The sequence below is a fragment of the Canis lupus genome, chromosome 26, assembly GCF_011100685.1.
Source record: "Canis lupus familiaris isolate Mischka breed German Shepherd chromosome 26, alternate assembly UU_Cfam_GSD_1.0, whole genome shotgun sequence".
Lineage (NCBI taxonomy): Eukaryota > Metazoa > Chordata > Mammalia > Carnivora > Canidae > Canis > Canis lupus.
This window is the reverse complement of record NC_049247.1, coordinates 35,924,228-35,995,016: the sequence shown is the minus strand read 5'-3', so window position 1 is coordinate 35,995,016 and position 70,789 is coordinate 35,924,228. Positions and strand designations below refer to the sequence as shown.

General features: G+C 43.6%; 2 protein-coding genes and 1 long non-coding RNA gene across 8 annotated transcripts; 2 read left to right on the top strand and 1 right to left on the bottom strand.

The window, feature by feature from the left end:
- Positions 1–23,989: 23,989 nt before the first annotated feature.
- On the bottom strand, positions 23,990–25,015 carry LOC119877567 (keratinocyte proline-rich protein-like). The gene has a single exon (XM_038574519.1). The coding sequence runs from the start codon at positions 25,013–25,015 to the stop codon at positions 23,990–23,992; it is 1,026 nt and encodes a 341-aa protein (XP_038430447.1).
- Positions 25,016–30,691: 5,676 nt separating this feature from the next.
- Positions 30,692–34,216, top strand: DKK1 (dickkopf WNT signaling pathway inhibitor 1). The gene is made up of 4 exons (XM_038574537.1): positions 30,692–30,934; positions 31,089–31,260; positions 32,433–32,576; positions 32,868–34,216. The coding sequence occupies exons 1-4, from the start codon at positions 30,692–30,694 to the stop codon at positions 33,119–33,121; spliced, it is 813 nt and encodes a 270-aa protein (XP_038430465.1). The 3' UTR covers positions 33,122–34,216.
- Positions 34,217–45,450: 11,234 nt separating this feature from the next.
- Positions 45,451–55,576, top strand: LOC102154823. 6 transcript variants are annotated; one of them, XR_005379532.1, is made up of 6 exons: positions 45,451–45,547; positions 51,141–51,314; positions 51,933–52,073; positions 52,835–53,141; positions 54,770–54,833; positions 55,457–55,576. It is a non-coding gene; the product is annotated as an uncharacterized LOC102154823 (long non-coding RNA). The 6 variants fall into 6 exon arrangements; XR_005379529.1 differs by having other exon boundaries at positions 54,767–54,833; XR_005379527.1 differs by having other exon boundaries at positions 54,698–54,833.
- Positions 55,577–70,789: the final 15,213 nt, after the last annotated feature.

Below are 70,789 nucleotides of genomic sequence, written 5' to 3'. Positions count from 1 at the left end.
TTTAACAAGCACCTTAGTATATTTTGGTGAAGTTATTTATATATATCCATGGAAGAAAAATAGGAATAAAGGATTTATGGGAAATCATTCCAGAAATGATAAGGTAAAAAGGGAAGAGAAAAACCATGGTGGACATGGTTTCAGCCACCCCACTAGGGCACCCCTTCGTGGAGCACCACAGGACAATCCTGCCTGCACCAGTCTTGGCTTCAGTAGCCTGGCCAGGGCACTCCCTACCCTGAACACCTTAGCACAACCCAGCTTGTACCTGATTCAGCTTCAACTGTCCCACCAGGTCACCTTCTGTATGGAGAGTGCTGGGACAACCTTGCTTAAATCACCACAGCATCAGCTGTCCTGCCAGGGTGTATTTTGCTCAGAGAGCCCAGTGAGATTCCAGCCGATGCCCATTTTAGCTTTAGCTGTCTTGCCAGGGCCCCTCATAGCATGAAGCACCCCTGCCTGTGTCTGTCTCAGTTCTCAGCCTCTTTGGGGCACCCCCCCCCATGTGGAGAGTCCCAGGGTACCTCAGTTTTCTTACATCTACTTCAGCTTCAGCTGTCCTGCCAAGGTGAACCTGTGTGTGTAGGGACCCAGGTGGCTGTAGCTTACCCCCACTTTAGTCTTAGCTACGCTGCCAGGGTATTCTCTACACAGAACTCAGAGACTCCCAGCCTATACCCTGCCACAGATCCAGCCACGCCACCAGCACATCTCGTGCACACAGTGTCCTAGGACAATCTGGCTTGTATCCATCTCAGCCTCCACTGTCCTGGATGGGTGCTCGGTGCCTATATACTGGACCACCATAGCTGCATCCTCTTAGCTACCCTGACAGGGTTCCCAGTACTGGAAAGCCCCAAGATTCCCTGGCCCTTGCCAGCCACAGCTCCAGCCAGCCAGAAGTCACCAAGCACACACAATCTCATAGAAGATAGCCATACAAGACTATTCCTTCAAAGGATGCCTGGGTGGCTCAACAGTTGAGTGTCTGCCTTTGGTTCAGGGTGTGATCCTGGGGTCCTGGGATGGAGTCCTACACTGGGCTCCCCGCAGGGAGCCTGCTTCTCCCTCAGCCTGTACCTCTGCCTCTCTCTGTATCTCATGAATAAATACATAAATTTTAAAAAAACAATCAAACAGACTATTTCTTCAAGATTAGAAGTAGCTAGCTGTTCTCCCTAACCCACGAACAGAGAGAGTCAAGCAATATGGGGAGACAGAGAAATATGCTCCAAAAGAATGAAAAGAAATAAAGCTCAGAAAATGAGGTGAATGAAACAAATACTCATGAGGCTGGAGAATAGTGGAAGAACTCGGTGAGACCTTCAGTGAAGAAAGAGAAAATATTTTTTAAAAAAAGAACCAATCAGAGTTGAAGAATATAATAAGCGAATAAATTTTTAAAAGCACATACTAGAAGGTATCAACAGTGGACTAGCAGTAGCAGAAAAATCTTTCAGCAATCCCTAAGCAAGGATAATAAAAAGCACTCAAGTAAAACAGCAAAAAGTGATTAGAATTTTTAAGATGAGGATAGCTGACAGGATCTCCTCAAGCAAACACACACTCCCATTATAGGATCCCAGAAGAAGAAGAAGAAGAAGAGAGAAAAGGCTAAAAAACTTATTTAAAGAAATAAATGCTAAAAACTTAACCTATGGAAGGAAATAAATATCCGGGTCCAGGAAGCACAAAGACTTCCAAAGAAGATGAACCCAATGAGGTCCACATCACAGCAGGTGATCATGAAAATGTCAAAGGTTAAAGATAAAGAGAGAATTTTAAAAGCAGCAAGACAGAAGCAAAGCATTATCTACAAGAGAAAACCAATAAGGTTCTCCAGCTTTTTTTTCAGTAACACTCTTTCTTGCAAGCCAGAAGGGATAGCATGATATATTCAAAGTGATGAAAGGAAAAAACATCTACAACTCAGACCACTCTACACCTACCAAGTTTATCATTCAGATTTGAAGAGCTAAAGAGCTTCCCAGACAAATAAAAAAGAGTTTATCACCACAAACAAGCATTACAAGAAATGCTAAAGGAACTTCTTCAATAAGTAGAAAAGAAATAGCCAAAAAATAAAATGATTAAAAAATATAAAATATGGGCAGCCCCGGTGGCTTCAGTGGTTTAGCACCACCTTCGGCCCACGGGTGTGATCCTAGAGACCTGAGATTGAGTCCCACGTCAGGCTCCCTGCATGGAGCCTGCTTCTTCCTCTGCCTGTGTCTTTGCCTCTCTTTCTCTCTCTCATGAATAAATAAATAAAATCTTTTTTAAAAATGTAAAATATGACAGGGTATACATAAAATGTGGAAGAAGAATTTAAAAAGAAAGAAAAAGCACCTCTTTTGCTTTTTTACAATGGGTTTGAACTTAAATGACCATCAAATTAATATAAAGTGCCATTTACTTAGGAAATTATATATGAATCTTGTGGTAACCAAATCACAAAACCTATAAAAGATACACAAAAATAAAAAGAAAGGCACACTAGCCCTTTATCTGATAGGTTATTTGCAAATATTTCCTCCCATTCTGTAGGTTGTCTTTTAGTTTTGTTGAGTGTTTCTTTTGCTGTGCAGAAGCTTTTTATCTTGATGAAGTCCCAAGAGTTCATTTTTGCTTTTGTTTCCCTTGCCTTCATAGATGTATCTTGCAAGAAGTTACTGTGACCAAGTTCAAAAAGGGTGTTGCCTGTGTTCTCTAGGATTTTGATGGATTCTTGTCTCACATTTAGATTTTTCATCCATTTTGAATTTATCTTTGTGTCTGGTGTAAGAGAACATCTAGTTTCATTCTTCTGCATGTAATAAAGGGCTAGTATCCATGATCTATAAAGAACTTATTAAACTCAACAGCAAAGAAACAAACAATCGAATCATGAAATGGGCAAAAGACATAAACAGAAATCTCACAAAGGAAGACATAGATGTGGCCAACAAGCACATGAGAAAATGTTCCGCATCACTGGCCATCAGGGAAATACAAATCAAAAACCACAATAAGATACCACCTCACACCAGTGAGAATGGTGACAATTAACAAGACAGAAAACAACCAATGTGGGAGAGGATGTGGAGAAAGGGGAACACTCCTGGGGAATGGGAATGGGAAATGGGAAAGGGGAATGGGAACTGGGGCGGCCACTCTGGAAAACTGTGCAGAGGTTCCTCAAAGAATTAAAAATAGATCTGCCCTATGATCCAGCAATTGCACTGCTGGAGATTTACCCCAAAGATACAGATGCAGTGAAACACTGGGACACCTGCACCCCAATGTTTGTAGCAGCAATGTCCACAATAGCCAGACTGTGGAAGGAGCCTCAATGTCCATCGACAAATGATGGATAGAGAAGATGTGGTCTATATATACAGTGGGATATTAGCCATCAGAAATGATGAATACCCACCATTTGCTTCAACGTGGATGGAACTGGAGGGTATTATGTTGAGTGAAGTAAGTCAGTCGGAGAAGGACAATCATCATATGGTTTCATTCATTTGGGGACTATAAAAAATAGTGAAAGGGATTATAGGGGAAAGGAGAGAAAATGAGTAGAAAATATCAGAGAGGGAGAGAGAACATGAGAGACTCCTAGCTCTGGGAAACGAACAAGGGAAACTGACAGTAAAGCAATAATATTAGGGTACTTTAACCCCCATTTACATCAATAGATAGATTATCCAGGCAGAAAATCAACAAGGACACAGTGTCTTTGATTGACACATTGCATCAGGTGGGTATGATAGATACAAACAAAACATTTCATCCCAAAACAGAATACATACTCGTTTCAAATGCACATGGAACATTCTTCCTGAAGAGATCACAACTTGGGCTGCAAAACAAGCCTCAATAAATTTAAGAAGATTGAAATCGTACTATGCATTTTTTTCCCCAAACACAACAGTATGAAACTAGAAATAAATCACAGGGGAAAAAATAGAAAAAAACAAACACATGGAGGCTAAACAACAGGATACTAAGCAGCCAATGGATCAATGAAGCGATCGAAGAAGATGCAAAAAATTCAGGGAGAGAAATGAAAATGAAAAAATAACAGTCAAAAAGTCTTTGGGACACAGCCATAGCAGTTCTAAGAAGGAAGTATATAGCAATACAGACCTACTTCAAAAAAAAAAAAAAAACTAGAAAAAGCTCAAATGAGCAACCAAAACTGACAGCTAAAGAAATTAGAAAAATAAGAACAATGTTTAAGATCTGTAGAAGGAAAGAAATAATACAGATCAGAGCAGAGATTCCAGGAAAGATGGCTGAGTAGGAGGACCCTCAGCTCACCTCATCCCAAAGATATAACCAGATCACAACTACATCAGTGTAAATACCCCCAGAAAACAACCTGAAGCCTACAGGACAGACCTTCCACATCTAAGTGCAGGGAAGAGGCTACATCAAAGGGGGTAGGAAGGGCAGAGACCTGATCAGGAGCTCAACAGACCACTGGACTGCCCAGGGGAGAGGGACAGCACAGACATCAGAAGGGAGAGGAACAGATTCTCATGCCAGGAAGCCTGCATGAGGAATACAAATTCCCATAACATTTGGCTGAGAAAAATCAGAGGGGCTGAAATTTAACAGTTCTTAAAATCAGGAGGCTTAACACTGGAACTTTAAAAATCTGTGGGCTTCTGGGAAGGTCAGAAGGGAGAGAGAAAACTGAATCCTCACCCGTAAAGAGACAGCACAACAAAAAGCCTCTCAGAAATACAGAAGTAGTCATTCAAAAATCACCTGGGGTATATGAGAGGGAGAACTACTTACTAATCTCAGAGCATATGCTGGGAGGGGCAGGGATTGCTGGGAGACTTTTCCAGGAACAAAGGAGCTGGGAGGCACCATTTCTATTTCTCTCCAACACCTGCCTCCCCAGCATAAACACACAGATACCTGCAGGAAGCAGCACAACACTGCCACCTACTACCCAACTTGCTAACAGCATGCCCCACCCCTTTACTCTCCTGTGGACACACCTTCTCCAGCCAGGCCTCTCTGTACCAGGTCCCCTCCTGCAGCAGACCCACACAAACCTTGTTACCACTGGGCATCCCATCCTTGGGCACTACTGCAGCTCAGTGCTACAGCATCTCTGGCAACATCGTCTGGACCCGATGTAAGACCAAGGTAGCCCCGAACTGGCCGACAACACAGAGACCACATTCTGCCAACAACAGGTAGCCATTGCAGACAACTCGACTGAAGGGAAAAGTGCTTCAGCCATAACAACAGGGTGCACACAACACACATAGGAGACAACTTGGAAAGACCAAGTTCTGGCAAAGAGGGAACACAGCACTGTGGGGCACTATAGGACCTCTGGGCTGCTACTTTCAGGAGCAGGAGATGTAATTAACTTTCCTAACACATAGAAACAGACACAGAGAGTTACATACTTATAGGAGACAGAGGAATATGTCCCAAATGAAAGAACAGGACCAAACCATAGCAGAGAGCTAAGCAAAATGATGAAAAGTAATATGCCTGATAAAAAATGTAAAGTAATTGCTCATAAAAATACTCACTGGACTTGAAAAAAGAGTATAGGACATCAATGAGACTGGCAACAAAGAGAATACATAAAAAAGCACCAGAGATGAAGACTTTAATAACTGACATTGGAAATATGCCAAATGGATCAAGTGGTAGATGAGAGGAAGCAGAACAACAGATCAGTGAGAAGGATGATAGAGTAATGGAAAGCAATCAAAACTGAGTAGGAGAAGGTAAAAAATAAAAATGAAAATAGCCTCAGAGAATACAGCCACACCTTCAAACATAATTTGCATTATAGGGGTCCCAGAAGGAGAAAAGAGAGCAGAAGGCAGAAAATTTATTTGAAGAAATAATAGCTGCAAACTTCTCAACTCTGAGGAAAGAAAAAAAGTCCAGATCTAGGAGGCACAGAAATACCCCAATAAAATCTACCAAGGGGGTCTATGCCAAAACACATAGCATTTAAAATGGCAAGAAGTAGTGACAAAGAGAAAATTTTAAAAGAAGCGAGATAAAGGCAAACCAGTCACATACAAGGGAAACCCCATAAGGCTCTCAGCAGATTTTAAACAGAAACTTGGCCAGGAGGGAGAGGTATGATATATTCAAAGGACTGAAGGGGACAAAAAAAGAAAAAAAAAAAAAAAAAACTGTAGCCAAGAGATCAAGAGTTTCCCAGACAAACACAAGTTGAAGGAATTCCTGTCCACTAAACCAGCCGTAGAAGAAATGTTAAAGGGAACTCTTTGAGTGGAAAGGAAAGGCTGTATGTAGGAATAAGACAAGTAGGAAACACAAAAACAGTAAAGTATATCTATAAAAATCAGTAAAAGAATTCACAAAATTAGAGGATGTAAGGGATAACACTATATACCTAAAACATGGGGAGGAAAGGAGTCAAGAATGGGTTCAGACTCAAGTGACCCTAAGCTTAATAGAGACTGCTATTTGCAGCGGATGTACAAATAGAATGGTAACCACAAAGCAGAAAGCAGGAATTGTTATGCAAGAAATAAAGACAAAGGAATCCAAGTGGATCACCTAAGAAAGCAAAGCAAACCATCAGAGAAGACAGCAAGCAATGAAGGGAACAGAGGAGAACTACAGAAACAAACATAAAGCAAATAATAAAATCAAAACACATAGGGTGACAAAATCAATTTAAAAAGCCCCACCTATATGCTGCCTATAAGAGACACATTTCAGACATAAAGACACATATATATGGAAAATGAAGGGATGAAAAAGTATCAGACAAATGGAAGTGAACAGGAAACTAAGGTAGCCATATATATATCGGACAAAATACACTTTAAAACAAAGACTGTAACAAGAGATGAAGGACATTATATCATCATAAAGAGAAAAATCAATAAGAAGATATAACAATTGTAAATATTTATGCACTCAACATGGGAGCACCCAAACACACACAGCATCTTTTTTTCATTATTATTCCTGAGAGACAGAGAGACAGAGAGAGAGAAAGAGAGAGTCGGAGACAGACAGAGGGAAAAGCAGGCTCCATGCGGGGAGTCTGACATGGGACTTGATCCCAGGACTCCAGGATCATGCCCTGGGCTGAAGAAAGGCACTAAACTGCTGAGCCACCCGGGCTGCCCCAGAGCATCTATTAACAAACATAAAGGAAGTAATCAATAGCAATAATAGTAGGGGATTAGAACAACCCACTTACATCAATGGACACATCATCTAAATAGAAAATCAATTAGGAAATGGTGACTTTGAATGATACATTGGACAAGAAGGATCAAATAGATCTATTCAGAACCTTCCATCCTAAAACAGAAAAATACACATTCTTTTCAAGTTCATTTGGAACATTCTCCAGAATAGATCACATACTAGGGCACAAAGCAAGTCTCAACAAATTTTAAAAAATAATTGATTCATATCATACCTCTTTTCTGACCACAACACTATGAAATTAGACCACAATTAAAAAAAAATCTGGAAAAAACACAAATACAGAGAAGTTAAAAAAAAAAAAAAACATGCTAATAAATGATGGATGAGTCAACCAGGAAATCAAAGAGGAAATAGAAAATACATTGAGACAAATGAAAATGAAAACACAGTGGCCCATAACCTTTAGAATGCCGCAAAAGCTCTTCTAAGAGGAAAACATATAGTAGTAATACAGGCCTACCTCAAGAAAAACTCAAATAGGCAACCAAACCTTGCCCCTACAGGAGCTGAAAAAAGAAAAATCAAAATCAAAAGCCGGTATAAAGAAGGAAATAATAAAGATTAGAGCAGGAAATAAATGAAATCAAGACACCCCCTCACCCCAATTTTTTTTAGACACAAACATTTTTTTAAACAATAGATCAGTGAAATCAAGAGCTGGTTCTCTGACAAGATTAAAAAAATTGATAAACCTTTAGCCAGACTCATAAAAAATTATTTTAAAGGCTCAAACAAAATCAGAAATGAAAGAGGAAAAATAACAGCTAACACCAAAGAAATACAATCATAAGAGAGTATTATGAAAAATTACATGCTCATGATTTGGACAACCTAGAAAAAAAAATGAATAAATTCCTAGAAACCTGTAACTTGCCAAAACTGAATCAGGAAGAAATAGAAAATTTGAACATATTAATTACCAGCAATAAAATTGAATCAGTAATAAAAAAAAGAAAACTCCCCAAAACCAAAAGTCCAGGACCAGACAGCTATACAAGTGAATTCTACCAAACATTCAAAGAAGAGTTAATGTATATTTTTCTTAAAACACACCAAAAAATAGAAAAGAAAGGAAAGCTTCCAAATTTACCCTATGGGGCCAGCATTGCCCAGTCCAAAACCAGAGCAAGACACCACCAAAAAAAGGGAAGTACAGGCCAATATTTCTGATGAATATAGATGCAAAAATCCTCAACAAAATATTAGCAGGCCACATACAACAATACATTTTTTAAAAAGATTCACTAAATAAATAAATAAATAAATAAATAAATAAATAATAAAAAAATAAAAAGATTCACCATGATGAGACATTCCTGCAATGCAAGAGTGGTTCAATATTCCTCAATCAACATGATACATCACATCAATAAGAGAAAGGATAAAAACGAAATGATCATTTCAATAGGTGCAGAAAAGGCATTTGACAAAATACAATATCCATTCATGATAAAAACATTCAACTTAGTGGGATTAGAGGAAACATAGTTCAACATAATAAAGGCCCTATATGAAAAACCCATAGCTCACATTATACTCAATATTAAAAAACAGAGTTTTTCTCCTAAGATCAAGAACCAGACTCTCTCTCATTACTTTTATTTCGCACAATACTGGAAGTCCCATCTGTAGCAATCAGACAAGAAATAAATAGTATCCAAATTGTCAAGGAAGAAGTAAAACTCTCACTATTTGCACGTGATATGATACTATACATAAAACACCCTGAAAACACCACCAAAAACTACTAGAATAAATTAATTCAGTAAAATTGCAGACATGAAAATGAATATATAGGAATCTGCTTCCATTTCTATACACTAATAAAATAGCAGAAAAAGAATTAAGAAAACATTTATAACTGCACCAAAAAGAATAAAATACTTAGGAAGAAATTAAGCAAAAAGGTAAAAGACCTGTATGCTGACAACTATAAGATATTCATGAAAGAAACTGAAGGCAACACAAAAAGCAGAAAGACATTCTATGCTCACAGATTAGAATTAATATTGTTAAAATTTCCATATTACCCACAGTCACAAGGATATAGAGATAAGCTCTTACTTACAAAAATTTTAAAATTTACCATTTACATTAGCCTTTTAATCTCATTGGAATATTTCTTTATGTGTGGGACTATGTTTTACTTTTATTTTTCATATAGATATCCAATTTTTCCAATTCATTTGACATGCACACTAAATTTTATTCCATTGGTATATTTGTCTCTCCTAGTAGTATTACTGTCCTAATACAGCTTTAAAAAAATCCTTTACATCTTATAGGCATTCCCCCACCTTTATTATGTTTTTAAAATTGTCTTAGTTAACTATAGTCCCTTTATCTTTTTTTTTTTGTCCCCTTTTCCATAAAAGAATTAGATGGTCAAGTTTCATGAAACTCTTAGGATTTTCATTAGAATTTCTTTGAATTTATAGATTAATTTGGGAGAGAAATTATAAATTTATGATACTAACTTCTACCCGTGGATATATCCTTATTATTTGTTTTCTAAAATTTTTTTTTTGAACACTGCTTTTATGTCTAGCATCCTTGCTGAAATTTTACTCATTCGTGTCTCTTCTTTTGGGTTATTTCTAAAGATAATATCATCTCTAAATAATATGATATTTTACTTCATTCTTCCTAGTTTCAGTCATTAATTTCTTAAAGTCATAGGCTTGCAAGAACCCCAGGTAAATATAAAACCATGAAATCACTGCCAGCATTCTTACCTTTTCTAGGGAAAATTTTATCATTAGATATTTGATATAGGTTTTATATATACACACATTATCATCTTAAGGAAAGCTCTTAGTTTGTCAATATATTTTTTAAAGATTTTACTTATTTATTCATGAGAGACACACACAGAGAGAGGCAGAGACACAGGCAGAGGGAGAAGAGTAGGGCTCCATGCAGGGAGCCCAACATGGAACTCAATCCCGGGTCTCCAGGATCCTGGGCCTAAGGCGGTGCTAAACCGCTGAGCCACCTGGGCTGCCCCAGTTTGTCAATATTTTACAAAATCATGACTAGCTATTGATTTTATCCAATTATTTTTTATCATATACTGATGTGGTCACATGGTTTTCTTTTTTAAAAAATTTATTTATTTATTCATGAGAGACACAGAGAGAAACAGAGGCACAGGCAAAGGGAGAAGCAGGCTCCCTGTGGGGAGCCCAACACAGAACTAGATCCCAGGACCCCAGGGTCAGGATCTGAGCCAGAGGCAGACGCTCAACCAGTGAGCCACCCAGGTGCCTCACATGATTTTCTTAATCTGTTATTGTGGTGTACCTGGTAGATGGCATTAATGGATTTCTAATATTAAACCACCTGTGGTGTTAGCTGGGAAGATAGTAAAGAGGACCCTAAACTTTCCTCATCCTATGAAATGACAGGATAAAATTCACAGAAGTGCAAATAACTCAGAAAGTGCCAGAAGACTGACAGAACAAACTCCACAACTAAAGGAAGAGCAAGGACCACACTGAAGAAGGTAGGGAAGGATGGTGAAGATGCAGTCTGGGGCAAAACAGACTCTGGCCATCTGTGGTCAGGAGGGGGCCAGTGGCATGGAGAAGGGTGAAAAACAGACTTGAGCCTCAAGAAGCCCAGGAATGAGGAGGACAAATGCCCAAACATTTGCCTTTGAAAGGGAGAGGGGCTGAATTTCTTGAGTACTTATAAGCAGCAGGACTTAAAGCCTGGAATTTTAAAAATCAGTGGGCTGGGCTCTGGGATAGCCCTGAGGGCATTAGGAAGTGGAGTCCCTGCCCTTAAAGAGACAACAACAAACAGCCCCTGTGGATACAGCTTAGAACCAGCAGTTTTAACAACACCGGGGGCAGATGGGATGAGAGTGGTTTGCTCATCTCAGAGTGGGGCCCAGAGAGACAGGGATCATGGGCATTGGCCTCCAAGAAGGAAAGAACTAGCAGACAGCATTGCCTTCCCCCACCTCCAGCATAAACAATGGCCACCTGTGGGAACCAGTGTGCGGCACTAACACTTATTACCTAAATTGCTTGTACTGACCTCAAAAGACCAAAAGACCAGTGAAAACCCTACCAACAACACATCTCCTGACCTGTGAATTTTAAGAGAGGCAGGGGCAGAGACGGCAGGGGCAAGTCTCATTTTACAAGCAGACCACTGCACATTTTGTCACAATATTCTACACCCAGCCAGGGACCAAACACTGTCCATAATAGGGAAAGAGAGCATCTGCATGAACAACTGCACTGAAGGATAAGGAGCCCAAGACTCAGCAGCTGAAGGCATATATCATGCACAGGAGACACTCCCCGACGTGCCACATCTTAAGGACTAGGGGGCATTGCACTGCAGAGCGCTATAGGACCTCTTTTTCATAAGGGCATTATCATTAAGAGCAAGAAAAGCAGCTGACTTTCCTAACACAGACAAATAGTCCCAGAGAAAGAGCCAAAATGAGGAGATAGAGAAATGTCTCCCAAATGAAAGAATAGGACTGAATCATTATAAGAGACCTAAGAGAAATGGATATAAGTAATATGCCTGATACAAAATTTAAAGCAATGATCATAAAGACACTCACTGGACATGAAAAAAGAGTGGAGGACATCAGTGAGATCTTTAACAGAGAGATAAAAAAGAACCAAAGACCAAGAATACAATAAATGGGATTAAACATACACTAGAAGGAATATAGGCAAGATGAAGCAGAGAAATGAATTAATGATCTGACTGAGTAATGGAAAGAAGCCAACTTGAACAAAGGAAAGGAAAGTACATTATGCAAATTGAGAAGAGCCTTCGGGAACTCAGTGACTCCATCAAGCACAATAGCATTCACATGATAGATATGTCAAAAGAAGAGAAAAGGGAGCAAAAATTTATTTGAAAAAGATAATAGCTGAAAAATTCTGGAATCTGGGGAAGAAAACAAATTCAGATCTAGGAGGCACAGAGATCACCCCAAAAATTCAATCCAAGGAGGTCCATACCAAGATACATTGTAATGAAAATGACAAAAAGTACTGATAAGGAAAAAAAAATATAAAAGCAACAAGAGAAAACAGTTACATACCAGAGAAACCCTATAAGGCTCTCAGCAGATTTTTCAGCAGAAACTCTGCAAGCTGGTAGAGAATGGCATGATATATTCGAAGGCCTGAAAGGGAAAAATCTACAGCCAGGAATTCTCTATCTAGCAAGGCCACCATTCACAACAGAAAGCAAGATCAATCGTTTCCCAAACACACAAAAATTAAAGGACTTCATGACCACTAAACCACAGGATACAAAATATTAGAGGGGACTCTGAATGGAAAGGAAAGACCATAAGGGAAATTATGAAAAGTAAAAAACACAAAAGTAATAAGAATAAATATTTCTGTAAAAATCAGTCAAGAGATTCATAAAATAAAAGGATGTAAAATATGATACCACATACCTAAGATGTGAGGGTAGGAGTAGTAAAGGATGGGCCTGCCTTCCTTCCTTCCTTCCTTCTTCCTTCAATTTTATTTATTTATTCATGAAAGACACAGAGAGAGAGGAAGAGACATATGCAAAGAGAGAAGCAGGCTCCCTCTGGGGAGCCTGATGCAGGACTCGATCCCAGGACTCCAGGGTCATGCCCTGAGCCAAAGGCAGACACTGAACCACTGAGCCACCCAGGCATCCCAAGGATGGGTTTAAACTTAAGTGACCATCAACTTCATATAGACCACTATTTGCAGTGGATGTTATATATAAATCTAATGGTAACCACAAATCAAAAACCAGTTATAAATGTGCAAAAAATAGAGAAAGGAATCCAAGGACATCACTTAAGAAAGCCAAAAAACTATGAGAGAAGACAGCAAATGAAGAAAGAAATGGAGGAGAACTACAAAAACAAAACAAAACCCAACAAAACAAATAACAAAATGGCAATAAGTATATATCTATCAGCAATCACTCTGAGTGTCAATGGACTAACCACTCCAATCAGAAGACATATCACCATATGGAGTGGATTACAAAAAAATAAGACCCACCTATATGCTGCCTATAAGAGACTCATTTCAGGCCTAAAGACACCTGCAGATTTAAAGTGAGGAGATAGAGAAACATTTATCATCCAAACAGATATCAAAAGAAAGCTGGAGTAGCAATACTTATGTTGGACAAAATAGACTTTAAAACAAAGACTTTAACAAGAGACAAAGAAGTACACTATATCATAATAAAGGGGACAATCCAACAAGAGGATATAACAATTGCAAATATTTATGTACCCAAGAGGGAAGCACCCAAATACATAAAGCAGTTAATAACAACCATAAAGGTAATAATTGATAGTATTACAGTAATGGTAGGAGACTTTAACACCCCACTTATATCAATGGAGACAGATCATCTGAACAGAAAATCAACAAGAAAATGGTGGGTTTGAGTGACACACAGGACCAGATGGGTTTAACAGACATTCAGAACATTCCATCCTAAAACAGCAGAATACACATTGTTTTCAAGTACACACGGAACATTCTCCAGAATAAATCACGTTAGGCTACAAAACAAGTCTCACAAATTCAAAAAGATCAAAGTCATACCATGCATCTTTTCTGACCACAGCACTATGAAACTAGAGATCGACCACAAGAAAAAAATCTGGAAAGAGCACAAACATATGGAGGTCAAATAACATGCTACTAAATAATGAATGACTCAACCAAGAAATCAAAGAAGAAATAAAAAAATTGCATAAAAACCAGTGCAAATGAAAACACAGCAGTCCAAAATCTTTGGGATGCAGCAAAAGTGGTTCTAAGAGGGTAGTTTATAGCAATATAGGCCTACCTCAAGAAGCAAGAAAAGTCTCAAATAAACAGCCTCACTTTCCACCTAACAGAACTAGGAAAATAAGAATTAAAACCACAACAACAACAACAACAACAACAACAAACAAATCCAGCAAGAGGAAGGAAATAGCAAAGATTAGAGAAGAAAACAAATGACATGGAAACAAAAAAGACAATAGAGCAGATCAATGAAACCAGGAGATGTTTCTTTCAGAAGATCAACAAAATGGATAAACCTCTAGCCAGACTCATAAAGAGAGTGCAAAAGAGAAGCCAAATACACAACATCACTAATGAAAGAGGAAAAGGAACAATGAACAGCACAGAAACACAAGCAATTTTTTAAAAAGATTATTTATTTATTTATTTATTTATTTATTTATTTATTTATTTATTTATTTATGAGAGACAGAAAGAGAGAGAGAGAGAGGCAGAGACACAGGAGGACGGAGAAGCAGGCTCCATGCCGGGAGCCCAATGTGGGACTGGATCCTGGGACTCCAGGATCATGCCCTGGACCAAAGGCAGGCGCTAAATCACTGAGCCGCTGAGCCACCCAGGGATCCCCAACACAAGGAAATTTTAACAAACATATGCCAACAAATTAGACAACCTGGAAGAAATGAATGAGTTCCTAGAAACCTAGCTTCCTGGGACACCTGGGTGGCTCAGCAGTTGAGCATCTGCCTTCAGCCCAGGGCATGATCCTGGAGTCCCAGGATTGAGCCCCACATTAGGCTCCCTGCATGGAGCCTGCTTCTCCCTCTGCCTGTGTCTCTGCCTCTCTCTCTTTCTCTCTCTCTCTCTGTATCTCATGAATAAATAAATAAAAATCTTAAAAAAAAAACATATATCTTCCCAAAAGCAAAGCAGGAAGAAATAGAAAATTTAAATAGAGCAATGAAATTGAATCAGTATTCCAAAAACTCCCAACAAACGAAACTCCAGGACCAGATGACTTCACAGGTGAATTACACCAAATATTTAAAGAATAGTAGGTACTATTCTTCTCAAACTATTCCAAAAAATAGAAGAGGAAGGAACACTTCCAATTCATTCTATGAGGCCAGCATTACCCTGACAGGTAAACCAGATGAAGACACCACTAAAAAAGAGAACTATGGGCTAATATCTCTCATGAATATGGATGCAAAAATCCTCAACATTAGGAAACTGAATGCAATGATATGTTTAAAAAAAAAATACCACGATCAAGTGGGATTTATTCCCAGGATGTAAGGATGGTTCAATATTTACAAAGTAATCTACATAATACATCACATCAATAAGAGAAAGGATAAGAACCATATGATCATTCCTATAGTGTAAAAAAGGATTTGACAAAGTACGACATCCATTTGTAAAAACCCTCTGCAAAGTAGGTCTAGAAGGAACATATCTCAACATAATATAGTCATATGTGGAAAACTCATGGCAAATATCATCCTTAATGGGGAAAAATTGAGAGCTTTTCCCTTAAGGTCAGGAAAAAAACAGGGATGTCCACTCTCACCACTTTATTCAACACAGTACTAATTAGTCTTAGCTGCAGCAACTAGACAACATAACGAAGTAAAAGTTATCCAAATTGATAAGGAAGTAGTAAAATTCTATTTGTGGATAACATGATACTATATATAGAAAACCCTAAGTACTTCATCAAAAACCTATTAGAATAAGTTAATTCAATAAAATTGCAGGATACAAAAATCAATATGCAGAAATCTGTTGCATTCTTATACACTAATAATGAAGCAACAGAAATTAAGAAAACAATCCCATTTACAATTGCACCAAAACCAAGAAAATATCTAGGCATAAACCTAACCAAAGGGGTGAAAGACTTATACTCTAAAAACTATAACACACTGATGAAAGAAATTCAAGACAACACAGAAAAATGGAAAGACATTCCATGCTCATGGATTGGAAGAATAAATATTGTTAAAATGTCTCTACTACCCAAAGTAATGTATAGACTTAATGCAATCCCTATCAAAATACAGCATTTTTCACATAACCAGAACAATCATAAAATTCGTATGGAATCACAGAAGATCCTGAATAGCCAAAGTAATTTTGAAAAAGTAAAAGAACTGGAGGTATCATATTTCCTGATTTCAAGTGATATTACAAAGTGGCACTAAGCAAACCAGTATGGTAGTGGCATAAAAATAGACACATAGCTCAACGGAATAGAAAACCCAGAAATAAACCCACAATTATAAGCCAATTAATCTTCAACAAAGAAGGAATAAATATACCATGATAAAATGACAGTTACTTCAACAACTGGCATTTGGACTAACCACTCCAATCAGAAGACATATGGTGACAGAGTGGATAAAAAAAATAAGACCCACCTATATGCTGCCTATAAGAGACTCAGAAGAATGAAATTGGACCACTTTCTTACACCATATACAAAAATAAAACACAAATGGATTAAAGACCTAAATGTGAGACCTGAAACCATAAAAATCCTAGAAGAGAACACAGGGAGTAATCTCTCCGACATCGGCTGCAGCAACATTTTTCTAATGTCTCCTGAGGCACGGGATACAAAAGCAAGAATAAACTATTGGGGCGTCATCAAAATAAAAAGTTTCTGCACAGTGAAGGAAAAAAAATCAAAAAGTAAAAGGCAGCTTACTGAATGGGAGAAGGTATTGGCCGATGACATATCCGATAATGAATTAGTATCCAAAATATACAATGGATTTGTCCAAGTCAACACCCAAAAAATAAACAATCCAATTTAAAAAATGGACAGAGGACCTTAATAGGTATTTTTCCAAAGAAGACATCCAGATGGCCAACAGACACGTGAAAGATGCTCGGCATCACTCCCCATCAGGTATGTGCAGAGCAAAACCACAGTGAAATATCACCTCATACTTGTCAGAAAGGCTCAAATCAGAAGCCAACAAACAAACAAACAAACAAACAAAAACAAAAACAGAAAACAAACAAAACAAAACAAAAACAAAAACAAAGCAAGGATGTGGAGAAAGGGAAACCCTCGTGCACTGTTGGTGGGAGTGGGAATGCAAACTAGTGCAGCCACTGTGGAAAGCGGTATGTAGAGTCCTCAATAAAATAAAAAATAGATCTACCCTATGATATACTAATCCTACTACTGATATTTACAAAAACAAAAAACAAAAACAAAACAAAACAAAACAAAAAAAAAAACACTGACTTGAATCAATACACGCATGCCTATGTGTATAGCAGCATTATCTACAATAGCAGATTACGGAAGTAGCCCAAGTGCCCATTGACCAATCAATGGATAAGTATCGAAGACGTGCTGTGTATATTATACACCACGAAATACTAGCCACGCAAAAGAATGAAATCTTGCCTTTGGCAACTACATGAATAGGGCTGGAGAGTATCGCGCTGGGTGAAGTATGTCAGTCAGAGAAAGAGAAACCATATGATTTAACTCATATGTGGAATATAAGAAATAAATGACCAAGACACAAGAGTCCAGGGCCAGATGGCTTCCCAGGGGAATTCTATCAAACGTTTAAAGAAGAAACCATACCTATTCTACTAAAGCTGTTTGGAAAGATAGAAAGAGATGGAGTACTTCCCAATTCTTTCTATGAGGCCAGCATCACCTTAATTTCAAAACCAGACAAAGACCCCACCAAAAAGGAGAATTACAGACCAATATCCCTGATGAACATGGATGCAAAAATTCTCAACAAGATACTAGCCAATAGGATCCAACAACACATTAAGAAAATTATTCACCATGACCAAGTAGGATTTATCCCCGGGACACAAGGCTGGTTCAACACTCATAAAACAATCAATGTGATTCATCATATCAGCAAGAGAAAAACCAAGAACCATATGATCCTCTCATTAGATGCAGAGAAAGCATTTGACAAAATACAGCATCCATTCCTGATCAAAACTCTTCAGAGCATAGGGATAGAGGGAACATTCCTCAACATCTTAAAAGCCATCTACAAAAAGCCCGCAGCAAATATCATTCTCAATGGGGCCGCACTGGGAGCCTTTCCCCTAATATCAGGAACAAGACAGGGATGTCCACTCTCACCACTGCTATTCAACATAGTATTGGAAAACCTAGCCTCAGCAATCAGACAACAAAAAGACACTAAAGGCATTTAAATTGGAAAAGAGAAGACAAACTCTCCCTCTTCACCGATGACATGATACTCTACCTAAAATTATAATAAATTATAATAAAATTATAATAAAAATTATTTTATTAAAAAAGAAAGAAAGAAAGAAAGAAAGAAAGAAAGAAAGAAAGAAAGAAAGAAAGAAAGAAAGAAAGAAAGTAGTCAGAGAGTGAGAGAAAGACTAAGAAACAGACTCTTAACTCCAGAGAATGAACCGCCGGTCACCAGAGGGGAGGGGCAGGGGCACGGGGAGTGGGTGAGAGAGGTGATGGGCTGCCAGAGTGCACTTATCATGAGGGAAAATCAAAACACCCGTGCTTCCTTGGCGTGAATACAACTTTGTCATGACATGCATTGTTAATACATTGGTATTTTTGATTTACCACTGTTGCATTTTAGATATTTGTGTGTATAGCCTCAAGAGAGTAGCCTGTGATCTCTTTTCTTTTCTTTTTTAAGGATTTTATTTATTTATTCATGAGAGACATAGAGAGGCAGAGACACAGGCAGGGGGAGAAGCAGGCTCCCTGCAGGGAGCCCAACATGGGACTCGATCCCAGGACCCCGGGGTCACGCCCTGAGCCGAAGGCAGACCCTCAACCGCTGAGTCCCCCAGGTGTAAGTTCTTTTCTTGTACTATTTTTGTATGGTTTGTTATATGGCCTAAGAAGTTTGGCCAAGTCTTCTGTTCTAGAGAACAGAAATACAGAAATCTATGCATATGTATTCTACATGATTGATAATCAGTCACTGTAAGCTTAAAAATTAGAAGAAGCCATCTCTGCCCTTAGATATGCAAATTAAGACTGTAAAATAGCAAGTGTTGGGTAAGATGGGTAGCCATGTGAACTCCTTCTATGCTGCTGGTACGTACATGAATTATTACAACCTTGAGGAACAATTTTGCAATATTTAATAAAATCGAAAATGTTCATATTCTACAACTCAACGACTCCACCCATTGGTAAATTTTAGAAAAATATTTTCTTTTTTTATCTTCTATTTTGTATTTTTTTAAAAGATTTATTTATTCGTGAGAGAGAGAGAGAAGCAGAGACACAGGCAGAGGGAGAAGCAGGCTCCATGCAGGGGGCCCGATGTGGGCCTCAAATCCAGGACCCAGGAGTCACGACCTGAGCCAGAGGCAGAAGCTCCACCACTGAGCCACTCAGGCATCCCTAGAAAAATATTTTAGAAAAAAAATTCCAGGGATCCCTGGGTGGCGCAGCGGTTTGGCGCCTGCCTTTGGCCCAGGGCGCGATTCTGGAGACCCGGGATCGAATCCCATGTCGGGCTCCCGGTGCATGGAGCCTGCTTCTCCCTCTGCCTGTGTCTCTGCCTCTCTCTCTCTCTGTAACTATCATAAATAAATAAAAATTTTAAAAAAAAAAGAAAGAAAAAAAATTCCACACATGTTCACCAGGAGGTACATGTAAGGATGCCTACGCATATGCATTCTGAAATAGCCAAAAATGTAGAAATTAAAATATTCATCACGTGGCTAATGCACCATTAAATCTGATACACTTGAACAGTGAAATACTACACTGATGTGAAGATAAACTAAATAAATAAACTAATTTCACTGATGTGAAATTTAGTATCAGCTAAATTTAATATGGATTAATCTCACAAACCACGCTTAGTGAAAAAATCGCCTAACAACATGTTTAGTGGAGTCACATTTTCCCCTTGAATCTAACCACCACGGAAATCGGCAGACATGAAAACTCAGGGCTGGATTAAAACGGAACCTGAAAGCCGTTTTATTTTAGTTTAATGAGTGTAATTTGTACAAGGGCACGAACGGGTTAACAGTGGAACATGTATCAGATGTGATGACGGACTGATTAGTAAAAACACGTGGAACACGATGCAATCCCATTTGTCAAATCGTGGCTGAATCACACCCATGATGTTTGCTACAAATACAAGAGTTCAGCAAAACCCAGGACAAGCATCTGTAAGAATCAACGGGCTATAGGATATGTGGTGCAATAATGCATATATTTTATTATTTGCAAATTGTGTCCTGTATATCGTTTATATCAGTAACATTTATAATATGCAGGTGTAGGTACATATATATTTATTTAGGCTTTTTTTTTTAATTTTATTTTTTAAGCACTGGTTGGTTCTTGGCTAAGCATATCAGTAGTTCTAGGCCTCCGGTTGCCCCAGCACCTGGTCCCCCTTCTGATCCATAAGTGTGAGCAAGGGCCACCTGTCCCAAACCTGGCTCTGCCCCAGAATCATTTGGGACATTAAAATATAATAATGCATATTTCTGAGCCCTGCAACTGATATACAAAATGGGAATGAGGAGCCAGTCTCTGAGAAGACGGGTGTACGTGTAGTGTGGGGTCAGGGGTGGGCGCCCGTTAACCTAGCTTTCCAGAGTTCGGGCAAACACTGAGTTTGGGATTAACTTGTAACCTGGGTGGAAAGTGAGGAGTTTGGTTTGCAAGGTGACAGACCGGGTGGGTGGGAACCGGTGGACCGATGGGGGAATTTTGCAAAGCGTTGCCTAAGGGAGGCCCTGCATTACAGTCAGCCAGTGGGAAGTGTCACAACAGGGGTGGCGGGGGTTGCCTGGGTGGGTCCCACTGGATTTCGATTCAGGTTATGATCTCAGGGTCCTGGGATTGAGCCCTTCATCGGGCTCCACCCTTAGCAGAGAGTCTGCTTCTCTCCCTCTCCCTCCCAACCCCCTGCTTTCTCTCTCCCCAAAAATCAATCGATCTTAAAAACGAAACAAACAACAAAAAAGGCAGGAGGGGCTAAACTTACCCACACCTACGGGATGTGGGAACTTGGATTTTAACATATATACTCAGGGTTTTCATGCACACCATAGTTTAAGAATCCCAGAAGTGCAGAGTTCTTAATCATCTTAAAAAAAAAAAAAAAAAAATCTTGGGGCAGCCTGCATGGCTCAGCGGTTTAGTGCGGCCTTCAGCCCAGGGCGTGATCCTGGAGACCCGGGATCGAGTCCCACACATCGGGCTCCCTGCATAGAGCCTGCTTCTCCCTCTGCCTGTGTCTCTGCCTCTCTGTCTCTGTGTCTCTCATGAATAAATAAATAAAATTAAAAAAAAAATCTTCTCCTGACTGATACTCACCTCTTATCGCCTACAGAAACAGGAGGATTCCATTATTTTCTCTCCAGTTTCTTACACACTTGCAAGTAAAAGCTCCACATACTTATTTGCTATTTCCTTACTTGTTTTTCTAACCTCATCTGTTAATAAAACCACAGCAAGGTAATCTTCCAAACAAATGTAAGACTTTGCCTAGAAATCAAGAGCTACAAAAACGAAGCAAGCTGTACACCTTGGCGTCTTAGACTCCACAGCTCTAGCCATAGCCTCCCTTCTACGATGATCAGCACATGCAAATAAGAATAATAAATGATATTAACAGAAAGGGGCAGGGGATAAACTTCTGATAAGAAGTTAATCAGCCGTTAGGTTCTCTGCTGGACGCCTTCATGCATCTGAGGAAGCTGGTGGCTAAGTGGGGTTTACAGAGCTATTGACGTTTGCAAAATGCAATGGGAACCTAGAGCTTGCTCTAAGGCTGCTTTTCTTGTAAGTAGAATCAGCTGGATAGAAGCAATATTGTGAAAAGAAAACGGTGGAGAATATGGCTCAAAAAAGGTGGACGGGGTCTAATCCAAACAACGACGTTTTGAAAGTTTGAGGTCAATTTGCTTCTTTAAAGGCATTCTTAGATTTGACATTATAATACTTAAAACAACAGTGTGCAGTTTTATACTTAGCGTCTGACTTCTAGCTATGAATTTAGCACGGAAATAAAAATATTTACCGAATGGGGGGTTTAGAAATAGCGTTCTCACACATCTTCCGGAATCCTTTATTCTTTAAAAGAAATCCCCAGTTGCAGAGAAACGCTTTTGGGGGTTTTGAGTTTGGTCGCTGTGAGGACTTCTCTTTAAGAAAAATGAACTGTAGGAAAAACCTTGGGAGCAGTCTAGAATTATTAGTTGCCAATAACAATGGGTGACTATTACTACTAATTTTAACAGATGCATGTGTTGTCTGTACTTCCAGTAGGTTTTATTAATTTTTCTACCTTTTTTAACTTGCGTATTATGTTGGCTCGAAAGAAATGCAAATATTAAATAGTGTGTTTGACTATTATGTTGCCTGAGGCTCTAGGTTTGTATCCTCTTTTTTTGAGCATGGAACCATGAAATGATTAATAGCTTCTCAAATACATGCATAATATTCTCTCATACTTTTATTTTCCATGAGTAGTTTTATGTGTATGGTCTCGTCTGTGATTTGTTTGACCCAGAATTTCCCAATTATACATTTCTAATATTCTGGAGACCTTGACTTTTTTTTTTTTTTTAAGATTTTATGCATGTATTTCAGACAGAGAGCGAGCGAGCGAGGGAAGGGGCGAGGAGGAGGGTGCAGAGGGAGGGAGTAGCAGAGTCGCAGGTGGGCGGGGAGCCTGAGATCAGGACCTGAGCGAAGGCACCTCTAAATTCACCAGGGCCCCCCTGTGCATGACCTTGACATCTCTCTCTGGGAATGCCCCCCACCCCACCTTCCAAGTGCAGCTGCAGATCAGAGGACCTACGTGTTGGATCCGTTTCTCTTTTTAATCATAACTTAGGAAGGAAGAAGGGACTCTGCACACAAAGGACAGTGTGGAGCATTAAGAAGAACATGAGGCCATTTGCAAATCTCTTCTCCCATCCTGTAGGTTGTCTTTGAGTTTTGTTGACAGTTTCTTTTGCTCTGCAGAAGCTTTTTATCTGGGTGTTGTGCTACATGTTGGCAAATTGAATTCCAACAAAAAATAAAAATAAAAAAATTCAAAAAAATAAATAAAAAAGATAAGATAAAAAAAATTAAAAGAACAAGAGGCCATTTGCAACTCTCTTCTCCCATTCTGTAGGTTGTCTTTTCGTTTTGTTGGCTGTTTCTTTTGCTGTGCAGAAGCTTTTTATCTGGGTGTTGTGCTACATGTTGGCAACTTGAATTTCAATAAAAAATAAAAAATAAAATAAATAAAAAATAAAAAATAAAGAAAAAAGATAAGATTTAAAAAAATAAAAAGAAGAAGAACAAGAGGCCATTTGCAAATCTCTTCTCCCATTCTGTAGGTTTTTAGTTTTGTTAGCTGTTTCTTTTGCTGCACAGAAGTTTTTTTTTATCTGGGTGTTGTGCTACATGTTGGCAACTTGAATTCCAATAAAAAATAAAAATAAAATAAATTTAAAAAAAGCTAAAAGAAATAGGAAATAAGTAAATATAAAAGATAAGATTTAAAAACTAAATTCAAAAAAACTAAAAGAAATAGAAAATAAGTAAATATAAAAGATAAGATTTAGAAACTAAATTCAAAAAAACTAAAAGAAATAGAAAATAAGTAAATATAAAAGATAAGATTTAAAAACTAAATTCAAAAAAACTAAAAGAAATAGAAAATAAGTAAATGAAAAAGATAAGATTTAAAAAATAAATAAAAAGAAGAAGAAGCACAAGAGGCCCCGCCGGAGGTCGGCGCGCGGCGGGAAGGGGCTCTAACATAGGCACCTGCGGGACCCGGAGAACTTCCGCCGGCGGCCACGCGGGGGCAGCAGAGGAGCGGCTTTCTGGCTCCCGCCGCCCGGGCAGGGGCGCGGGGCGCGGGGCGCGGGGCGGGACCCTCGGAGCTTGCACCCTCCGTCGGTCGCCGTCCCCCGCCCCGTCTTAATCAGGTCGGAAGGGCCTGTATTCATTTGCCGGGAGCTGACACAGCAGCGCAGCCGCAGCCCCCGCGGCGCGACCGGCTCTGGGGCGAATGTGCTGAGCACGACGTCTGCTCGGGGCCAGCGGCGCTTCGGGGGTCGCGGGCCCTTTGATCTTCGCAGCAAAGCCGGGCCCCAACACGCGCGGTTTCCCTCTCCCGTGCGCGCGGCGGCGGCGGCGGCGGCGGGTCGGGACTGCGCAGCGCGGCACCTGCGGGCGGCGGGCTGGGGTCCCTCCGCCGGGCGCAGGGGTGGGGGTGGGGGTGCAGGAGCCGGTGCACACACGGTGGAGGTGCGGGGAGAGGGTGCATGCATAGTAGGGGTGCAGGGAGACGGTGCAGGCGCAATGAGGGTGCAGGGAGAGGGTGCGCGCGTAGTAGGGGTGCAGGGAGAGGGTGCGCGCATAGTAGGGGTGCACGGAGAGGGTGCGCGCGCAGCGGGCGTGCAGGAGAGGGTGCACACACTGTGGAGGTGCAGGGAGAGGGTGCATGCATAGTAGGGGTGCAGGGAGACGGTGCACGCTCAATGAGGGTGCTGGGAGAGGGTGAGTGCACAGCGGGGGTGCAGGAGAGGGTGCACACACGGTGGAGGTGCAGGGAGAGGGTGCATGCATAGTAGGGGTGCAGGGAGACGGTGCACGCGCAATGAGGGTGCAGGGAGAGGGTGCCCGCGCAGCGAGGGTGCAGGGAGAGGATGCGCGTGTAGTAGGGGTTCAGGGAGAGGGTGCGCGCACAGCGGGGGTGCAGGGAGAAGGTGCACGCATAGTAGGGGTGCAGGGAGACGGTGGAGGTGCACGGAGAGGGTGCGCATGTAATAGGGGTGCAGCGAGAGGGTATGCACACAGCGGGGGTGCAGGAGTCGGTGCACACACACTGGAGGTGCTGGAAGAGGGTGCACGCACAGTGGGGGTTCAGGAGTGGTGTGCACAGCAGGGGTGCAAGGAGAGGGTGCACACATGGTGGAGGTGCAAAGAGAGGGTGCCCGTGTAGTAGGGGTGCAGGGAGAGGGTGCATGCATAGTAGGGGTGCAAGAGTGGTGCGTGCGCAGCGGGGGTGCAGGGAGAGAGTGCCTGTGTAGTGGAGGTGCAGGCACAGTGGGGGTGCAGGGAGTGAGTGCAAGGGCATGCTCCCATAGCTCTGCTCTAACCTACATCCCTGGTTCTTCCCGGTTGGTTCTAGGACAGGGTCTTGGGACCCTAAAGAGCTTTCCAGGTCCTGCATCCTGTTTTCCACCCCTGGGTCCCATTGCAATTTCCTAGTTTGAAATTTAGGGATGGTTGGAGAAATTCACCTCTAAAGCATTAGGGTCAGTCTCACGAGGGCAAATAATTTCCCACTCTCTCAAGCTCGCTCTCCGCGGTGTTTGCCAGTAGGAACGACAAGTTAACACAATTGCATCTATCACTTATATTTTGTTTTGGACTTTCCCATATTTGCTGCATTTCCTCCAAGAACATCTGACTTCATTTAGAAATACATGTGTATCTCTGTTTCTTAAAAAACAAGACAAAACAACAAGAACAAACACCTGATTCAAGTATTCACTTATTTTCAGGGATTTAAATTCTTGTTTTCTTCGAAAAAATTAGTTGAAATCAAAATACAGTATTGGTGTCAGCGATTATTTCTTTAGGCTGCCTGAGGAACAGGTCTCTTACAGGATATTCTTATTTAATCAGAATACAAAAGGCCTTGTCCTGGCAGTGATTTATTTTTATTTTTATTTTTATTTTTATTTATTTATTTATTTTTATTTTTATTTTTATTTTGGTTAATGAGCTTGCTAACTCTGAAAGGGTCCCCCTTACCACCCCCCCCCCCCACATTGCATTTTATAAACGAAAGACCAACACTAGAATAAAACAGCTTGACCAAGCTGCCAACTGCAGGCTGTCACAGAATTCCAGCCCCAGTCTCCTGCTCCCAAAAATACCCCCTTTGGCCCCAATCCTTAGAGAACACCTGCATTTTAAAGGACACAATAATAGGAATTGAAAGACATGCAGGAAAATGACATTTCTGTCGGTCTGGAGTCTGAAAAGCCTCCTGCATCCTGCTTTCCACTGCCCTGGGCCAGTATTTAGGGTTGGAAATGTCAGACCCTTTAGGGAGGATGCTAAGGGGGCAGCTTCACAGTCTAACTACATCCCGCAGACCTCTCTCGGAGTCAGGACATCAGACAAGATTCTCCCTATTTTTGTCAAAAGTTTCTGGGTTCTGGGCTCTCTTCTCAGATTGATTTTTAATGTCCTGCTCCTGTAAAACCCATCTTCTGGGCTGGGTTGGAAAGCTACCACGGAGCCTGATTTATCTGGGCTGGCCATCTCCACTGACCAAATAAACATAACCATTGTCAAATCTCGCCTTCTCTTTGTACCCAGGAGTGCAGAAAAGCCTAATCCAGCCTCTGGGGAGTCCTACCCTGGGCCTGGTCTTTTTTTAAAAGCCCTTTTAAGGTCATGAAGAGCATTAAGACCAAAATCTTTCAAAGGCCAATGGGAAAGTCATATAACTTTTTTTTTTTTTTAACTAAACTCAGGAATGAGGAATCCCTACTATAAATTTAAGATCGGCACCAACAAACATTGACAGCAGCCACCATAAGGAATGACATTTATGTAATGTTTTCCTAGTAAAGGACAATTAAATGGCAACAGATCTGCTTCCTTTGATTTAACAAAGAGAAAGAATGAAAAAGAGGGGGGAGAGGAGGGAAGGAGGGAGAGGACCAGTAAGCAGCAATCGCAGAAGAATCTCAAATGACAACGATGGAAAAATTGTGAATAGCACGGTGTTTTGGAGCATATTTGACATCTTCCTCGCGGATGAGGAGGGGGACGTATCCTCTGCCCCGTGCACAGTAGGGAAAATGTGAGGAGCGCACGCACTCTCATGCCATTGATGAGCTAGGAGGGTTCATTCCACTTCGGTGCACATGTTCCACCTATTTTAAAACCTAATATAAAAATATTAAACCTATTATATTAATTATGAATATTTAAACAGGTGAAATAGGAGTCATGGGGCCCTATGGAACTAAATAAACTGCTTTTAGTCAACGAGATACCGAGGCCAGGACTTCCCCAACCTCTGCCACCTAGCTCAGAGAGTCACCAGAACCTTCTCTTTCCTGAGGCTTGTCATCGTCACCCTTTCTGGGCCTTTTTGTGTCTTCCCCACGATCTCATATGTGCCAAAATCTGACCCGTTTTGGACAAAACTTTTACCCCGATTCCCATATAAGTATATTTGCTTCTCCAACTACTCCTAGGTAGAAAGCTTTCTCAGGACAAGGAACCTGCCTTTGATATTTGGGGGGTGGGGTGGGGGTTATTCTCAAAGGTACTAGGGTAGCATTTTGCATATCAGGGGTATTCGCTGACTTTTAATTGGCCAGGTGATGGAACTATGACCCTCCGTCTACCTCCTTATCCGTCCTGCTCTTTTGTTGCCAGTGAGCAAACTCATTCTGGAAAGGCTCTTCAAATGGAAATTCCAAAAAAAAAAAAAAAAAAAAAAAAAGGAAATTCCACTGGGAGGGCGGGGGGGGGGGGGGAGTACAATTTCCCATTTGAAACTAAGAGTTGGGGGTTGCTCTTCTGTATAACCTAGGAGCTTGCCAGCCCTCCCCCGACTCAGTTGAAGACAGATACCTTGAGCACTCATCTCTGATCCCACAGCACCAACTACCCTGCTCAGCACATGGTAGAAACACAAGTATTGACCAATTCATTATTAGCTTTCAGATCACGACGTCAGGAGCAGCGTGGAAAAGTAGTAAAGGAGATAGAACCCGGTCTGCTCTGAAACCTCTAGTCTTGCCTTAGCTCCCCTAACTCAGCAGGCTCTGTCCAAGCTCAATGACCATGAAGCCATAACAGACGTACAAATCCAGGGCTTGAATTTATGCAACATGCCTTTTCCTTAAAGGTTTTCGTTTGCTGATGAAACTTTCTCCCCCCCCCACCCCCGACAATAGTTTGACTTGTGAATCCAAACTCCTAATGAGTTAAATTTGTTATTTGTTATGATAACATTACCATCTCTTTCCAAAAGAGGAAAGGAGGCTGGCCATAAGTGTGGCACAGCCTAGTTTTAGAAATATTTCAATAGGATAATAGGACAAAGAAGAAACATCTTCACCCTTCCCAAGGTAAGGGGATTGGTTCTCTGCATTTCAGCATCATAACAACTTAAGACAACTGCAGATTTTCTGACACAGAAGGTGCTCAGCACGTCGAATACTGACTTTACTATCATATTCTGCAAGTGATAGTGTGACACCTGAAATCCCCTATAGCGTTACCCTGTTATCCTACAATACCTCTCCAAATATCCCAACTTCAGGTCAACTGAGGTAGGGCCATACCTGCCCCAGGGAGACCTGGCTTGTTGCTTGTTCTCAATAAAATGTACCTCGACTTGTTTCTTGGGCTCATTTAAAAGAGGAAAAAAAAAAAAAAAAACCTATATCAACAGCTTCTCCTTTGTTTCAAATCTCCATTTGTGCCAAACATTTCTAACGTTGTAGCCAAGTCTAGATCATTGTACATGTTTGTCATAAAACCTAAAAAAAAACACACACACACACACACAACAATGTGGGATTTAATCCATATTAAAATTTCAAGAAGGAATCATCAATAAAGCAGAGGAAATTTCACAGGACAGATGGCATTTGGGGTGGGTGGGATACTGGTGCTATTAGAGGCATTATTAAAGAATTGTTTGGAAGATTCTTAAAAAATATTTATTTATCCATGAGAGAGAGAGAGAGAGAGAGAGGCAGAGACAGGCAGAGGGAGAAGCAGGCTCCATGCAGGGAGCCTGATATGGGGCTCCATCTGGGGACCCCAGGATCATGCCCTGGGCCAAAGGCAGATGCTCAACCGCCGAGCCCCCCCAGACGACCCTGGAAGATCTTCTTAACACAACCTCTGAAACCCAAGGAACTGGAACACAGACCCTTATGAACTTTTATTTTATTTTATTTTTAAATATCCCTTTCCCCAGCTATTAACTTGGGGATCTCCCTACTTGCAGACCCTCACTGGCTGTCCTTGGTGGGGGGCCCTGGCCGGTGAACAGGTCTGTGTAGAGAGTATTAAGTCCCACCGAGGCTCTGGAGCAGGCAGATCGCTCCCTGCTAGTCTTTCTGATTCAGCAGTGACGGATCATTGAATCCTCTCTTCCTGCGCTGAAGTGCAGGGCAGCTGTGCATCTCCCGACACAACACCAACCTGTCCTGCAAATAAGGGCGGCCCTTCCTTATCTTGTGTTACTCCTATCACCACAGCAGTCTCCTCCATCCTGCATCCACCCCCTGCGCCCCCGGCCCCCCAAAGGGCAAGATCCCAGACGGGGCACAGGCTTCGGCCGTGCACGTGCAAGCAGGACAGCCTCGCTTGCACACCAGCGGGACTCTAGGACTTGCGTGCAGGGATCTAAGCTAAGCTAAGCCCAGCTGAGCTCCCCGGAGAGGGGCATGCCCCCCTCCACCCCACCCCCTGTGCCTCGGGGTGCAGACGCGGCCGCTCTGCGCTCTGCGGCCTGGAGCCCCGAGCAGGGAGCCGGGCGCTGCTGCGCCCCGGGGCGGCCGCCAGGGCACCCGGGGGCAGCGCGAGCAGGCCGGGCCCACGCCGGCGGGCCCCGGGGGGACTCGGGCCACTTTGATCTCGGCCCCGTCTGCCTCATCAAGTTCATCTCCAGGCCGCGGCCCCTCGGATTCAAAGAGCCGCATTAAATAGTCTGATTATCGGACCGGTCCCTTCCCTCTTCCCTCCGCCCCCTGATCTCATTTCCCAACGCCCGTCTCTCGCCTCCCTCTCTAACCTCCCCCATCCAAAGAGCATTAGTTCTTCTTCCTCCTTGCCCTCGTTTGATGTGCAAATTTCCTTCTCTTTGCACATTTTTCCTGCGGTGGCGGCGGGACGGGGGTGGTGGTGGTGGTGGTGGTATGGGTGTAGACGAAGGAAGGGGAAGGATGGGGAGGGGGAGAAGCTGACCGTGAACCGAGGACCTCACCCTACCTCTGCAAACCGTGGCCCCCGCGAGGTTAATCAGCAACTCGCACGGGCCGCCTGGCCCGCTGGCGGAGACCCCGAGTCACCCATGGGTGCGGGTGGAGATGGGTGGGTAGGGGGGTGGGTGTTTAACGCTGAAGGCGAGATGCCATTCACGGGGCTCGCTAAGCGAGCATGCACAGGCGTCGGGGAGACCCGAGAAGAGTCTCCCAAGTGCAGGGTGCTGCGGTTCCTGCAACCCGGAGGGCGCGCGGGTGCAGGCCCCCTCCGCCCCCCGCGCTGCGCTGAGCTGCGCTGAGCTGCGCTGCGCTGCGCTGGGCCGGGCGCCCCCTCTCGTGCGCGCACACGCACACACACACACACGCACACACACATGCACACACACCCTCCAGCCCCTCCCAGCGCTTTGAAATCCCATCCCCGCTTTGTTGTCTCCCGGAGGGGCCGGGATGCTCGCGCCCGCGGTATAAAGGCGGCGGCGGCGGCGGCGGCGGCGCAGAGCTGCGGCCGCACCGGGGACTCTGGCTCCGCGGGAGGCGCTCGGAGCCCGGGGCGCAGCCGAGCCGGCGCGGCTTCCAGCGGCCACCCTCGCCCCCTCGCACCCGGGCGCCCCTGCGCCCCCCGCGCGCCCGCGCCCCCGCCCCCCGCGACCGCGTCCGCCAGCGCGATGCCGGCCCCGGGCGCCCCGGGAGCCGCCCGCCTCCTGCTGGCCCTGCTGGCGGCCGCCCTGTGCGGGCCCCCGCGGCCCGGGGCGAGCGCCGCCTCCAACTCGGTCCTGCACTCCAACGCCATCAAGAACCTGCCCCCGGCGCTGGGCGGCGCTGCCGGGCACCCGGGCTGGGCGGTGAGCGCCGCCCCGGGCCTCGCGTACGAGGGCGGGAACAAGTACCAGACCCTTGACAGCTACCAGGTGAGCGGGGCGCGGGCAGGGGCACCCCGAGGGCGCGCAGCCCGGGGCTCGTGCGGGGAGCGGCTTTGGAGAGGTGCGCGCGGGCCCGGGCGGCTCGGGAGGCTCGGGGGGCTCGGGGAGGGGGTCCCGGGGCCTCACCGCCCGCTCCCCGCAGCCCTACCCGTGCGCCGAGGACGAGGAGTGCAGCCCCGAGGAGTACTGCGCCAGCCCGGGCCGCGCGGGGGGCGCGGGGGGCACGGGGGCGCCCGTCTGCCTCGCCTGCAGGAAGCGCCGAAAACGCTGCATGCGGCACGCGATGTGCTGCCCCGGGAATTACTGCAAAAACGGTGAGTGTCCCGTCGCTCCGTGCCTGACCCGCAGCGCAGCGTCCCTCCCGCCCCCCACCCCTCCCTCCATCCCTCCCTCCCGGGCGCCCGCGGATGGGTGCGGGCGCTGGGCGCACTCCCGGCTCTGCTAACACCCAGGGTGCCCCCCCGCCCCTGCAAGGTTCCCCGGAAAGGGCTTCATCCGGGAGGTCGCTGCCCCCCCACCCCACCCTCCGGGGGCTCCCTCCAGGTGCTCCCCGCCGCGGCTCCCCTGAGCCAACCCCTCCGCGAGCATGCGCATCTAGGGAGCACCTGGACGGCAGCTGAGGACCAAGCTGGGGAGCAAGGTGCAAGTATGCAGCGAGCCCAGCCCTGCCCGGCCCTCTCTGGCTTCCGCCCAGGGTCTCCCAGCGCTCCCTGTTCACCCTGGTGGTAGCCACAAGATGGTGACTTACCTGAGCCCCCCACCCTCGGGGTGGGAGGAGTGGGGGGGCATCTTGATACCCACGCATCCTGCCCTCTGCATCCATCCCCCTGCCCCCTCCACCTCCCGCTCCCTTAAAATAAAGCACTCCTCCCTCCCCCCCAACCACAGATCCCCGAAAATGTAAGGTCTCCAAGAGGTAGGCTCAGACAGCCCGAGAAGTCTCCAGAAATAAACTGGAGGGTGGCGACCCTCTTTAGGACCCAGGAATACTGGGGGACGAACCAACTCCATCTCTGTAATATAGAAATTATACAGTGAAGGAACTGGTGGGCGAGTCTGGAACCTTCCAGGCAGCTGGGGCTGCCTTTGCTCAGGCCGGCAATAGACCCATAGAGCACCGAGGGCAGCGGAGTTATTTTTAAGAACGATTTTTTAAGTGACTAATTTTATTTCTTACCCCAAGGGTGGCATTAAAATGGGCAGAAAGCTCCCTGCCACCGCCACAGTTGGTAGGAAAGTTCTTTAAATGGCTCTGCTGGGGCTGTGGCCAGGACTGCCTGCTCGGGGGGCCGCACTGATGCTGCTTCTGTCCACCTGGGGGGCTTTGCATGAGCAGCAGGGAGGAAGTTGGGCTCGGGTTGAAAATCAGGTCACCTCCAGGAGGCATGTCGGTGGGTGGGTGCAGGCCCTCCGGGCGGCCACTGGCAAGGCCGTTGGTGGCTGACCCCGGGCCGCAGCGCGTGACTGCGCCCTCCCGCCTCCTCAGGAATATGCATGCCTTCGGACCACGGTCACTTCCATCGAGGAGAGATCGAGGAGACCATTCTGGAGAGCGGTGGCAACGACCACAGCACCCTGGATGGGTACCCCAGAAGAACCACCCTGTCTTCGAAACTGTATCATACCAAAGGTAAAGGGCCTTCCCGCTGCCATAGTCCTTTGAAATAAAATTTGACATTCAATACCACGAAATGTTACAAGCATAGATAAATTTTGGCATTTGGCAGTGGGATCTTAGGGGTGCGTGCATGTCTGTGCGTGTGTGCCTGTGTGTGTGTGTGTACGGGTTCTATGGGGACAGAAAGGTGACGCGCTCCTTGCCAGCCCGTCATCAGGGCCTTGGGGCTTCTGCCAAGGACATCCTGCAGCCCGAGCAGTAGTAACCGTGGGCTTTTCCGCGTGTCTGTCTCCTCCCTTCCAGGACAAGAAGGCTCGGTCTGTCTCCGATCATCAGACTGCGCCACGGGGTTGTGTTGCGCGCGACACTTCTGGTCCAAGATCTGTAAACCTGTCCTCAAAGAGGGCCAGGTGTGCACCAAGCACAGGAGGAAAGGCTCCCACGGGCTGGAGATATTCCAGCGCTGTTACTGCGGCGAGGGCCTGTCTTGCCGGCTGCAGAAGGATCACCATCAAGCCAGTAACTCTTCTAGGCTCCACACCTGTCAGAGACATTAAGCCAGTCGTCCAAACACAGTGGACTCCTTTGCTAGAATATGTGCTATGAAAACTTTGTGTGATTTTTGTCCGCTCAATCCTAGAGGATGTACAAATTCTGTGGTTATGATTACGCATTCCAATAATACCTTCTGAAAATCTGGAGTGTAAGAGCTTTGTTTCTTTATGAAACTCCCCTGTCATTGATTGCAGTAAATTACTGTGTTGTAAATTCTCGGTGTGGCACTTACCTGTAAATGCAACAAAACTTAATTATTTTTCTAAAGGTGCTGCATTGTCTCTTGTGTCTCTTGTTATGTAAATTTTTGTACACATTGATTATTATTCTTGACTAATATTCTATATTGAATTGAAATAAATAATTTCAGCTTCTACTTCCTAAACGCATAACCCTTTCCCTTTTAATTCTAGACTCTAGAAGGCCAGGAGCTTTTGGAATGACAAATGATAGGTGTCCGAGTTTAATCACGGAAATGCTAGCTTATTTTCTGAAATGTACTATCTCGGTGCTTAGATTATATTTATCTCTAGGCTGTGATAGTCCTTGAAATAAAATTTAACATTTAATACCACGAAATGTTACAAGTACAGATAAATTTTGGCATTGGGATCTTAGGGGTGTGTGTGTGTGTGTGTGTGTGTACGTGTACGTGTTCTATGGGGACGGAAAGGTGACGTGTTTCAAGATGGTCGGAGGAAGATCCTGACTAAATGAAGGCAGTATCGATCAATTCTAGAGTACTTTTTTTTTTTTTTTTTAATTCTAGAGTACTTTTAAAGAAATGTGTTCTCCACTGACAAACTCAATCACGGTGCGATCATGAGATTGAATCTCACATTACTGCTTTTCAAAAATGGTTTCCAATAAATTAATATCTACTCAAATGGTAGATTTTTTTTTTTAATTGTGACATTCCTTTATTGAGCAATAAAGGAAATTTCCCACAAAATACCAAAGTACTGGATGGGTTGGCAGGAAGGGTGTGTGTGTGTGTGTGTGTGTAAATACAATTGACAAATACATGCAGATTTTGTACCAAATTACTAAATTTGAAGCATCTCCACTACTCCATGCCAGGAAGACGTGTTCTAATTGCTTTGACTTTTAAATAAATAAGAACTGCAAATCCTCTTCTCTTGCGCTTATTTCCTTCCTTTACTGGGGGAGGTGACTATTTCCATTTTTATTTTCCTGAAACCTGTTGATTAGGAAGAGGCTAGAGATGGGAGTGTTTAAAAAAAAATACCCGCAGAGATGAAATCTAAACGGACTCTGCATTTTTACCTGCCGGCTTTGGCACTGGAACATCGGATACCAGGGGAAGGGGAGGCCACGGTCTCAACCCACACCTGCTCTAATATTCCGGAAGTCTGTGTCAATACCACAAAATGCTGGGTTTAAGGCACTCCGAAGGACGAGGACTGATCAATTGGCCGAATCGTCTTCCTTAAATAACACAGGTGTCCTAGAAGCTTGGCTTTGACCCAGAAGTGGTTCAGTTTCCAGGGGCTGAGGCCCGGCGACAGGAGGTTCCCTTCACAGACGAAGGGACTGGCAGGAGATCGGTTATGTTCCTTTTGGCCGCGAGTTTCAGCCTCACCCTGGAGAACTTTTCTTTTCCTACGTGTGCCTGTTTGCCCAAGTGCCAGGAAGGCCAATTCTAAGGACTGCCGTCTCCAATAGAGGAGGGGAAACAGGAAATCCTTTCTTGGAAAAGAGAGCAGGGCCTCTGCTCTAAGAGGGCAAAAGAGCAATCGTTTAAAGGGCCTTGGTTAGGAGATCCCTTCCCGTCTACAGGAGCCACGGGGGCCAGAGACCCTCAGCGAGGTCGACCTTTGCTGCTCCCCTATAGGCGTGGGAGAAGGAGAAACCCACCAAGCAGGGACACCTCCTCTCCCTATACCAGGGAGAAGTTAGGAAGCGATCTCCACCAAAAAGTCCTGCACATTTACAAAGGTGTAGAGAAGATCCAGAAAATTAGATACTCCCGAGGCTCCTAACAGAGGCTGGCAGCCGGGAGGCAGATACAGTACAAATTCAAAAGGGGATCATTTAAGGAAGCTTGAAACTTGCAGACAGTGTGGTGCTTAACTGTGTCAATTATTTTACTTTCAAGCAATTTACTCGAATGGCAAATATCTGAACTTGGGGATGGGGTCACAGGCTATTTTTTTCAAATGGGAGCATCCTCTACACGCGTCCTTGTGCCTCACAGATCGTTCTATGTATACGTGGAGAGGGGCTCGTTCCCTTAACGGTCGCATGAAGCGTGGGGCACGTTGGGATGGCTCCACCATAAGGTGGATCATCATTTGAGACAGTTTCATGGTTTCCCGTGTTTTTGCTCTAGCAGATATTATGCCGCAAGCATGGGATTTTGTGTTCTTGTGCTGGGAGGGTTGTAGGATGTAATAAGGACTGAATTTTGAAGCGAAATCTAAACTAAAGCCTGCTTCCTGTAGCTACTCCTAAGGGCAAAAATGTCAGGATGCCTGCTTATCACGGATCTAGCCATGATTCCATTCTTGCTACGTCGTATCAAAGGAGGAAGAGGGAAATACAGGCTTATCCTAACGATTTGACAGTAATCGCTGGCATTCAGTCGAAGGTAGACTTGCTCTAATTCCCTTGATTTTAAAATAACTACTAAATAGAACCCAAAGCAAGTCTTTTCCTTATCCTTTTTTCCCCCTTGTTTTACTCTAGGAGTTTAATTTTCACATTTTGTTTAACCTGAACTCTATTGATAGGAGACTGGGGGTGTATTGTTTAAAAGAGAAACCACAAATATGCAGCCTAACTGGGATTATTCATAATTCAGCAGATCAAACCCCTTTATGGAATTTTTTTCCCACGGTAAATCAAAGTGCACTAATTAAATCGCAGGATTAGCGATAAATTATGCAGTTACAAATTTCATTAGTTTCAGTATGTATTTATGTATTGAAGTAATCTCTACACCCAATGTGGGGCTTGAACTCACCACCCTGAGATCAAGAGTCATGTGCCAGCCAGATGCCCCAGGTTTCAGTATTTCTAATTGCATCATCAAATTAGCAGTCAGTGCCACTTGTGAAAATTTCAGGTGAAATCATGAACTTTTCCTTCATTTTTAAACTAAATATATTATCTAACTTTATCATGCCACCAACTTTCCATAATAAAGAGAAATGGACAATATTACCATTCAGCATATAAGATGTGTTCTGGATTATAATTTTCATAGCTTTGAAAATATTCATCTTAGTATCAAAATATGAAATTAATGCATTCTTTATCTCTGCACTGCAAAAGCAGAAAATAAAGCTATATAATTTGGGGATCTGATGTCTGTACAAATGTTTGTACATATGGGCCTTTACGTTTGTCCTAATGGCAATTACTTAGGGGTAGTCAATCCTATCAACAATCTGAGGTGGCAATACAGGTAATGCTGGAGAATTTTAACTCAATAAACACGCGTTGAGCCTGCTGCACTCGGTTGGCACTATGCTGGCATTTTAAGAGACGTACACCACATGCTCTCTAGTCTCCAGGAACTGACAGTTTAGCAAGGGAGATTGCAAACAATTATTAGGGCTGAAAAGGGATTCAGTACAGTGGTTAGAAACAGTCTCTGGAACCAGAGAGACCTGAATAGAACTCATGGCTCATTCGGTTTCCAGTTGCATGGTGTCGAACAAAGGAGCTCTATCGCCTCATTGATAATATGGAGGGAATTCCAACGTTAGAGTGTAGGTGTGAGGATAATGCATGCATTATAAGAATATGTAGCATTAGGTCTAGCTTATAGGAAGCACTCAATCTGAGGGCTTTACTATTAGAGAACAAAACCTACATATTTCATTATAGGGTACTGCATCATATATATTATATGTAGTAATACCTGAAATCTATGTACTGTATAGAGTCATACCTAAACATTTAAAAGTAATTAAGTTAGCCTGTAGGTGCTCATAAAAAGCTTTAGGAACACAGTGGTATTTCGACCATCTTCTCAAAGTTCTTTAACTTCAAGGAACTAAAACCAGAAAAAGTAAAAAGGAGACACAGGTTGGAATGAGATCACTCATGGGAAGGAAGGAAGGAAGGAAGGAAGGAAGGAAGGAAGGAGGCAAGGAGGCAGGTAAGAAAGAATCTATGGAAACCATTCTGCAGACTGGCTTCACTAGCTTCCTAAGGATTTCCGCTCTACTGTAATTTGCCCACGCCTATGGCTCATCACGGTGGCATGAATTCCATCCCCATTATAAATGGCCTTTCAGCTCAGGTCAGCTCAGCAAACGGCTTCATCTCTCAGAGGCTCAGACTCTGATTCCCACGCTGGGGTTCTGATGGGTTCAGCTTTGATCAGGGGTCCAGTTGGCTAGCTTGGCCACCCTGATCTTAAAACGTAACACCACCAACTATAGCCAGTCCACCCTTGATAGGAACACTGGGAGTTGTAGAAGGAGGAGTGTGTAGGAGCGGATATCACACACCATGTCTACCACATGCTAGTTTTGAAGGATGGGAAGGAGTTCATGAAGTAGAAAGTTACTGGAGACAGAAGCAGCAATGTGAGCCAAGTTGTGAAGCTATGAAGACAAAACGTGCACCGTGTAAAGGGGCAATAATTCACTATGGTTAGTGTTGGTATCTGTGAGGAAGATTTTTCTGATTTTTGTGTTTTGTTATCCAGGAAAAAAACCCAAAACTCTCCATTTTCAGTAATAGTCACCATATTAGGCGGTGATGAAAGTTGCAGACAATACATTTGAGACACAGTTTGCCTCAAAAGATTACTAGTCTGTCCTCAAAAAGACAGAAGTTTTTGTTTTGTTTTGTTTTGTCTTGTTTTGGCAAAAAAAAAAAAAAAAAACAAAGTTATAAAATAAGAAGAACATTACTTCATTCCCAGCAAGACTTGTCATATTAAGTGGCGTTGCAGCTCAAGAAATTGTAGGTTTCGTATAATTCTTTTTTGGCTAATGTAATTAATAAACAGCTTTCACAAGTCATGGATTTTTTTTTTTTTTGCCCAAAAGTTATAATTAAAGTAACTTGATACAGTCTAAAGCATTAGTAAATGTAACTTTACATTTGAAGGCCAGTGGCAAGCAACCACTGTGATTGTAAACTATTAATAATTCCGTAATTGGAAGTAAAATCAGCTGAAGACGTGAAGCATGAAACTGGTCATGATCACTCCACAATACATTGCACAATATTTCACACTAACTTTATCCTCATGAGCAGAAATTACTTTAAGAGTTCTATTATTGAAATATTTCATAATCTGTGACACTCTGAAGTTTAAATTAAACACAGACAGTGATAGTTTTGACTACACCAGATAAAAGGCTTTTACACAACAAAGGAAACCAACAAAACCAAAAGGCAACCTACTGAGTGGGAGAAGATATTTGCAAAGGACTTATCCAACAAAATATATTTCATATATTTTTTATTCTAACAAGTTGCATTAAAAATAACCTAATTAAAAATGGACAGAGGGCCTTAATAGATGTTTTTTTCCAAAGACGACACCCAGATGGCCAACAGGCACATGAAAAGCTATTCAATATCACTCATCATCAGGGGAATGCAAATGACACCATGACGAGCTGTCACCGCACACCTGTCAGAATGGCTAATATCAAAGACAATAAATAACTAGTGTTGGCGAGAACGTGGGAAAAAAAAGGAGCCCTCGTGCACTGTTGGCGGGAATGCAAACTGATGTGGCCACCGTGGAAAACAGGGTGGAGAGTCTTCTAAGAGTTCAAAATGGAAACACCATCTAATCCAGTAATTCAACTGGAATTGGTATTTACCCCAGAAAAACGAAAACACTAATTTGAAAAGATACACGCACCCCCGTGTGTACTGCAGATTTCCAATAGCCAAGATACGGACGCAAGTGGAGTGGCAATCAAGAGACAAATGGAGAAAGGTGTGGTGTATATGCACGAAGGAATATTACCGAACCATAAAACATAATGAATTCTTGCCATTTCCAGCAACGAGGATGAACCTTAAGAGCGTTATGCTAAGTGAAAGGAGTCAGAGACAAAATGCCATAGGATTTTGCTTACATGTGGAATCTAAAAAACAAAACAAATGAACAAACGAAAAACAGACTCCAATACAAAGAACAAATTAGTGGTTGCCAGAAGAGGGATGGGGTGAACCAGGGGACGGTAATGAAGAGGGACACTCGCAGCTACAAGTACGTCCCGGAGATGAAAAGCCTAGCACAGGGAATACAGTCGGTGAGATGGCAGTTATGATGGATGGGGACTACATTTGTCATGGCGAGCATTGAGTAATTAAGGATTAATAGAATAAACGTTGGACACCTAAAACTAATAACGATGGTGTGTCAACTATAATCCAAAAATAAATTTAAAAAATTAAATAGCATGGGTGAAGAAAAGGGGGCACGCTCACCCACCGCTAGTGGGAACTACAATTGGGATTACCTTCCTGAAAGGAAATTTGGCAGGTGTTTCAAAAACATGAAAACTCTATAAATAAATAAATAAATAAATAAATAAATATAAATATATATAAATATATACAAATATATATGAATTATATAAATTATATAAATATATAAATAAATATATAAATATATAAATGAAAACTCTGATGTATCAACTTATAGACATTTCCCCTAAGAACAGAATCACGGACGCATACAAAAATCTGTCTGCAGTGACATTACGTTGGCAAAACTTAGAATTAGAGGTCGCGTAAGAGAATGATTTAGGCGACTTATAATAATTAAAATATTCTCAGCCAGTAAAATTAACCATCTGGAGAAATATTCCTAATTTTCCCATATGAGGGCATTTTGGGGAAAAAAATAAAAAGCATATTACAGAGTACACAGTAGCATTTGAATTACTTGCGATAACACCGAAGAGCTACCTGTAGAGGACCAGCTCTGGGAGCTGGGATTATAAGGACAATTTAATTGCTTCTGTTCATTATTTCCTATTTTTCCAAAGAATTACTCAAGATATCACCATTAGTAGTAATTTTAGAGGTAGGGCCTACACATGGGCTTTCCTGGTGAATGTTTCTACACATGAAACAGGTTGACGTAGCTCATTCGGATTAAGAAAGTGACCCTCGGGGCAGAGTGACGTCTTCCTGTGTTTCCCAAGAACCTCAGAAAAGAAAAATACCCTCCCTCTGCTGACCAAATTCTTTTCCATTGAAGGAATACTGACGGGGAGAGCCTAATCTGGTAGGGAAGGCCCACAACGAGCATTTGTTGAAGGAAGGAACACGTGAAGGAAAGAGAGGAACACCTGTGCAGATTTCAGTAAAATTACAACAAAACATACTTAAAATAATACATTAAAATATCAAGAAGAAGAAATAGGAAGTAGGCAAAAGAAGTGTCACCACCTATAATAGTTGATGAGCTTTTTCTCCGCCCCCCCCCCCCCCCCCCCCCCCCGCCGCCTTCTAGATGGTGATGCAACGTGGGATACAGTGCATCAAGCACACCCATAACCGGCCACCGCACGACAGGGTCTTTATTCACCTTTGTTGCCAAGAAAACCCTCTCCTTCCTCCTTGTGACACTGCAGTTGACACTCGGCGTGACTTCTAGGTCCACAGGTGGGAGGGGGGCTGGATTTTATAGCTAATTTAACCAGAAAGTTAGAGACAAGGGAGACGATGTCAATTCTGGATTTGGGGAGCCCAAATTCAGGGGTGTCCCCAGCCTTCTCTTCTTGATGGGGTAGCAGCAGGGGCAGCGAGGCCCCCACACGCATGAAGCGCAGGAAAACTGTTCCAGCTCGAACTTCCACTTTCCTAAGACCCAGTTCCCTTTTGGGCACAATCCAGACACCGGGGAACACCGTGGCAACTACCTCCCTGGGGCTCCTGCCACCCCTCTCACCGTAAGGAGCCCGATTCCTGCTTTCCCTGCTCCCCTTTTCTCTCCCTTACTCTTTCCATCAGGCTTTTTTTTTTTTTTTTTAATCCTGATTATCTAATCTTTTGCAGCTGCATCCTCCCACACCTGCCCATTGAGACCCCGTGGATGAAGTGGTTAGCCCTTTGCCAAACCAGTTTCCCCTTCCTCCTAGGCCCGCTCCCAGGCACCCTTGCACTTAGGGGCAGTCACAGGAGGGATTTTGGCCAAGTTTGGGGGGTGGTGAGGGGGCCTGAAGACCCTGCACTGGCTTCTCCCCCACCTGCACATCCCCAGGAGAATAAAGACAGCCCTGCAATTAAGTGGCTGAGCCTCTCCCGGCCTGGGTTTCCAAACAGCAGCAGCAGATTCCCCCGACCCCCCACCCGCCACTTGCAGGAGCAAGAAATAAACTTTAATTGTGATAAGCCTTTGAGATTTAGGGGTTTTTTTGTTTAACGCGCACCTCAAGCTTTATCTTTCTCCTTCCTTCTCTTTGTTCTCCTCCCAGATCCTCCCCTTTGGGTGCCAAGTCAGAAACCTACCATCGGCCTGATAAACAGTAAGGGTACAGAATTAGGTGGATGGGTGGGGGTGCAAGTGGATCCACATTGTTAGCATTTGTATGAAAACGTGAAAGCATGCCCCACGGTGCTGCTAGACAGGTGGGAGGAATTCAAGAAGGATTTCACTTTCCTTCTCATAATTGGGGTCTTGGCAAACGAAACCTCCCACCCGAGCCAAACAACTGGCGGGAAGGCGCTGGACAGCAACGGTTTTCAGGGCCCCTTTCAGCTAGCAGGGGCTTATTTAAGTGTTCCACATAGATTTCTTTTTTTTTTTTTTTAATTTATTTTTTATTGGTGTTCAATTTACTAACATACAGAATAACCCCCAGTGCCCGTCACCCATTCACTCCCACCCCCCGCCCTCCTCCCCTTCTACCACCCCCAGTTCGTTTCCCAGAGTTACATAGATTTCTTTGTTCCAGCCTCACACCCACCTTACTCCCATGTGACAGTTGAGGAAACCAAGGCAAAGAAAGCCAGAGGGGGTTTCCCCAGAGTCACGGAGCTACGGGGTGATGGAGCCAGGACTGGAAACCAGGAAGGGTGCTCCCAAGTCCAGCTCCTAACCCCCACTAATAGGGCTGGTTATTCCACCATCGGAAGCCTCTGCAGCCCTTAAGTCACCGAACAATCACATTAAAGACAGGCTAAAAGTCTTCTGGGCACTCGGAGAAATGCTGCACCTCCATTTTTCTGAATTGAGACACTTTCTATGAAATTCCATTAAAAATGGGTTTGTAATGTAATGCACTGGTAGTGACCAAAAAGCACAAAGTTTAGATTGATGAACCTGTGAAAATAAACCATGTTAAAGTGAAAATGGGATCATCTTCTTAAAATGATTTTATTTGAGGGACGCCTGGGTGGCTCAGCAGTTAAGCGTCTGTCTTCTGGCTCAGGGCGTGATGCTGGAGTCCTGGGGATCGAGTCCCATATCGGCCTCCCTGCGTGGAGCCTGCTTCTCCCTCTGCCTATGTCTCTGTTTCTCTCTCTGTGCGTGTCTCTCATGAATAAAAAAATAAAATCTTTTAAAAAATGATTTTATTTGAGAGAACAAGATAGGATGGGGGGAGGCGCAGAGGGAGAAGCAGACTCCCCACTGAGCAGGGAGCCTGACATGGGGCTCCATCCCAGGACCCTGAGATCATGACCTGAGCCCAAAGCAGATGCTTCACTGACGGCCACCCAGGTGCCCCAGTATCAACTCTTTCTTGATTCGAGAGTTTAATGAGCTAATGACCAGGAAAGTTTGAAGTCCCGGCTTGATTTTTGTGCTATTCCCTCCTACAAGGGGATGCCTGCTGCACTGTAATATACTGCAAACTGCATTATAAGAGCCTTGCATTTGAGGCCAGTTACCAAGCGACCTATATATGTATATATAGATATACACACAACGTGTACTGTGCTTCACAAGTGCTTTTGCATTTTTTTAAATTTTTATTTATTTATGGTAGTCACAGAGAGAGAGAGAGAGAGGCAGAGACATAGGCAGAAGGAGAAGCAGGCTCCATGCACCGGGAGCCCGACGTGGGATTCCATCCCGGGTCTCCAGGATCGCGCCCTGGGCCAAAGGCCAGCGCCAAACCGCTGTGCCACCCAGGGATCCCATGCATTTTGATTATAGTTGCCTAGAAGTCCAGCCTTCAAATCCTTAAACCTTGCCCTTGGGTGGTGACACCTCCATTAATGGTTACCATTTGCTGTTTGTTAACAAACGAGAGTTGAATTGTTTCAATTTGTAGAAGAAAAAAAATCTGGCATAATTCTATCATGGATTCAACCTAAAGAGCGAAAAGTAGCAGAGGTGCATGCAAGATCGATACCTAAATTCGGGGTTCAAGGGAATGTTTCTCTTAGAGCACAAAAAAAAAAATTGATGATGGTCTCGTAACCTCGAGGTGGGACTTGGAGTCAGGGTTCAACTTGTCCATGGTTTTAGTTCCTTGGACAGAGCCTGGCACAAAGGAGGGGCTTGCTACATGGCCATTCTGCTCCATCGTGCATGGACTCCCGGGTGGAGGAGTTCTCCGTGTGTTCTTGGGTGGAACCTAGTTCAGTGCACTTGTTAATTTAGGATGCTGTGGTCACACTGCAGTGCTCAGGTGTCCCCTGCCATCAGGAAGGGATTTTCTACATTACTTTAGGTTTGAGAAGTCAAGGCATTGAATTTTAGTTTTATTTATACTCTTGAGTACACTTTAAGAGGGAGGAGAATTTTCCAGCTTTCTTAGAGAAGTAGTGCCTACACCCACCCAGCTCACCATCTGAAACATTTGGGCAACTTTAAAAATGCAGATAACTGGGCCTTTCACAATGTACTGAATCAAAATCTCCCGGGACTGGGCCTATCCATCTGCATTTTTCAAAGCTCTTCTGCTGATTGATGCTGTACCTCTAATTTTGGAACCCGCCACTACAAGTCCTTTAATCAAAATGCTTTACTCCCAATGATATAGCCATATAGCGGGCATGTGGAAAGAAAGTACTGGTTAAATAGTCACACGCCAGTACTTGAGCGTGGGTAAATCTATATTCCCAGGTGGTTCTTTCAATGACCCCTGCAAGTCCATGTAAATTTTCGGAATACCAACAAAGCAAGGACACAAGGAGATACTGAGAGGTAAACACAGGTCCTTAACATCCTACAGTCATCAAGAAGCAGACCAATGATGGGGATCTGGATACTCATGGCCCCAAAGCCCACTTTAGGACAGTGGTGATAAAAATAATAACTTTTTTTCAGGTGTTACAGTAAACTTTATACATTTGCAGATATGCCTTCGAGAAAACTCATTTTGCTGAATTTCACACTCAGATGAGAGAAACTGAAACAGATGTAACACCTCACGGGAGACACCCCCATTCTCTCCTAAGACCGATTTTTGTCTCAAAGTCCCAGCTTCTAGAAGGAAGTCTTCCCAGACCCGTCACTTAGTACCACTGCATCAGATGGTTCATGTGCTCTCCTAAGTTCTTTTTCATAGATCTTATTCCAATGCTAATAAACTATTTTGATATTTAATAAATGGAGGTCTTCCCTATTCAACCGTGAGCTTCCAGAGTACAAAAATCTTGCTCATCTTCCTATCCACAGCACTCAGTTCCGGGCTTGCAATACAGTATTTGCTCACTAAGGACTTGTTGAATGAATCAGTAAAGCCTTCTGCTATTTTTCACTTGCATGGATATGCCATTATTCATAATATTCATAAATATACCAAAAGGTTCAGTAATTACATATTTTTCCATAACGGGACTATTTAAACGTGATAAGAGCTTTATTATTGAGTTACAAAGAATTAGCTGAAAATTAACTCCTAAAATTTAAACAAAAATTATTTCCTGATTTACATTTGTTCTTATTGCTTAATTACATAAATACAAATTTAAATCAAAAACAGGAATAATCACAGTGTTAAACATATATTAAAATATTTTCTTTCATAAAATAATCTCATGCATTTTGCTATTTGTCCTATATAAAGACTAGATGGCTTTAAGACCTTGATGGATGGCTTGACCTTTCCAAACTTTCATAAAAAGAAATTTTACTTTCTTGTAGTTGACATTCATTTGAGATAAAGTAACCAGAGACAGCTCTCCGGCCTCGCTTGTTCCATAGTTGACCATAAAATAGATATTTTCATTATTAGAGAATATCCCTTTCCAGAGGGAGGTGAAGTGAAACCACCTAGACTGAAACTCGGACAATAGCCTCATCTAGCTTGAGGTCAGTGGATGCCATTCATGAGTGGTTCCCAAATTTTGTCTTCACAATGAGATCCCCTGAGGAACTTCATGAACTACAAATGCCTGTGACCCACCCCTAGGAACTGTGACTGAACAATCTAGGGCGTGGTAACCACTTTAGAGTCACCTAAGTTCCAATGGGAACAAGTTTGGGAGCCACCACCATGAGCTTGGGTCTACTTCAGGTGAAGTAGCAGAAGTATTGATGTTTGCACCTTAATCTTGGAATGGATTTGTGAAAGACTTGGACTCTGAAACTGGAGTTTAGGCCTTGACTTTCCTGGGCTTGCCTGTAAAGGATAGCAGTGAGGGGAAAGCCTAGGGTATTTCTTGTGTTGGGAGTCTTTCATAACCTGGGTGTCAAGACCCAAGACAGAGACTAATTTCAATAGAGGTTTTGATAGCAAGTTAACCACTGAAAGGGAAATTTGAAAAAGTAATAATACGTGGATTTTTTTAATCCCTCCCATCTCTAGTCCCTCAAAACAGAGCCGAATTGAGGATGAACTATAGAACTTAGTTGAAAGGCAGGGTTTAAAATGGATTTAACATGATCATGATTTATTAGCTGAAGAGAACCATCATAGAAAGCTCTAGTGAAGTACCAGTTAAATGACTTTGTACTGGAGAAATTTATGGCCTGAGAGGGAATGCACACACTAATACTGTTATTAATATTGCTGTATGCTGACTTCACAAGATTTTCTTCCCAAGGCATAGAGTTCATAAATTAGTGGCTTCTAAACCATAGGAACTTAAAAATAGAAGGAAAAAAATGATACTAAGAGCTTTTTTAAAGATAAAATTGAGAAACCTTTCGTTAGACTAAGAAGCAAACAAACAAACAAAAAAAAACACGAGGACTCAAAGAAATAAAATCAGAAATGAAAGAGGCAACATTACAACTGATACCACAGAAATACAAAGGATCACAAGAGACTACGATGGGAAAAGGTGCTCAACATCCCTAATCATCAGAGAAATGCGTTCCAAAACCATAATGAGATACCATCTCACACCTGTCAGAATGACTATTATCAGAAGACAAGAAATAACAAGTGTCAATGAGGATGTGGAGAAAAAAGAACCCTCATGCACTGTCGGTGGGAACGCAAGTTGGTGCCGCCACTGTGGAAAACAGTATGGAGGGTCCTCAAAGAATTAAAAATAGAATTACCTTTTGATCCAGCAATTCCATTAATAGGGATTTATCCGAAGAAAATGAAAACACTGACTCAAAAATATAGATGTACTCCATGTTCGTAGCCGATTTATAACAAGCCAAGCTATGGAAGCCAGCTGAGTGTCCATTTAGTGGTTGTGTGGATAAATACACATACACATACACATGATGGAATATTATTCAACCATAGAAAAAGAATGAAACCTTGCCATTTGTGGAAATTTGAATGAACCTCAAGGGCATTATGCTAAGCGAAAGAAGTCAGCGAATGACAACTATATATGATCTCACTTATATGTGGCATCTTAAAAGCAGCGACGGAAGAGCTCATGGATTCAGGCAACAGATTAGTGGGTCTAGGGGAGGTGTGTGTGACTATAGTTAATACTGGGCTGTGTATTTGAAAGTTGCTAAAGTTCTCATCATGAGAATAAAAACTATATAAGGTAACTACATACGGTGCTGGATGTCCCTCAGACCTATGGTGACCACTTTGCAATATATACAAATATAGACTCATGATGTTGGACACCTGAAATTAATGGTATGTCCATTACACTTCAGTTAGAAAAACTGGGGAAGGAGCAGGTGGGAAGGAAAGATGTGTCAGTTGACCTTGAGGCTTCAGAATTTATAATCATGGCCACTGATTGATCCCTTTAAACTGTTTCTTGGATGATGAGAAGTTGCTTTTTTCAACTAGATTCATCTGGATTAGCCTATCACTGAGTGTTGCTGAAACCAAAGCAACTCCAGTCTGTAGGTATCCCCTAATAGCGAGGACACCAAATGTAGTTTACAAACATTAAAAACAAACAAACAAACAAAAAAACAACCAAGCTGAAAGACTAGTCTTCAGGCATTTTCAATGGACTTTTTAAAACAGGAAGTCCAAACTCACCTTCGGGCCAGAGACCCAACCCTCAACAAAGAGTCCGTAAACCACGTAAGGTATTCCTAACGCCTAAGTTTTTATACTGACTCAAAGAGGTCATGGGAAGATGTATGTGCCAGCATGTCATCCTAGCCACATGGTACAAAGCCCAGGATGAGCTGGAGAACACAAGCAACAAGTTGACACTTTCCCTCAGGGTCATTTGGATGCAAAAGTAAAAAGCTCTAGGACTTAAACCCACTCAGCGTCCAAGGCCACCACTGATTATTGCAAATAGCTAGTTAGGAGAACTGCCCACAGACCGAAGTAATTTCATAACAGCGAACGTAAAGTGCCCTGTTCACTTTCTGCTCCTCCAGACCAACCCCAGCCAGTGCCTTCAATGAGTTAGCTCACGCGGCCCGACCCAAGCAAGTTCACCAACAAGGAGAACAAGCCCACAGAGGGCTGAAGACTTCCCAGGTCCCTGCAGGGAGGTGGGGACACGGCTGGGAGACCAGAGGCTGGTGCTCCGGAGTCCAGGCCTGAGACTACAAGGGAGGAAGAGGAGGAAGAGGGTGGGCACAGTCAGACCTGCTAGTCCTGACTCCTGCCACCCCTCCCAAGTCCTGGATTTTCCCTTCTGGGATTTTATCCCCTCTGCGTTTCACTAGTTCTTGATCACTCCTCAAGCAAAATCAGTTGTAGTCAATTTGAGTGGAAAATGAGAACAGAAGGGTTAGGAGGGTCATTCTCCTGGCCTCCTCCTCCTCTCCTGGGGAAGGCAAGGGTGCCCCCCATCTTGACAAAAAAGAAGCCCCCTTGCGGAGCTTCAAGTGTGAGCACACAATTCTAGGCTGATCCCCAGACCCCTCACTCCACTCTCCAACTCTTCCACAAAACAAACAGAAACAAAACAACAAAACCAGTGGTTTCTACACCTAAAGGGACACTTAAAAGCCACTGAACTTTGGAAAAGCTTGTGGTCTGAAAAAAAAAAAAAAAAAGAAAGAAAGAAAAAACTGGCTGAAATCTGTTCTAATGGCACATATTTAAACATCTCTCGTGGCCATAAGACTTTCTAGGTCTATTTCTTTAAAAAATTAAAAAAATTAAAAAAAAAATAAAAGCAGCAGCAGCGGATCCATAGTCCACCGCCGTGGGAGCCTGGCTCAGTGGCTGCTCGCGGCCACACACCTGCCGCAGGAGGCATCGGAACAGGTAGAAAGTTGAGTAAGTTCGAAAGAAAAACAGCAAAGCACCTGCCTAAGCTGCTCCCTCGTGTCTTCCGAGAGTCTTTGGACTCTGGTCTCTAAATAATTGAACCTTGATCTCATTTGAGGGGAGGAAAACACACACAGGTGTTCCAACTTCTAATGATCCCATCATGCCCAGTGCAAGGCACGGGTGTCAAAATCTTAAGGAGTGCGGGCCTTCATTTAGTACAGTAAAGCTTGTGGGTTTTTTTTTCTTTTTCCTTTTTAAACAAAATACCAACTGCCGTGTTCATCCAAAGTGATGTTGTCACTACCTTCTCCGGCTGTTTGGATTTGAAAGCCTTCAGTGCTCTTCAGGACTCTGGTGCCCACTCTGGGTCACTTGGGCTGTTCTAGAAACTACTGACGCGCGTGTCCCGGCCACAGGGAATTCTGATGTGGTCGGTATGGGGTGGGTGACTCCTGGGCACCGGGAGGTTTTGAATCTCCCCAGGCGATTCCAGTGTGCTGCAAAGTTCATGACTGTTCTAGGAAGTGGGATTTGATACTGGTTTCTTTGTCCAGTGTTGACCTCTGCTATCTGTGGCGTAGCGTTCATGAATATTGGGTTGGTTCTGCTTTTCAGGGAGAGCGCACCGCAAGACGGGATTGCCCATGCAGGCAACCAGTGGAATGTGTTACATCAATTTGTTGCATTTACTTTTAGTATAGACTGGGCTTGGGGCTTACCTAATGGAAATGCCATAGGATATGTATTTACCCTAGAGTGCGGAAGATGCCGGAACACTATCTGCCAGCTGCTCCCCCAGTTATGCAAACAGATTTTACAAACTGAAATGTGAAGTGTACTGGGAGAGCATGGTACCTGTTTCTGATGCTGATTCTAAATATTAGAACGTGAAATCCACCGATGAATATAGGATGAGAGTACAGCTTGCCTCTGTCCTGAGAACGAGCAATGACTTAAAATCAAATCTTCGATCACTGGGTGGCGGGCACTGAGAGAGGCACTTGACGGGATGAGCACTGGGTGTTATTCTGTATGTTGGCAAATTGAACACCAATAAAAAATAAATTTATTTAAAAAAAAAAAAAAGGAATGATGATGCAAAGCATAGTGAAACTATTAGGTTTTACCGATTCAGACTTTGTAACTCTGAATGATCGAGGTATTTCTTATTGCATTTAAGGTGACTTTTTAGTTTCTGAGATTTCTTTCTTTAAAAAAAAAAAAAAAAGATTTTAAATGATGTCTACGTGCAATGTGAGACTCAAAACTATAACCCCAAGATCAAGCCAGCCAACCGAGCCAGCCAGGCACTCCTAGTTTGTGGGATTTCTGAAAGCAAGAAAAACTCAGGCTCAAATCACTGTTTTCAAATGGTCTTAAGGAAATTAGAATTCTGAGCCGAGCTACTTTTTAAGTTATTGGATAAACACCATTTAGCAATAAAAACCAAAATGAAAGAAAGAAAATGTAACAGGCAGCCATAATATTCCAACAGAACATGATATGTTCAGAGTTGTAGGTTCCCTTGCCCTCTTCAGATCTCTAGGCACACATTTTACCCATCATTCCTGTAGGTAAAAACGCTCTGACAATGATACATCTTTATCTAGAATTGACTTTCCATGGATCAGACTTTTTATTGATAGGCTTCATTTTATTTATTAACACATCTCAGCTTAGAAGAGTCTGCCCTTGAAAAATCAGGAGGAAAACACATTTTTAAAACACTCCAAGCCCCTAAGAAAACCCCTCCCGGTTCCTAAAAAAATTAGTGAGGATTGGCCGCATTTTAAAATCTGCTTATTTTTGGAATTTGTTACTTATTTTCTTCCACCTACTTTTCATTCAGAGGTGATACAGGAATATATGTTTGTGGTGAAAAAAAAAATTGAAGACCAAGCACATTAAAAATCTTCCTTCCCTCCCGTAAACTCACTCTCTTGCCTACTTGGAGGTATTAAGTGTTTCTATCCTTGTATAAATGGGACGGTCCCGTATTAATTGGCTTTGAACTCTTTTATTCACTAAATATGGCTTGGAGCATATTTGAAATGAAACATATGGATGTTTGTCACATTCTTCTATGAAGGCTTCATGCTATTCTATAGCATGTATGTTCCTTGGTTATTGGTCCTCTTGGTTGACGACTGGCTTCCAGTATTGCATTTTTTTCCAAGTAGTGAAATGATGCTCATTTTTGTCTCCTCCTTGTATAGACGCGCAGGTTCTGCTTCAGTGAGTCTTTAGCATTCGGTAGATATTGCTAATTGCCTTTCCATAGTCTCCGCCATAGTCGATTCCTACACCAGTATGATGGGGACTCAAGTCCTTGCATCTTTCCTAGGAGCAGACACGACCGAGTTCTAATGTCTAATGAACTACTGGGTGAAAATAGCTCGCATATTGTTTTAATTTGCTCACTGTTTATTAATGATGTTGACTTTATTTAGAATATTTATTACCTGTGCGTATTCCTTTTCTGTGTTTGTTACAGAACTGAGCTCTCTAATCTCTTCTATGGCTGATGGTCACCACACCAGCATTCTAATTAAGACCAATTTCCTTGGCAGGAGTTTCAAATTTTTGCCAGGAACCAACACATCGTCATTTACTAGAGCATCAGATTATCTGATAATATTTATCTTGACCTCACAATCCTACTAATGAGGTAAGTATTCCTCCACAGGGGTGCCTGCATCTGAATTACCCTGGTCCTTACACAAAACGTAAACTCGGAGGACATGAAATCTGCATTTTCAAAAATTCTCCTGGAAAGTCCTTATGAACAGTAAATTCATAAGGAATTAATTAGATATCTTTGGATTTTTATTCTATTTTGTAAAAGCAAAGTGGAGAAAATGTTGGATTAAAGAAGACATAAATTCTTAAATTTCCATGGGGGATAAAGAAGGCAGTAATATTAAATTTAATGACACTTATAAGATCTCTCCAAGTGGCAAACAAGTTGGACATAAAAATTTACTTTAAATGTTGTAATAGCTTGCTTCCTGTGAGAGCTGATCTACTCTTTGCTATTTGTTCCCGTAATTAATAGAAACATTCTAATCTCACAGACAATCTTAAAAAAAAAATTAAAAAACAGTTGTCTGTGTGGCATGGTAATTGCTAGCAGGATTTCCATCTATGGAAAGAGGTCCTGGGAATGCAGGAAGGGGCACTGAGACCTGAATCCAAGCCTGTGATGGAGGGTGGTAGTTGGGGGGTGGGGGAAGGCATGTGCTGGCCCAGACGAGAACGGGGGCTGGAGGACATCTGTGCCCAGCAGGGATGTCAGCCAGGAGCAGAAGCCAGAGGGAGACAATGGGGAAGCAGGAGAGACCACAAACCATCATTCAAATCTAAGCAAAAGCCGGGCGTGGGGAAAGAAGTCGTAAGGAAACACATCCAACATCTCTTTTAACTAATGGTAGGTGGAGCGTTTCCAGGTAAATCACCATCTAATTTGAGCCTTTCATTGTGATTGATTTCTGTGATTTTTAACTGACATCTTAGTGACTTTGGACATTAATTTGCATTTCAGTTCCATTTCTTGCCTGACAGTTTTATACAAACCATTGCCAACGGTCATTATTTCAGATCTTTTCACTTGATTAATTATCCTAGAAGTTAAACTCAGGAGACTGAAAACATAGGAACAAGGTTTTGAAACAAGAATGGCCTCTGATCTGTGATTTATTGTCAGTGCTATCACAATGTCGGGTCATCTTCATTTCTTAGGCCCTTATTACCTTAAGATGGATTTTTCCCCCTGACCCAGATACAAGATGATAAAGGTCCTAAATGTGTTAGATAGAAAATGCATGCCAGGGGCGCCTGGGTGGCTCCGTCGGCTGAACATCGAACTCTTGATTTCAGCTCAGGTCGTGATCTCAGGGTTCTGGGATCGAGCCCCAGCTCAGGGAGTCTGCTGAAGATCCTCTCTCTCCCTCTCTCTCTCTCTAATAAATAAATAAAATCTTAAGAAAAGAAAAAAATGTATGCTGATTGTATTGAATGAAGTGTCGAGTCACCAACCTTAAGGTATTATGTGAACTGTAAGGAGGCTTTCATTGCTAGAATCAGGTTTTTTTTTTTTCTTGAATAACTGACACTGATATTTTAATACAAATGTGCCGACACTTGTACCTATTGTCATCCCTAAGCCTTTCTGATCTCTTTCCACAATAGGAAGCAAGAGCTCTTGGACAGAAGATAGAACACAAGAGGCAGGTGATACAATATCGTCTTGAAAACGAAAGGAGAAAAAGAAAAAACATAAAAGTTTTTTATTATTTCTCCAGCTTGTTGGAGGAAAACCACAATGAAACCCTCATATTTTTTTCTGTGAAGAGGCCTCAATGGGTCAGGGCGCTCGTATGCACATAAACTGAGGCCAGTGCACAGATTCTCGCTTCAAGCACGTACTGTTTCCCAGCTAAGAGAGTATCTCCAAAACATTTATTGATTCTGTTGCCCTAGTTTGAATCTCAATGATGTAAGTATGTTTAGTGATAACCTTGAACTTCTAATTATAGACTCTAATCTTGATTGTTATTTGGCCTTCATTATTAAGTTTATAAAATAAAAGCTGCCAAATTGCCTTCAAATGCTTCTAAGTTAAAAGCATTTTAATGGGTATTGCATATTCTTGGACTTAAAGGCTAAACCGGCACTAGCTCTTCTAAAAATTGTTAATTCCCACTATAATTTTTACTTTATAAAATCTCCTGCTAACTGCTATATTGTTGTGAAAGATAATTCTCTTGATCTAAAACCAAAGAGAGGGTTTATGGATATCTCTTTGTTCTATAATAAAGGAAAGGAGATATGTGACGTGCAACCATAATGAACTCTTGGGGGTCTATTCTGTTTCACCAAATTAAAGAAGAATAAAAGTCAGAACTTAGGGAAATGTGCTAGAGTGCGAATGTGTTTGGAAAAATCCTTGGTGGTGTAGCAGAGAGCACACGGGCTTCGCTAGTACAGATCTAGGTTCGAATCTTGGCTCGACACGGGGTTCCTTTGGCCTCCTGTTGGGAGGAGGGGAGAAATCCAACTTGTAAGATTGTTGTATGGAATAGGTAAAAATGAGCTGGATATATGAAAACAGTGAGTGTGATCTTTGCTAATGTCTGATGTCTATCAAGCCTTAATGCTAGATGCCATATGGTTTTCAGTGCAGTTAGCTCTTCCACACTGAGCTACAAATGTGCGTTTTGTAATTTTCATGCTCACTTTGGGTAATTTCCCCAAGATCAGACAACTAACTAGTCAGTGGGAGACAGAAGCAGCTGGAGTTTGCTTTTCTCATCCGATCATCGAGTATTTGATGGTGAGCACTCAGGCTCTGGACTGGAATCTGAATCCAGCTCTATCACTGGATTTTAAGCAAATTACTGAAGCTCCCTATCCTATTCCTCACCCTTATATCAGAAATAATAGTATCCATAACCTGTACCCTGACCCTGCTTAGGAAGTACCCATTGTAGTTCTGGAACATGCAAGTACTCAATAAATGTTGGCCGGATGTAATATGTGATTTTTTAAAAAACGTTAATCTCAAAAGAAGCATCAATCACTTATAGTTCTGTGAGATTTTATATATGTGTATATATATATATATATATATTTTTTTTTTCTTCTTCTTCTTCTGGAATCAACTTCAAAATGTTACTACTGCTCCAAGTTAACTAATGGATACGCATTTCCCCCATTTGAAAATATTCACTTTGACTTTCTGGACTTTCCTTTTTTTTTTTTTTTAAAGATATTTTATTTATTCATGATAGGCACAGAGAGAGAGGCAGAGACACAGGCAGAGGGAGAAGCAGGCTCCATTCAGGGAACCTGACGTGGGACTCGATCCCGGGACTCCAGGATCACGCCCTGGGCCAAAGGCAGGCGCTAAACCGCTGAGCCACCCAGGGATCCCCTCTCTGGACTTTCCTTCCAACTTTTTTATTTTGGAAAAGTTGAGAGAACAGCACCATGAACATCTCACACCTAGATTCATAACTAAATGTTTTACCAGTTGATTTCTCGCCTTCCTAGGTAAACTTTGCTAAAGCATTTTAAAGTAAATCACGGACATTATGCCATTTCGTCCCCTAAATACTTCAGCAGGTGTCCCTCGGAATGAGAGCATCCACCCACACAACCGGGCTAACAAAGCCAACACATCAACCAGGTAAAAAATATATATATCATCTAATACTCGGTCTATAGCCAGATTTTCTCAGCTGCCCCCCAAATAGCCTTTTTTGCTTTTACTTTTCACCCTAAATCTAAAAAAAAAAAAAGAAAACCCACATGTTTCACTTGGTTGTCATGTCTCTATTACTTCTTTGATGAAGAAACTGCTTTACCTGTCCCCCCCCCAACCCCACCCCACACCCGGGACACTTATTTGAGGAACTTTAAGAAGAGGCCAGGCCAGTTGCACAATTCGTATTAATCAACAGGATCCTTCACTTGTGAAGATTCATGGTTCAATGCCTTTAGCGAGTTTACGGAATCGGCGGTGTGGCTTCCCATTGTGTCGTATCAGGAAGGCCCCTGGAGGAGACTGTCCCATTGCTGACGCGGTGGGGTGGGCGCACCTGGCTCCGGCGGTGTCCGCTGACCCTTCCGTGGGGAAGGCACCTCTTCCCTTCGCCATCAGTAGGGTTGTCCGAGTGGTGATGATTTGAGGCTACGCGAATACCGTATTCTCCACAACTTCTCAGGCCGTGGGTTTTCTTGTCCACCGATGATCTTTGCCAAGAGGTGTCAGTCTGAGATGATGTTTTAAAACGTCTCTGTTCTCTCTAGCTCTGTCTGTTGGAAGAATCTAGAAGCTGTGAGACATTAGCAGCAAGAGGCATACCTAGTGTACAGACGTTGGTCTGTAAGCATCATTGGTAGGGGGAGGATGCTCAAGAAGTTTCTGACTCCAATACAATCGTAAAAAAAAAAAAAAAAAATACAATCTTAAAAAAAAAAAAAAAAAAAAGAAGTTTCTGACTCCAGGTCCAGGGCAGCCAAAGGACAAGGTAAGCCCAGGATGTTTTGCTCTGATAATAAGAACCAACTCGAGGGGACTCTCATTGGCCAGATTTGAGCATCGAGGGAAACGTTAGCAGGTTATGCAACAACGGCACCATGTGTAGAGATAAAGGGCCAGAGAGGTTAGTGTTTTAGGAAACTTGGTCGGCCGCTGTCTTTTCAATCTGACCCAATGATTTAATAGTGGCCGTAGGTCAGAGATTAGTGAGCAGCTTCTGGTTTGTCTCATTTTTACCTTTATTCTGAGAGGGGAAGACAAACAAAACAAAACAAGGAAACCACTGTTCACTGTTCACATTTGGTCCAAATTCTTCCGAAATGATTTACTAAGCAGAAACGTGTTTCAAAAATTCCAAGTGAGGTAGGTGAGAAGTAAGGTATTGGTTCTTTACTTGGGGCCAATATCCCGGGCTGATTCGTGGAAATGTCGAGGACCCTGGATGTCCAAATACGTTAGGAGCTGGGAGGAAAAGGAAGGCCGGTGTTCAGCATAATGGGGAGAAGGCGAAGGCAACCTGCCTCGGGACGGGTGCCAGCCGCCAACAGTGACGCTCAGTGGGGTTTTATGGAAAAGAGTGTAAAGGAGAGGCTGGCCACAGAGGGGGGGGCAGGGAGGAGAGAGCCCTGAGGGGGGTCGCGAGGACCCTGCAGTAGGAGGGGTGGCAGGGAGGCCCAGTGACCCCTGGGCTGAAGGGGGACGGCAGGGGCTGGGCCGGGGCCCACAGAGGCGCAAAGATGAGGCGGGACAGTGAGTGAGGGATGGCCCCCCAGGAACAAAAGCTGGGGAGATGCTAATTTGGGGCTGGACCTGAGCCTGTGTTGGAAAGCAACGGTGAGAAAGGATTGGCTCCCTGGGGGGAGCTGGAGAGCCGGTTCCACCTGACTCACCGGGCCCAGCGGACGTGGGGAGGACGGCCCGACAGTCTCACTCGCCCAGGGGATGAAGGAACAGGAGACACAGGAGGCCGCGAGGCCACCAGCAAAGGTGACCCCTGAGATGGCAGGAAGCGCCGTCAATAAGCCCAGGGGCAGGTACCCACCTGCTGACTCCGGCAGCTCCGACCACAGCTGTCCTGGGACCACATGACAGGCGGACGCGGCTGCTGACAGGTGCGTGGCTGGTGACATGACGTGGCAGGTGGACGCAGCTGCTGTTATGAATGTGGTTGCAGGTAAGGCGGGTCAGTCGCCGGCGACGGTGGGGTCACCCAGACTGCAGGGGTCCTGCACCTGCAGAAGTGGCCTCGGGGCCCCACTGCGACCTCACCTGCAGACGATGCCGAGCCTTCGGCCTCTGGGAGTGGGCGCCCCAGATCATACTGCAGCTTCCCCGGGCCTCTCTGTGCGGGGCGTGTGGGCCGCAGGCCCAGCTTATTGGGGCCATTTGGGCAACGTAGGGCTACGGGGTCACGCATCACCCCTCAGGAACGGGCTGCATACAGTGTCCCCCACCCCCGGGCTCTGCTGGCTCTTTGGCAGATCCCTCGGCAGCCCCCCTTCGGGCCAGGCGTCCGGGCCGCTGTCACTGCCCCACGGAGCCCTCGGCTGCCCCCGGTGACTCCATCTCAGTGTAGAGATGGTCTCCGGGTCCCAGGGCAGCAGGTGCGAGGAGGGGCGCTTTTGCAGGTGCACCCCGCGCCCTGGTAGGGGTGGCCCATCAGCGCGGCTGCACCCCGAGGTGTCACCACAATCTTAGTAAACTGGCTCCCAGGGCCAAGCTCCTACGGGCGCCCTTGGGAGATCCAGCCTCGGCAGGGTGGCACCTGCAGCTCCTCTCGGGCACCCTCTTGTCGTGCTCAGTCTGGCCTAACAACCTCTTGTCCTGAGGCCCCCCTGGTTGGTTTCCACCCTCCGAGCTGGTGCAGTTGCCCATCCGGGTGGAGCCCGTGGGGGTCCCGAGGCATCACCCCAAACCTAGGCCCCGGGGCCCTTGCGGTCGAGGCCCCTGCACACAGTCAGGCTGCACCAAATCGACCCCTAGTCCCCCCTTCGGCCGCCTGCATGACCTGCCCGGCCGTGGTTCCTCCCCAGCGAACGCGAACAACGGCAGCCAGTGCCTGGCTCCGCGGGGGTTAGGGACAGGCCGGGGTAAGGCCGCACCCACCTGCGAAGGTTTAGGGCGAAGCCTGGCACCGCATGAAGGATCACCAATTGCTAGAATTCCCGAAGCGCCAAGGATATGGTGAGGGGCATATATTGACTTTTGAAATCCCCAGTGTGGCAGCTGGGTGAGCATCGGGAACCGCTTCTGTAATGCTCCTGCCACAGCCCCATGGGCGCCCAGGCCCCAGCACCCCCGGGCCCCAGGCCTTCCTCCTCAGAAGCTTGTGGAGACCCGGCCCCCACCCCCCGCCGACCTCCACACCCCTCTACCCGTTTCAGCAGCTCCAGCCAGGAGAATGTTCCAGAGCCACCATGGTATTTCCAAGAGGGCATGATGCCCCAAGACCACTTCATTTATGGAAATAACCATTTACACAACTGGCCAAGCCTGAAGGGCTCCCATGAAATCTCAGGGGCAATCGTCACAGTGAAGCCTCACAGAGAGTTAGAGATACTGTGTCTCAGGGCAGCCCGGGGGGCTCAGCGGTTTAGCACCGCCTTCCGCCCAGGGTGGGATCCTGGAGACCCGGGATCGAGTCCCACGTCAGTCTCCCTGCATGGAGCCTGCTTCTCCCTCTGCCTGTGTCTCTGCCCCCCATAAATAAATAAATATGAATAAATAAATATGAATAAATAAATATGAATAAATAAATAAAATCTTAGAAAAAAGAAATACTGTGTCTCAGAATCCCTACAAGTCCGTCAAAATCGTATCTTGCTCGCGTGCTACATCAGCGATCCATAAGGACATGGCTTCTTTGCCGTTCTTGCTCCCCTCCCCCCCATTGGGACTTATTCCTGTAAAGGAACAGATAGTAAATATCTGGGCCCTGCTGTAGTGCAAGGGCAGCCTCAGGTCGTGTGTCAATAAGTGAGCGTGGCCATGAAATCTTTCTTCTTCAACCATATAAATGGAAAAGAAATTCTTAGCTTGCAGGTGGTACAGAAGACAGGCAGTGGGCTGGATTTGGCCCACAGACCATAGTTTCTCAACTCCTATTTTCAAATTTATTGATGTTTTTGTTATTTAAAAATTTTTGTTTACTTATTTACTCATGAGAGACACGGAGAGAGGCCGAGACACAGGCAGAGGGAGAAGCAGGCTCCACGCAGGGAGCCTGATGTGGGACTTGATCCTGGGTCCCCAAGATCATGACCTGAGCTGAAGGCAGATGCTCAACTGCTGAGCCACCCAGACGTCCCCTATTATTTTGTTTTAAATAACAGGAGGGGAAGCTGCCTAAAAGGCCTCATCTGGCCACAGTGTATGATGTGATTAAAAGAAACAAGGCAGCTTGTACACCTGGGTTTGTAGCAGCATGATGGGTGACAGACCGAAGGTAGGCGCTGCCCCAGTGTCCATCGGCAGGTGAATGGATAAAGAAACAGGTCTATACGCACCATGGAATATTCTTCAGCCCTAAAAAGAAAGGACATTCTGACACAGGTTACAACCTGGATGAACGTGTACGTTATGCGACGTGAGCTAAGCCAGTCACCCGAAGACGAAAGCCGTGTATTGTCGGCGCACACGTGACCTAGGGTGGTTCTACTCACAGAAACAGAGAACAGTGGTTGTCGGGGGCACAGGGAGGGCAGTGGGGAGCAGCTCCTGGACAGGGTCAGAGTGGATAAGGTAGGGTGGATAAGACGACCAGCGTTCTGGGACGTGGATTGTACAACAGGACGAACGTACCTAACACTTCCCAACCTGAGACACGGTTAAGCTGGTGAACTATCTGTTACTCGCATTTGGCCACAGTTAAAAAAATAAAATAAAAAGCAAGGAAGCTTAAGATGTTACACATAAATCCTAAGACCCAAACTGGACATCACTTTGCACAGGTTGCAGCGAAGATTCCCCGGCTTGCGTGCCGCGTCCCTGCGACCTCTTGCGATTTCCCGTGAGCCACACCGCTGAAGGAAAGGCCAGCCGAGCTGTTTGGTTCAACAGTCTTTCCTAAAATTAATGACACTTAAAAACCTCCACGTGCCAAGACACCACTTGGAAAGTATAAACATGAACGTGGTCACAACACCGTCCAAACAGGGGCACCCGGGTGGCTCAGTTGGTTAAGCGTCCGACTCTTAGTTTTTGCTCAAGTCCTGATCTTGGGGTCGTGAGATCGAGTCCCACGTTGGCTCGGCGCTCAGCAGAAAGTCGGCCTGAGATTCCCTCTCCCCTCACAAGCGCATGCATGCTCTCCTGTGCTCTCTCTTTCTCAAATAAATGAATACATCTAAAAAAAAAAAAAAAAAAAAAGAGTACAGTCCTACCAGGCAGATTGATTTATCTGCCCCACGTTATCATTGTCCTCGGTGGCATTATAAGCTCATCCTCATGCCCTGGCGTCATGGCAGGTGGACGTGGTTCGCTCTTCTGCAGCTTCGGGCCTGCCCGTGTGCCTTGCTCTGGCCAGTAGGATGTTAGTGGGCTCGAGTGAGGCAGATGCTGGGAACGTGCTTGCCTTTCTGCCATCACCACCCGCATGTCAGGGTAAGACCGTCCACCGGACCGGACGGGAGGCCAGAAGCCCTACCCAGCCCAGCCGGACCCGGATCTCCCAAACTCTAATTTGCAAGCACAGAACTTTGAAGATGAAAATAAGTGATTTGTTCCTTAAAGCAACACCAAATAACTGCAGTCAGAGCAAAGGGATAACTTGTCTTTTGAGGAGCCTACAGGCTACTGCAGGAGCGTGGGTGTAGTTCGCTCCTACACTCAGCTCTGAAAAGCAAGGGTTCTCCACTCTTGGTGCACAAGAATACCTCGGAGGGCATGTTAGCACTTTGCACTCTCAGAGACCATTCCCGGAGACTCTGATGTGGTCGGCTTGGGGGTTCGGGGGAGCCCAGAAATCGGCATTTGTTTTGCCAGCATCCTCAACTATTGGGATGCAGGTGACCCGGGCTTCTGGTAGCTTCCGTGTGTTGTAAGGTGTCAGGGATGCAGAAAGTCTTGCCCACCGAAGGACACAGGGTGGAGAGAAAGTCGATAGCACAAACCCACAACGCAGCGGCCTGTAAGCAAACACCTGTACACAATCCCTAGACCCAGGCGAACCGGCCACGTGTCTGGGAAGAAGGGAGGACGGGACCATGGGGGACCCCCAACAGCTGCAGCTCTCCCCCACCGGTGCCTCCCAGGAGCCTCAACTCTGGCCCATGCAGTCCTTGGTGCAGGATGGCGCGTCCTGTAGGCGCACAAACCGGACCCACCTTCGTCCCTTCTGTGACCATCGTGGTTCCAGGCTCTCACCGACACCGATTTTCTCCTGCCAGCCCTCACCTGTCTACGCTGGACACCTGTCCGGCTGCACCAAAGTCCTATCGCTCCTCCGCGCCGGGGTCTTGCATGTGATCCCCAATCTCACTTATTTTTGGAAAGGTCTCTACGTGACAGGACAAATGGCTCGGTTCCTCACCTGCATGTTTGTTATTCCAGGAACTGGCCGCCCTGCCCGTCTCGTCCCGACCTTGAGCCCATCAGTGACACCTTGCAGGATCGTGGCTCGTTCCCGACCACTCACCACCTTCACTATATTTAGCTGACGTTCAATGTAGTGGTTTCCCAAATACCATCTGTCGAATGCTCTTTCATTATTTCTTTAAATATCCGTTTGCTTGTCTTCCCAAGCTGGAAGAGCACACTTAGGCCTGCTTGATACCTCCCTCCAGAGCTAGGATGCTACTGATGAGCCCGGCTTCTCAAACACCCAATGGCGGCAATAACGGCCTCTGCACAAAATTAGGCCATTTGAAAGTTAATTGAAAATGTCCTTTGCTCTGGCAGTGTGCTCAGTATTTATGCACACGTTATGTTTTATTTAATCCTCACAACAGCTGGAAAGGAAGTACTCCTAGTTCCCCCATTTGATAGATGATGAAATACCAAGAAGGAAACTTGTCCAAGGACATGGGACACGGTGTTTCTCTCTCTCTCTCTCTCTCTCTCTCTTGCTTCCATTTAAACTAAGGTGCTGCAAGGAGGACTTTCTCTTTCCTTTTATTTTTTTCTGAATATTCCACAAAATTTCATCTTGATTTTCTTTTTTTTTTTTTTAAAGGTTTTATTTATTTATTCATGATAGACAGAGAGAGAGAGAGAGAGGCAGAGACAGGCAGAGAGAGAAGCAGGCTCCATGCAGGGAGCCCGACGCGGGACTCGATCCCGGGACTCCAGGATCATGCCCTGGACCAAAGGCAGGCGCCAAACCGCTGAGCCACCCAAGGATCCCCTCATCTTGATTTTCATTGCATTAAAAGTAATAGGACAAGTGGTTAAGAGTGTAAAATTATTATCATTATTTTATTTATTTATTTATTTATTTATTTATTTATTTATTTATTTTATTTTTATATATTCTTTTTCTTTTCTTTTTTTTTTTAAGATTTTATTTATTTATTCATGAGAGAGAGAGAGAGGCAGAGACACAGGCAGAGGGAGAAGCAGGCTCCATGCAGGGAGCCCCATGTGGGACTCGATCCTGGGTCTCCAGGATCAGGCCTTGGGCTAAAGGTGGCGCTAAATCGCTGAGCCACCCGGGCTGCCCAAATTATGATTATTATTGATTCAAAATGTCTCTCTGCTCATCAATAACGAGCTTATTTTAGCCACTTCGAAATCCCAGTTTATTTATGAATTAAAAAACAGTTGGAATATTATCTACCACCTAGTGTTGTTCTGATGATTAAAAAGGAAAAATCCACAGGAGGGGTATAAGGCAGGGGCTGGAAGACAGCAGGTGGGTAAGGAATATTTGCTAATGGGGTGATGATGATGATGATGATGATGATGGTGATGAGATTGTCCAGAGGTCTTCCTTCCGAAAAGACAGAAGCTTCTCCTGAGTTATATGGTCTTTACTCTCCAGAAAGTCATAAGGCAAACAATCTTCATTCACATAGGTTCTATGTGAATATTGGGGGAAACTGAGAGTTTTAAGTCTGGAAACTCCCTAGAATGACTTGCAAACTAAAACCTACTCCGCACCTTCTGAACGTCACGGGCTGTAATTTTCTGAACATAAAAGCTCAGATAAGCCCTGAAGTCAAGATACACGTGCTCGTGACATTATCCAAAGGAGTCCCCCTCGGAATTCCAGCTGGAGTGTTTGCACAGTGAAGGGAAGAAGGGAAGGAAATCGTAACCTGAAAAGCATACTAACCATACCACCCATCTCCGTGTTTCCTTCAGGACAGCGGTTCTGGTAGGTCTTTATTTTCTCACCAAGGACTGCACTACTCTTAAATAAACATGATTATAGCCTGCAAGAGCTACAGGCTGCTTCAGATGCTAAAAATAAAATAGTTAAAATGGAGAGACTTCAATTAGATGCGGGCTGCTCGACAATTTAACTTCCAATTGTCTTGTGGTTATTCCACAACTAGGAATTGACCATATTCCGTTTAAAGGAGATTGAAGGTCTCAGGAAAAAATAAAAAATGAAGTGGAATTTTTTTTTTTCTTCCCAAATCCTGATCTCTAGAAAAATGCAATCTGAAGTCACGTCTTTGAATTTTCTCTTTGCAAAATGGCCTCGCCCTCTGCCAGTCCTGGTGACTAAAGCCAACCAGCTGCTTATCGGTAATGGTGTTTCGACCCGAGAGTCTACTTCCCATTGAGAAGGACAGAAGCATAAAATTCACTTCAAGTTTTTTTTCTCAGTTTCCACTGCATTTGTGAAAAATTCTCGTGTGCATTCATCTGATAATTTTCGAGCTTCTTTTTATAGCGTTAGAAGCATGCTGTTACTTTATAAAGTCAAACCGATTCTGACTATTTGTGTTTCTTTTGGCTTGTGATATCGAATTGAAGAGAAGCAATGAGTCATTTGATAATTTAGTGTGAAGGCAAGTAGACCATTTTTCACATTATGGTGGTGCAAGGCTATTTTAAAAGCATTCATGTGAACAGTATAGAATAAATATACACATGTAAGAAAAATGTAATATATATTTATAGTCTTGCTACCCCCAGACCTAAATCCATACTTATGTAAACTTATATAACATTTAGATATTATTAGCAGCCCAACCCCAAGTACACTGAAATAAAGTCTAGATTATTGGGTGGATAGGGTGAAGTGGGTTTTAGACAAGTAAAGGAACAATCTAGTTCTCAACATGGCTTCCATGACATATTTAAAGACTGGATCTTCTCTTCTCACTTTATTTATATGGATTTTCCTCTCTCTCTCCCCTTATTTACCTGCTTCCTTTGGATGGTTTCAACTTCGCACTTCGTTTTAACCACCACTGGCTCACGGACAATTTTAATACCTGTGTGTGAAAAGAGAGAGAGATACCCAAATGTTATCCTAACCTACCGACTCTTTTCATCTGGTTGCTTCCTGGACATCTCTCTCCACCTTGAGGCCCCATCCAAACTGAACTTGAGATGTAATTATTCAAACGGCTGCTCTTTCTATTTTGTTTTCCAATTGGTGGCATCCATTCAGTCACCAAATCAAAAAATTAGAATTGAACCAATATTCTTTGTTAATCTTTCCTTCTACGTTCATCCGATCCATTTCTTACATCATTCAAGACTTGAAAAGTATAATCTTTATTTCCATGGCTGTATTTTGAGGCCTTTGTCATTCTTCTTTGGATTATTAAAATAACCTCCTAACCATTTCCTATAGAAAGATAGACGTATGTCTAGTATAAAGAGATTGTACGTTGTTGGTCCGTCTTTCTCTAACCTAATCTCCAGCCCCCATTCATACCTCTATTCCATCTTATTCTCCAAAATACTGAGATGTTCTCATGCAGCAGACTCTTTCAAGTTCCTCTGTGTTCTCCCATAGTGTTTTGTCAACCTGGAGTGTCTTTTCAAACCCTTGAACCCTTGAAAGCCATTTGAGGAGCCTTTTCTGAATCTGACAGAGTTAACCACTTTCTTTGTTCTGGTTACATACTGCGGTGTAACAAACAGCCCCAAAATGTAGTGCCTTAAGATGACAACCATTTTATTGTATTTCATGATTTCGTGGGAGGAATTTGGACAGTGCTCAACTGACAGGTTCTTTACACAACACATGGTTATTTGGTGATATTCAGCTGGTGGCTGCATGGATTCAGGGGTCTAACATGATTCCACACACAAGTCTAGCACCTTGTCAGGGATGGCTGAAAGGCAGGGCTCAGACGGACCCCTCTCTGTGTAGTCTCCATGCGAAGTCTCTAGCAGGACAATAGAAATTCTTACATGGCAGCTCAGTGTTCCCAGAAACCCAGGCAGAAAGGTGTCAGTCCTCTTCACATTGGGCTCAGAACAACATGACGAGACTTTCTTTGTACTCAAAGTGGTCACAGTCCAACTCAGATTTCAGAGAAGTGGTCAATTAAATGGGAGAGGTATCAAAGGATTGATGACCATTTAAACTCGTAGATACTATGCACCTATTTCTGTTAATAGTGTATAGACATTTCTTGGTTTACAGGTCAGGCTGTAAGCCCTTTAAAGGCCAGAACTCTGCCCAACTCATGCGCAGCACCAATACTTGAACGAATTGACCACGTTGCCACTCTGCTCTCAGTTGGGCTGTCAGCTGCTTCGAGAGACCCCAGGATGGTAGTAGGGCCAAACAGTGTTTGTAAGACACATGGATCCATTTTCTCCAATTCCATGCACCGAAGGGAACTCTTTCATTCTTCTCTCATGCAACGTTTTTCCCCCTCGATGTTTCTGTTGAGACCACAACCCATATTTCCCACTCACCTCTGTTCAGTGAGTGCAGAGTAAGATGTTGAAAAAAACAAGATCAGAGATTTTAGGGATTCTCCTCCTTTTGTCACTGTCGAGCAAAATGGAATCTAGGAGCAGCTGAGGGAGAGATTTCTAGAGCAGAATGGTGAGTGAGTAGTTAGCTGTAAAAGAAAACAAATTTTATATCTGAAATACTTTTGGAGGACTCATTGGCTGATAGGTGACTTGCCATCCAGGAATTGCTGAATGGCGTAAGTATGGCTTTGATGGGTATCGCTCTCCTTTATGTGTTTACTTCTATCCTTGCTTGAACCACTTATCCTTCTATTTCCTTATCCATGAAACAAGGAGGTTAAATATATTCTATCCCAAGAGGTGACAGCAGCCTTATATTTCAATGGACAATCATAGATGAATACTCTCAAGTCTTAGAAGACATTTCTAAGATGGTCAAGGATGCTTTTTATTATGGATCATGTGGGATGCCTGAGTGGCTCCGAGGTTGAGTGGCTGCCTTTTGCTCAGGGCGTGATCCTGGAATCCACGATCAAATCCCACATCGGGCTCCGTGCATGGAGCCTGCTTCTCCCTCTGCCTATGTCTCTGCCTCTTTCTGTGTGTCTCTTGTGAATAAATAAATAAAATCTTTAAAAAAAATTATGGATCAGGTGACACCTCCATCTCTTTCATTGTGGCACAAACATCCATTTTTATCCTGAAAGCTGGAGAATTTTTCTACCAAGCCTGGTTTCTCATTTATCAGACTTGATTGGTCATAAGATTTACCTTTTGTTAAAATAGAAATGCACAAGGAAATCTCCAGAGAGGGGGGCCTATGAATTACCCCAGGGTGATTCTTACAGCCAGACAAATTTGGGAAATGCTTCATATACTCCTAACTCCTGGGTTAATCTGAGAAAAAATTTCTGAATTTTTAGATAAAGACTTGTCCTTAAAATACTTCTCACAAGGAGAATCAGCCTTAGTTGAAATCAAGTGCATATTTTTCTGGTGAGGATTCAAAACACTTGACAGAGGCTGATGAAGTCCTCTCAACCCATCTCCCCTCACCCTCCACTGCACAGGTCAACCAGCTCAGGCCCCACCTTTTGTTCTCATTGTTTTTAGTTGAGACTCCTTAAGAAGACTCATTTACAAGAGGAATCATCAGGAATGCATCACACCTTCCAGACCCTGCATAGATGACTTGTATCTACGAATACGATTGCTATTTGCTGAATTCGTGTGGGGCTCAATCCCTCTAGAAATCAGAGTCAGCACAGGTTAAGAAATGCTGAGAATCTGGGACCTGACACTGATTCCAGCTAGATGGTGTCAGACCTGAATGATTGTGAAATACCCAACTGGTGTTGCAGAATTGCGTAGTGTGGGGAAAACAAAACACAAAAAAACTCACTCTTTTGGAGTACAAAGTATTCTGGGAACTGTGAGTAAAGGAACACGTGAGTGTTTTTATTTTACTCTGGTATGGGGCTTTATGGCAGAAAAGCCTCACTACCATGTGAAATATTTCTCGTTTCTTCCTACCCTACCGCATTCCATATCTGCTACTGATTCTATCTGCGTGAGGCAGGGCTACATGGCTTCCGTTTGACTTACAGGTCATATCCCTAATTTTCCCCAGCATATACCTCACCATGTTAGTCAACTAGTCTGACCACTTACTGTTCTCCAAAAATACTTGCGGTATTTCTCATCTGTTACTTTTGCTCTAGCTCTTTGTGTGGGTGTCTAATGCATGCCTCACCTCATTTCCATATTCCTAAGATATTACAAATATCTATCTTCCCTGAAATCTGACTGATTTCCCATATCAACAGGATCTCTTCTCTCTTGAGCCAACAGAACACTTTGTTCACATTTTCACATTCCTGCTCTCCTTTCATGGCTTCCCTAATGTGAAGAACACGGGTTTTAGGGTCGGATAAGCCTCAGTCTGCTTCCTATGTGACCATAGGCAAGTACCCTAACTTCATAGCATCACAGACTCACCTGTAAAATGGGGAGGAAGGCAAAATCTAGACTCACCTTGCGGAATGATTGTGAGGATAAATGCAAGAAAGTTGTAAAGAGACCAATTCAGAGCCTGCACAAGGATGGGTGATGACTGTTCTTACTACTCCTATTGAGCAAGATGTGAATTAAAATATATAGAATAAGGGGATCCCTGGGTGGCTCAGCGGTTTGGTGCCTGCCTTCAGCCTAGGGCGCGATCCTGGAGATCCGGGATCGAGTCCCACATCAGGCTTCCTGTGTGGAGCCTGCTTCTCCCTCTGCCTGTGTCTCTGCCTCTCTCTCTCTCTCTCTGTCTCTCATGAATAAATAAATAAAATCTTGAAATATATACATATATATATATAAAATAATTAAATAAAAGCTTGCCTTACATATAGCAGAAGCACAATAACTGTTGACCTGGATTTTTTTTTTTTTAAGATTTTATTTATTTATTCATAAGAGACACAGAGAGAGAGGCAGAGGGAGAAGCAGGCTCCCTGTGGGGAGCCCAACCTGGGACTCCATCCCGGGACTCTGGGGTCGTGACCTGAACCCAAGGCAGATGCTCAACCACTGAGCCACCCAGGCATCCCTTAATCCGGATTTAAAGACTAGAAAAATCATCCCTTGAGAAATGTTCTTTTACCAATAGGTAGACCATCTACTACTGTGTTAAGAGTGACCACGTTGAGCAGTCTTGGAGGTTTTTCTGTACCAATAACCAAGGAGATGCCTGTTACTACTAACTCCCCACAGTAACAAGCGTGTTTAAAAGTAGCTAAACAATCAGCGCAAGAAATAAGTACCCTCAGCCTGCCAACTGTCAGCAAAATGCTAACCTGCTTGGATATTTTCTTGGCCTCTGTTTTAAAAACATGAGGGCTCATGTACTAAAATTTGTGATCCAAAATTAAACAGAGTAAGACACAAATAACAGTGTAAATGTTTTGGTTGTGTAACCCACCCCACTTTGGGTGATGGAACTTGGGGAAACAGACGGGGATGCCCATGACTGTTTGATCATTGGCACTTCCTGTATTGTGAATTCATAACAGCACAGCGTAAAGGGCTGCTTGCTTTAGGAAAATTGAGCTGCGAGCTGGTTGTGGCGCTGAAGTTGATGCTCACATGGCAAATAGCACGGCCCTCAGGACAGACCATGTTCCTTACCTGAGCACATTACCAGTGAAACTCATCCTAAAATCATATTTCCCTAGGGCTTACTGTTAACAATTCCAACCCTAGATAGTCCATACATAGTAAAGGGAATTGGGGGATGAAATAGGAGCAAATGGGAAGAGGAGTCCCTTTGAGTTCACAATGGTGTTGAAACTCAAAAGGCCTAGAAAAATTCTATCAGCTATTCACCTAGTAATTCTCACCTCTTGTGTGGTCCTCAACACTTTCCTCCTTAATTTCTGAGTTGAACTCCCACGTCTGAAATCGTCTATACTCCCACCTCTCTTTCTTTCCAGCCTCCACATTTGGGATGAAGATTACACTCTTCCTAGGTCAAGCACTTGGCATTGGTCATTCTCAACAGCTGAGGCGGGTTTGGGTTGTGATATATTTCAGGAAATAATTCATCACAGCATATTCGATGTACTCTCATTGGCGATCTCTTATGGGAAATATATCCAAGCACCAGAGAATGAAATTCTACTCTTCCACCTTCTTCCTTGCTTTTCAAACTTTTTTTCATTTATAAAATGGGGATGACAATAGCAAACTCCTTGGAGAATTTTTGAGAGGATTCAATAGGAAAGTTTACACACAGTTTCTGGTACCTAATAAACACTCTCTAAAGTATACTAATCACGTTTTTAATAAAGATTTTATTTATTTATTCGTGAGAGACACAGAGAGAGAGAGAGAGGCAGAAACACACGCAGAGGGAGAAGCAGGCTCCATGCAGAGAGCCTGATGTGGGATTCTATCCTAGGACCCCAGGATCACACCCTGAGCTCAAGGCAGATGCTCAACCTCTGAGCCACCCAGGCTTCCCTGTACTAATCATTTTTAAAATATTGCCTCCTTCATGATACTATCCAGCAAATATTTGTTGAACCTTTATTTTGCACAATGCGTAGAGATGAAAAGACCCTCATCTATTACCCTCTAGGTGCTCTCATGCTGGAAAGCAAAACATGATTTCTTACAAAACAAGACCCAAAGCAGTAGATCTCAGTAGATCTTTCTCAAAGCAGTGAGAGCTCTGAGGGCATGACCTCACTGAATCTGGAGCTGAGGAAGAGGAGGTCAAGGAAGGCTATGCAGAAGAGGCAACCAGTCTCAAAGGATCTGTCTGAGATTAGTAAAAAAAAAAAAGTAAAAGGAAAATGGCCCACAGTTCAGAGAAAGACTAGTATGTCTGGGAAATTGGAAGGGGCTCTAGAGCTGTTTAGAAAGTGTGGACACAAGGAGACTCAAGGCTGCGAGAGAAGAGGCTGACCAAGTGACAGGGTCACGAGCTTGAATTCCATCCTGAAGGAAATGGGTAGGCACAGAAAACTTTGAAGGAGGGCTGGGGAATGGCAAGATTAAGTCCACATTTTTAAGAGATCATTGACAGAAGCCAGGATGGATTAGAGAAGATGCTAGAAAAGAAAGGGGACCGGTGAAGGTGTCCCTGCAGTGACCACAGTGAGCAAGGTGAGCTGCTGGAAGAGGGAACAGGAAGGTTCAGAACCAGTGTTTTTCCTAGTCCTTTGTTTTTCATTCAACCAAAATGGCCTTACGTAGGCTTGATTTTTCTACATTTGGAATTTTTAAAATGTTGAATGAGATTACACGTTTCTAAAACTTGTTCATTTATTTAGGACTTCACACCCTGTCTTCCAGGTGAGAACCTGCAAAATAATGTGAATGACTTGAAGAGCTATTCGAGTAGTTGGGTGTAAAAACAAAAAAGGATCAGGGCAGATGGCTACACTCTGTGTTTTCCATGCTCAGGTACCATTCATACTGCCCAGTGGCTTAAATGCCTCACAAGCAACAAAAGCAAAGCGTACAAGTGACCTGGACCAAACTAAAAAGCTTCTGCACAGCCAAGGAAACAACCAAATGGAAAGGCAGCCTGTGGAACAGGAGAGAATGTACGCAAGCCGAATAGCTGAAAGAGGTTAATATCCAAAATATATAAAGAACCCCTACAATTTAAAAGCAAAAACAAGCAAACAAACAAACCCAAATGGCATAATTACAAAAAGATGATGGACCTAAGAGGTATTTTTCCAAAGAAGACAAACTAACAGCCTACACAG

Bases quoted from the DNA above. Each gene is read 5' to 3' on its own strand.
- LOC119877567 (XM_038574519.1), bottom strand. From the start codon at position 25,015: ATGCACCCTCTCCCTGCACCCCTACTACACGGGCACCCTCTCTTTGCA.
- DKK1 (XM_038574537.1), top strand. From the start codon at position 30,692: ATGCCGGCCCCGGGCGCCCCGGGAGCCGCCCGCCTCCTGCTGGCCCTG. The intron at 30,935-31,088 runs GTGAGCGGGGCG...CGCTCCCCGCAG, and splicing joins AGACCCTTGACAGCTACCAG to CCCTACCCGTGCGCCGAGGA. The intron at 31,261-32,432 runs GTGAGTGTCCCG...CCGCCTCCTCAG, and splicing joins CGGGAATTACTGCAAAAACG to GAATATGCATGCCTTCGGAC.